This window comes from Pelecanus crispus, chromosome 11 (assembly GCF_030463565.1).
Source record: "Pelecanus crispus isolate bPelCri1 chromosome 11, bPelCri1.pri, whole genome shotgun sequence".
In the NCBI taxonomy this organism is placed as follows: domain Eukaryota; kingdom Metazoa; phylum Chordata; class Aves; order Pelecaniformes; family Pelecanidae; genus Pelecanus; species Pelecanus crispus.
Genome location: NC_134653.1, coordinates 16,742,161 through 16,803,108, shown reverse-complemented (window position 1 = coordinate 16,803,108; position 60,948 = coordinate 16,742,161). Strand labels below are relative to the sequence as shown.

General features: G+C 39.9%; 2 protein-coding genes across 2 annotated transcripts in view; one reads left to right on the top strand and one right to left on the bottom strand.

The window, feature by feature from the left end:
* Positions 1-369: 369 nt before the first annotated feature.
* IL20RB (interleukin 20 receptor subunit beta) lies at positions 370-14,853 on the bottom strand. Its single transcript, XM_075719234.1, has 7 exons — positions 14,789-14,853; positions 8,574-8,711; positions 7,655-7,845; positions 4,905-5,029; positions 1,563-1,713; positions 1,098-1,243; positions 370-495 (listed from the first exon to the last, which is right to left on the bottom strand). The coding sequence occupies exons 1-7, from the start codon at positions 14,851-14,853 to the stop codon at positions 370-372; spliced, it is 942 nt and encodes a 313-aa protein (XP_075575349.1).
* A 40,742-nt stretch (positions 14,854-55,595) lies between these two features.
* The window catches only part of RBFOX1 (RNA binding fox-1 homolog 1), a 1,399,804-nt gene continuing 1,394,451 nt past the window's right edge, over positions 55,596-60,948 (top strand). The window contains exon 1 of the mRNA XM_075719223.1: positions 55,596-55,820. Coding sequence (XP_075575338.1) covers positions 55,596-55,820 — 225 coding nt within the window. The remainder of the gene's footprint in view (positions 55,821-60,948) is intronic.

The window sequence follows — 60,948 nt, the reverse complement described above, 5'->3', positions numbered from 1 at the left end:
GCTCTGGTGAAATCCCAGTGGCTGAAGGGTGGGCTCTGCCTTGGGACCATCAATGTGGCTGACAGAGGTGAAAGGAACATGAGTTAATTAATGTGTGGATATGGGTATGGATATGAAGGGAAAGTATAGAAACCGGCAGTTGTCACCTGTGACCTTTACTTGCTTTTTATGTAGATGGATGAAGATGCTACAAAAAGGACCAGAGGAGGCCACATGCTCATCATACATAACACCTTTGGTTTGCAGCAGCTTTTAGACACAAAGAAAACAATGCTACTTATTGGCATTCTGAGGAAAGTGGCTGGGGCGCAATGTGCCAGCTCTGCGTAGAAGATCTGTTTCTGCAGGCTGCTTTTTTTCTGGGGTATTCTAAAGTGTTTCTTGAATCCACAGTCGGAGAACTTCTTCCGAGGGCATCACATGCACCATCAGGTCACATTGCTCAGCTTCTTCACTGCCACACAGTATCAGCTGGGTAGGGGATTCTGATACTTTCTGTGAAACAAATGCACTCACTCAAACACCCTCCGGCTGATGAGCTAGTCTGTCTGTCTTCTACTTTTCCCCACAAACCGTTCCTCTCTTCTTTTGTGCCACAACTGCCAGAGACCCAGTACTTAGGAACCCACAGCCACAAAAGCTACTGCCTGCATTCTCACTTGAACTGGACAGCACATTTAAGCTACTGACTTAAACATACTCCTCCTGAATGAGCGAGAAAAGAGGCTGCTTTTGATGACTGGTTTCTCCTCACCAGGGAGTTGAGAAGCTCAGTGCTGGTACCAGGGGCCATGGAGCACTGTTGCCAATGACACAGCTGTTTTGCTCAGGGAGCAGCTGGTCAGGCAGGGTCAGTCTATGCCTCCCAAGCTGCTTCCCCAAAAGCACCAGGACCATCTTCCTCATTCAGGGCTCTAGGCCGAAGGCAGTAACAGCTGTGCAGACAACTCATGTGGGCTGCTTGACCCCTGCAGCTCAGGTCAGCACACTAGAATGAGCAAGGCTTCCTATGCATGTGTCTGCTTTTTCTGCCTACCCCATGCTCCTGTGAATACCCAGCACCCTAAAAACCAGTAAAGCACAGTAAAAAAAGTTACCAGTGTTTCTGGCAAGACAGCAACAGGGCAGCAGGAATACTGAAAGATTTTACTTGTTTTCCAGGTAAGGAAAGGCAGGACCAAAGCAGCCACAGCAAAACCAGCAGAGGAGATGAGGGCAGTAACCAGCCACACGGATCTGCCACCTAGAAACAACAGAAGCAGCAAAACTTCTCAGAGAGACTGTGAGGACAAACCACTCAATGCAGGCAGCCTGCACCCTCTGTGGCTGCTCTTCCCACCCACCCTGGTGAGATCCTTTGTTGGCACACTCCAGGGAAGGATACCAGTGCCACTGTAGGCAGCTGCACTACTGAGTCTTCCTTTTTTTACCTCCCCCAAGGAACAAATGGGCAGCACATTTGCAAACAAGACAGGAGATATTGGATGGAAACAGAAGGAAGAGCTGTGGGCTATCCTTCTTGGGCATGACTGTGTGAGGGGAGTAGGAAGGAACACTGTTACCTTGTGCCCTCACACACTGTGTCTGGCTGAAGCTGCTGCTTCTGTTGATCGCCTCGACGTATGACTGAGCTTTTACACAGTAATCAGGTCCTGCCTCCATGGTGTCCACGTGAACCACAGAGCCGACCTCTTTCACCACCTTCTGTTGCATCTGCCACAGGCCCAGGAGAGAGAGCATCAGAACATAGGGCAAGGACCTAATTGAGAACAGGAGTCTTAACATGATGCTAGCCCAGACTTTGCTGGGAGAAAAGGAAGGAAATAATAGGAGCAGGAAGTGTCAGAGAGGATTGTGTGAATAAGAGAAGAGAGGGAGAAAAGCAGCAGACAAGGAAGCACAGTGGAGTGTAGAATGAGACCACACATGTCTGGAAGGGTAGGAGGGGATGGAAAGAAAGAGCTGTGAGTCAAAGAGGCATAATGATGATGCTGGGCCACAACACTACACCATGACCGACTCCCTTCGTGTAAGGACTTGATGACTGAGTAAGGTCTTGACTGATGTGAGTTTTTGCTGGGATGCCAAAATCATGCCTGTGCTAGCATGATATCATGGGAGTGCCATAACTATGCCGTGATAGGAGTGTGAGAGCTGGGCCATGACTCTGGAGCGTGGAGAGGGGGCAGACTGGGCTAGTGAGGAGCAAGTGAGTTTGGTATGTGCAACTGTAACATATTTCAGCAACCCTTAAACAGCATATGAACACCAGTACATTATTTTCTTGCAATAAATAGGACTCCATTAACTGCTAGCAAAATGAAGTGCTATTTGCAGTCTCCCCAGTCATGAGAGGACAGGTAACAATTAGCTAGCTGCTCCTAATTCTTGCTGTGTTGCAGATGCAAAGCCTGTGTCACAGCAGGCCTGATCAGCCTGCAGCATCACACACCTCCAACAAGCCAGTAGAGCTCTCCTGGCAGGGCAAGTCCATCTCTCCATCAAAGTATCCTTCTCCACAGAAACGTGATCTTGAGGGCCATTGGTTTGAAATTATTTCAAGGACAAAATCAGGTCAAGGACTACCTGGGGTGTGTAACCTCTTGCAAAAACCTCAAATCAGACATGTCAAATGTGACAATTATTAAAAAAAAATTAAAAGAGTCCCAGCAGAGAACTGGACAAGTGCTGACCAGCAAACTTAATGCTTGTGACAGTCCAGTTCGTAGAAACTATTCTGAAGTTTGGAATTAATGTTTAGGTGATGAATACCATATACTGAAGAAGAGTTAACATTTCATTCGTAAGAGGAAATCAGACACAAACCTGTATTATTCTTTCTGAGGTGTCAGAAAGCTCATGGACAAGGTTGATTTTGTTTACTTGGATTTCTGGAAGGTAGTCAAGAAGACCTATTTCAAAAGCCTATTAAGCTAACAGCCATGGGATAAAAAGGCATCTTCCCCCTCCTGTCCATGGCCCAGAAGCCCCATTTAAGCTCAGCCCAGGACCTTCAGTTCCTGTCTGAGCTGTGCTGGAGGTGTCCCTGTCTCCAGACCTGTCTCCAGGATGGACTTTGGACCTATGTTGTATCTCCTGGATGGACCCTTGTTAAATACATTGCAACCTTGTCCTCCAGCCCTGTCTCTGGTCCTATGTCCTTTTTGCTCCTGGCTGGGGTGCCTGTACAGACCCTTGGCCTGGTTCATCACTTGCCTTCTCTGGGGCTGCTGATGGACCCTGTTACCAGTACCTGGTTCTGCCCACTGTGGTCAGACCCTGTGGGTCTGTGCCTCACTGGGGAGAGCACTGCTTGCACTGGGATCACCCTTGGCTCCTGGCTTGCCTGCTCAAAGTAAGTAGCCCTGCTCCTGCTGCTTCCTGACAGTATAAAGACTTTTGCATGGTTAAATTGCTAATCCTTTCTCAGAGTGGAAGGAGGTCATGGTGGAGACCCGAGCAGATCTGTGCTCACCACTGTATTACTCCAGATGATCTGGAAGAAAAATGAAAACTGACACATGCTAATAATACTAAAAACCCACTTCAGAATAGTAAAGATGACAGCCAACAGTGAAGAACTGCAGGAGGACCTTGTAATAAAATGACAAATGAAATTCAACACAGATACATGTGAAATGATGCTCATGAGAATTTTTCCCCTTCATTTTTACACAGTCAGGGGACTTGAACTTAAGCGGAGCATGCCCCATCAGAAACAGAAACTTGAGGTTCAGGTTTCATGGAATAGTCAGCTCTGTAGTAGTCACACATGTTAACAATTGCTGGGAAAAGAGTGTGAAGATGTGTTTTGTTCTATGGTGCTAACCCATAGTATGCCTGCACCTTGAACTCTGAGGGTTTACTCCCTGACTACCTTGGTAAAGACAAAAAGAGCTGGAGCTTCCATAGGGAACAACTAAGTAGGTTGGGAGTCCTTGGCCTGGAAAGAGACACACAATATAAAACTATCAGAGTGGTGGGGGAAGTGAATATGGAATATCTGTTCTCTCTCCTAAAGCAAGATTTAGACTGCACAACAATTAAGCTGCAGAACTCCTGACTAGACGAAGTTGTATATGCTGAATTTTACATGACTTGAACAAAAATTTGTCAAGGGCTATTAGTGATACCAGTTTTGGCTCAGGAATTTCCTGCAGCCGTGTCTCTGACATCTCAGAAAATAACCTAAGTGTAATTACACACAGGCCCTCTCCTTATTATCTTCCTTGGTCATTTCTGTTGCCCACTGGCAGAGAGAAGATACTGCATTTGATGGTCCCATGGTCTGACTTTATATGGCTGCTTTCAGTCTTTTATGTTCTTAGGTGCTACGGAAGCACCAAGTTCCCAGGAGAAAAAAATAAAATTGATGTCTAGTGAAAACAGAAAGACCTGAATGGAACACAAATTGTCACTGCTTCAGTATTACTCAGGTGTAAGCAATGTAAGTAAGTAAGTAAGCTTAGCTGAGGCTAAGCAAGTTACAGCTCACTGTCACAGGCAAGCTGTTTTACAAAAAACTCCTGAGAGAACTTTGTCAGCACGTCAGTGTAACACCTTAATCTTGGTCTGTGTAAACCAAATGATGTTCAGAGAAGGTCAGCATAAACACCTTCAGTTCCTGACTTCTGGTTTCTTTCAATAGTTGAGGTCCCTGAGGGGATTCCTCTGATTCCTCTTCCTGGAGAAGGAAATGTGGAAAGAACAGACAAGCTTCTCCATGGGGGTAAGAGCAACCTGCTGATATGTGCAGATGAATATGGTACATTGACGCCAGGCAGGTCCTCCAGCCTCACAGCAGGAGCTTGGACTGGCAAATGGGTCCTGGGCAATGTCTGTATGCTTTCACTCCAAGTATGTGGGCTCTCTGTTATTGCCCAAAACCCAAGGGTAAAACTCACCCTACTCTCCTGGCCCTTCTTCCAATAGAGAACACAGAACTGAAAGGCAGGCCCCATGTCTTCCAGCTCCACTAGTAAATGATACCCATCTGCTATGACCTTCATCAGAGGTGGGGTCAGGGAAGCTGCCAACACAGAGAGAGCACCATTATCACATCAGAGGCAACTCTTAAAAACTGTCTTCCCTTTCCCAGCTAGGAGAGGAAGAGAAGCTGCCATCGTGAGCCCAGTAACATTAATCTGGAATAATAGCTGATTGTTTCAGTGGGGCAGAAACTTCTCTCTGCCTTACGTCCCAGTATGTCTAGATATTGTAGCAGACTTTGAGCAGAAGGAGGGCCATGACTGGCATTGCAAAAGGGAGTTTGGTAATAGCTGAGTTGCACAGAACTTCAAAGGTTTTGAGTTATCTCCAGTGGAGGAAGTGTTTGGCCTGAGGGTCCTGTGTGATCAACAGCAGCAGAACCAGCTGGGCGACCAGAAGTTGAGACACCAGATCAGGCCAGTTGTTCTGCTCCTGGGCATTAGCTTAGCACTAACATACAGAACAGGAGCTGTGAAACCACTGCTTCTTCATGGGAATTTTGGCGGTTATTTAAAGGTGAAGGAAAAAGCAATATGAGCCTCAGGATAACTCTGGCAGTTCACATGAATCCTGATTTTCTTCTAGTATCTACATGGTTTTAGATAGACTTGGGCTGATGACCTGCTGTGACTTAAGTTTTTGCAAATGCATGCAAGTAAATCTGTAGGCAATTTGCTTCATGCTTACTCTGATATTCAAAGCATGGTTTGGTCTGAGGAATATTAGTGAAACTATCAGAATCAATCAAGCATGGATGAAACTACACACTGTACATTTGTGAATTGGGAATCAAGCCAGCACAGAGATCATATTTGCACTACTTATCTATGCCATTCTTTACCACTCTGTTGTAGCTGAAACTGGTTTCAAACTCCTTGCCGTCAAGAAAGGAAGGAGAGCAATGTATAGGAACATACAGAAGAGATGTTCTTAATAGAATTTGCTCTTACATCCAGTGAATTACCATGAATACTGAACAATATGAAAACATAAGAACCAAGTATGTTCATGATGAGTGTGCCACAAATGGGAGGCCTGGAAAACTACTTTATATTTTTTAATTAAAAGCTGAGAATCTCCTTAACATGATGCCTCAAAGTAAAAAAAAAAAAGTGATAACATCATCTGGAGGTTAAAAACAAATATCAAGCTAATGTATTAACAAATAGACATTGCAAGGTGCAACTACTAACCAAACAGGAGCCTTTATATTTATCTCTGTGCTGGCACACTGGATACCAACTAACTATCTGAATTTTGATAAATGAAGAAGTAAGACTGACTAAACTGTTAGTTTTAGGAAGATCTTTTAAAAGTGTTTTCCATGTGTTATCATACTTTATGTGTATCTACCCCTAAGGCTTTGACACTGGAGCTTTTTTAGTCTAGAAGTAGTGGGCTGTGCTGATGCCCTGACTGTCTATGAACCACATACAGAACCTGTGGGCTGTGCTTTGAATTCCTTAATTCCTCTCAGACTCAATGCCAGGTTTCTTGAGAGGTGTGAAAGCAGAGACAAGGGAAAGTGAGCAGTAAAAATGCCTAAGTACAAGAACTTACAGTGACTTTTCTTTCTCCTTTAAACATTTGTCCATATATGCATATTCACATTGCAAGCTGTATCCTCTGAACTTTCACAGCTTAGCCAGAGGACTGTACTGAGGTGTCTAAGACACAGGACCAAGCTGTCAAACATTTCACTGTACCATAAGAAAGTTGCTGCTTTTCTTCATGAAGAGGGCCAAGCTAAGGAATATCCTTCCCCTATCTCTGCCGGCCAGTGCAGTCTGTGGCTCAACTCTGTGCTGCGGGAAAAGGGAAGGATTTTTCATCTAAAGCACTATCTAGAAAACACTTCCACACCAAGAGACACACTCATGAACTTAGGTGGCACTCCTGATGGTGCTGCTTTGACTAAGTGCTCTGTATGAGTGAGGACTGATCACTTATGAAGTAGTACATAACTTCCAATGACTGATGAAGGTTTAAGACAGGGTCAGCTCTGGCCTTGGTCAGTCAATTTCTTCCCTGGCTAAAACTGATGACTGCTGCCCATTCCAGACTCAGTTGCACTCTAATAGTGACCTCAACAGAGGTTTTCCACCACAGTTTTTATTGCTGAAAGCAGTTGACTACATGGCAGAGAACAGAGGCAGTGATTCCAGACGAACACTGGAAATAGTATGCTAATTTTAGGCTGCAACACAATCCTTGGGTTGAGCTGGGCCACAAGCTCTGCAGGAGTTGCAAGGATATGGAGAAAATACCCTGCATTGCTAGGACTGCAGCAATGCTATGGCTTCCATTTTCCTTTTATCTTCTGAGGTTACTTCATGTATCTGACAACATTTCTGAACTCTTCAACACCAGGGGCAAGAGTGGCCAACTTGCCAAAAGAAATGCCTGGAGTCTTCTTACCTATCTTTGAAGCCCTTGAAATTCAAGCCCTGGTGAATTTGACCCTGCCGCAAGACGAACTCATGTCCAAGAACACAGCATGGCTGTCTAAGAGTGAAACATCCCAACCCAGCATGAGAGGAGCTGTGCGTTTATGGGCTTTGCGTGACATGCACTGTACACAAACATGCACGTGAGCAATCCCTCAACACTGAACTCTGAGAAATTAACATGACCGATGTAGCTTAAGCCAAATAGCGGGACTCACTTGTGATGCGATTGAAGAAACCTTTCAGGGTGCCCCACTCTGATCTTCTAGCACCAATGTCTGCCCTCACACGCAGGTTATAGGCCACACTGGCTGAGATATCCTCTGTGATGTTACACACTGTGGCTGTGATGAGTGAACATTCACAGATGGGAATCCAGCTCTCATTGGCATACTCTCGTTCATACTCTCTGAGGAGAGGAAAAGAAAGCAGACAGGCAACAGTCTGACAGGAGATATATCTGTGACATGGGCTAAGGCTGCTTGCTAGTTCTTTCCAGGTAAAACCAGTACTGGGATACATTGGGGCTGGAATACCAGGAATGTATGAAACCGGTATGGGTGTGTTTTAGATCTTATCTAGAGAAAATCTCCCAGAGCCAGCTTGTTCATGAGCCAAATGCAGCATGATATTGTAGGAGGTGGGGATAGCCAACGCAGTGTTGATGCATCAAATCCTGCCCACTCGCTTGACTTGATCATCCCTGGTAAAACAGAATTCCAAAGCCATACTGTGATACAAGTCATAGCTCAAGATGTATCAGAAATGTCCTGTAATGTGTGTTAAATGTTTAAAAGATTAACACTGAATAAATGTCAAAAGATTTCTTTCCTCTTCTAAATAAACTGTTGCTAATCTTCCTAATTTTGAATTCTTTGGACAGAGGCAGTTTCATATGTGGGCTTAATGGACACCTTGGATTACTCGGGTGTCTATTAAACTGCAAACAGTCTCAGAATTAGAGCAAAAGGATTTTTTCCCCCCCCTAACTTGTGATCAACAGTGCTGGAGTATCAAACTTATCTTATGCCTGAATAGTGAACTGAGTAGTGCTCAAGACATCCAAACAGTGCAGGATTTTAAGTCTAAGTAAACAGTGTTCAAAGATCAAAGAAGAAGAAAAAAACCAGAAGTTACCCCTGAAACTCCACAGAGTATCTCACAGTTTCTCCCTGGACGACCACAGGACTCCAAGCTAAGAAGTGTTTCATGTTGGTAGAAAGAATAGAGATATTCTGAGGTGCTGGCAACAAAGCATCTTCACCTAAAATTCCCAGAAAAAGAAAAAAAAGAAAGAAAGAAGAAAGGTATATGAATGTACTAGAAAGAAAAGCTTAGAAGAATAGTGCAAAACTGTGTTTTGCATCAGAAATACACACTCGTCATTTCACTACTGTGACTTCAGTGTCTGAAAGTATTTTACACAGAAGAAAAGACAACCAAAGAGCAAATGACAGAGCAGTTAGGCTGGCACTGCTTACAGAAAGGCAAAGCATGCCTTTTCATTATTTCAGAGTTTTTCATTGTATCAGTGAAACAGTGAGAAAAGGTCAAGCTTTTATAAAGCCATCCAATTTGATTTAATGAAGTCAAGTAACAGATACTCTGTTGCACTCTACAGACTGTTCCAATGGATGTCATGGTTAGAAATGCGATATTTCTTTCTAGGCTTGCCTCGACTGGACACTAGAAGGTCTTAGCTCTGGTCCATCTTTTTTCATGTTGGAGGATTCTAATAATGTAAGTGCTTGTAGCTGTAATCAAAGTACCTCTTAATAGAATAAACTTATTCAATGGACTATAAATGAATTTTTTATATTGCTCTGAGATTGTCAAAGCATAAGTATAGGATGGTGCCTGCAGTGTAGTTAATTTTATCCTATGGCATCTTAATGTAAAATCCTTAGCAGTGTCTGGACCAGAGCACAGACGGCAGGATTCCTCACAGGCACATCCTGCACTACACTATGGGAACATATCTCTGTTCGGCTACTTTCCAGTCCCAAGAAAATTACGTTTTCTCTGCTCAGCAGGGAACGGTTCCCAAGGAACCATTGTGAGGGAGGAATGGATGGAGCTGTTTCAACTAACCCAGTGTAGCAGCAGTCATTTCAACATTCTTGCAGAAACAAGGTAAATGTTCTATCACAATGTATCTATGTTACCTAAAGATTATTTCCTAACTATTTTTTTTAAGTACATCTATTTCACTCAACAAGGTCTGTCTTCCATTAGTTTCTAACTGTCATTAAAAGAGGGTGTCTTCTTTTAAGCTGTGTTTACAAAGTTAACTAGTTAATGTCAGTTGTCCTACCCGGGATCAAAGCCAGGTTGACAAGTCCGTGAGCAATGTTACCTAAAGATTATTTCCTAATTTTTTTTTTTTTTAATTACATCTATTTCACTTAACAAGGTCTATCTTCCATTAGTCTTTAACTGTCATTAAAAGAGGATGTCTTCTTTTAAGCTGTGTTTACAAAGTTAACCAGTTAATATCAGTTGTTCTACCCAGGATCAAAATCAGGTTGACAAGTCCATGAGCAATGTTTTCATGATGATTATTCTTTTAAAGCATTGGAACAACATTGGTCTTCTTTCTGCCCTTAGAATATTCCCTGTATTCATATCTTTATAAAATCACTAATGACGTAAAGAGCCTTGATGCCAATGCTTTTATGAATCTTTGGCATAAGTCATATGGATCTGCTGACACAATGCATGTCTGTTCTTTAAAAGTCAGATATCTATGGGATGAGAAGCTTTCTTCTTTGCCATTTAGATAGCGGAAGAGTTACTGTCTGCCATATCAGCAGTTCTATTGCTTCTGTCTGGTTGTGTGTCCACACTACTGTCGAGGCACTTTTTGTCTGTGAGGCACTTTTTGTCTTTTCAAAAAAAAAGGTCTTTATTGACCTTCACTCTGAAGCTCAACCACCCATTTTGTCTCTTGTATTCGCCATGCTTCTCAACATTTTGATTATTTGCTGCTACTTTTCCTTGTACTCTTGGTTCCCATGTTAATTTTGGGAGTTGGCATACCTAAGCATGCTAATTACATAACAGACTTCAGTTACATGATCAGGCACTACTTTTTCCACATGACTCATGCACACAATGATGTTCCAGGTCTGAACAGGGGTGAACTGAACTGCAGTGTTTCTAACTTTTTAAGTCCTTGACTTCAGGACTTTTTGGACATTCATTCAGTGCCATCAAGTGTTTGCACTTTAGTGTCAGAAAACTAAGTCTCCAGCACTGCAGGTCAGACAGTGGTGGTGGGGTATTGTGTTATGGACATATAGTTCACATGTATGGTGCACTAGTTTGGACATCTGCCTTCAGATGAAGGGAGCTGCATCCACAGAGAAAGATATTCTTTACCTTTCATAATCAAAAAAGTATAGAAACAGGTATCTGTGTGGGCATAAATGTACATATATCTATGGGTGTGTGTAGCTGTTACATGTAAAAATTGCATGTAAAAATTTTGTGCTTGTAAGGTTAAGTAATTAAATACAAATACACTAAAGTGAAATTTAAGATTCAGCTTTAGTATGTGTCACTTGATTTTATGTACAGAGATGTTTGTAACTGCATAGCCATGCCCTACTGCAAACACAGTGGACAGCCCTCAGGACTGAATCAAAAAGGTGTAAAGATAAAACTTGAGATCTTTTACTCCAGTACACAAATTAAATAGGGTCCCTGAACAATAAAAGCAATGATGCACTTCCCTGCTTTCTGCCTGTGACCCAGAGCCTTGCTGAAAGCTGTAGTTTGTGAAAGAGTTTCATGCTCTTCCAAAATACTATTGATCTAGACATAACATATTCTGTGTCATACCCAAATAAATTATATTCATGGTTTCTCCAATCCATCTGTTGCAACAGCCCACAAAACAATTGTAAGCAAATACATATTTAACACTGGGAGAAAGCACTGAGTATAAACAGTGAAGTATGTTGTTTCAGTAGTAAAATGCTCCATTAACTCTGGTCTATGAATTTTGAAGGGAAAAGAAACAACAATCATACAAAGTGCAGGAGACAACTGCACAGGGAGAGCAGGCAGAACCCAGGAGGCTGCTAGTCCAGGGCTGTGTACCACTTCCATTTGATTTTGGATTCACAAGCATACTGCTTGTAAATAGCCTCACAGGAAAAGTCAAACTACAGTCTTTCAAGCCAGGGTACCGACTCTTACCCTAACATCTCTAGTCATGCCAAAGAAAAGACATGTCCAGATTTTCTCTGTAAATAGCACTTTTGCCTCCTACCCTATCAGCAGTATATTCCATTTGTTACACAAAGAATGGATTTCCACTTAGAATGGTGATGACTTCTCTTGTTTAACATTTTTCTCCTCTTTGTGTTAAAGAATCTACAATTAAAAAGAAAAAAAATTCATGATCAAGTTCCAGTACATTTGCCTGTCCTACTTTTCGGTTTAAAATGCCTTAAATAAACCCTGATAAAATTTCATTGCTCTGGGATAGATTTTGATACCCTTCTTTCTCTGTGAATATAGAACACAATATTTCATCACTACTACTTCATGACTGTTACTTCATCACTACTATCACCACTACTTACTGTTAAATTTAAGTGAATGCTGCAAAAATATTAATAAAAACACCTCTTTATTTGTAATAGCCTCTCCTTTCAGGGGGTCAACAAACACAAGAAGAAACAGTAACTCCAGAATCAGTTGTTGCATAGTGTTCACAAGCACTTTCTGTCATCTGTGCTTTTTCTGGCATGCCCCTTAAAATTTTATACAGAGGGCTGAGAAATCATAGAATCATAGAATGCTTTCGGTTGGAAGGGACCTCTAGAGATCATCTAGCCCAACCCCCCTGCAGTGAGCAGGGACAGCTTTAACTAGATCAGGTTGCTCAGAGCCCCGTCCAGCCTGACCTTGAACGTTTCTAGGGATGGGGCCTCCACTACCTCTCTGGGCAACCCGTTCCAGTGCTTCACCACCCTCACTGTAAAAAATTTCTTCCTTATATCCAGTCTAAATCTACCCTCCTTTAGTTTAAAACCATTAGTCCTTGTCCTGTCACAACAGGCTGAAAAGATTGTCCCCTTCCTTCCTATAGGTCCCCTTTAAGTACTGAAAGGCTGCAATAAGGTCTCCTGCAGCCTTCTCTTCTCCAGGCTGAACAACCCCAACTCCCTCAGCCTGTCCTCATAGGAGAGGTGCTCCAGCCCTTGGATCATTTTTGTGGCCCTCCTCTGGACCTGCTCTAACAGGTCCATGTCCTTCTTGTGCTGAGGGCTCCAGAGCTGGATGCCGTACTCCAGGTGAGATCTCACCAGAGCAGAGTAGAAGGGCAGAATCCCCTCCCTCGACCTGCTGGCCACGCTTCTTTTGATGCAGCCCAGGATACGGTTTGCAAGTGCACATTGTTGGCTCATGTCCAGCTTTTCATCCACCGGTAACCCCAAGTCCTTCTCCGCAGGACTGCTCTCAATCCCTTCGTTCCCCAGCCTGTATTGATATTAGGGGTTGCCCCGTCCCAGGTGCAGGACCTTGCACTTGGCCTTGTTGAACCTCATGAGGTCCCTTTGGATGACATCTTGTCCTTCTGGTGTGTCAACCGCACCACTCAGCTTGGTGTCATCCGCAAAATCCTTCCTTACTGCTGGGCTAATAAGCATTGTCTTTTAACTTCCAAGTACTGTACCATTTAATCTCCTTTTTCTAATCTAGAGGACAACAATGTCACCAGCTTCTTGTATCTTCAAGCATGGTCTGCCTCTCTGCATTTGAGGAAATTTCAGTGAAGGGGAATCTGACAAGGGAATTCAGAACTCTAAATAGAGGTGACAAGAAAATAGACTAATGTCTGTAACACCCCAAAAAGCTAAAGGAATTTCTTTGTAAGCTAAATGGTGAAAATGAAAGCCATATGTCTTTAACTCCTAGAAACATAGCATTTTAGACAACAATAATGAATTATGATAAACAATCTCTTTGGCTATAACTCTAGCCTGAAAGCTCTCGGGACATCCCCTCCCTCATTTGCCAATTGCACAAACTGACTGCAAAAGGCAAGACCCTAGTACCTACCCCCTTGCCTGTTTTTCTTCCCAGTAGCCAGGATACAAAGTCTGAACTCCCAGGCTAGATGGGAACCACACTGTCTTCTAACCTGGTGTCTGCTCTGTGCAACCACAGGGGCAGATTTAGACATAAACATTCAACCAAAAAATGTTCTTTGCTCAAAAAGACACAAATTTTCATATTTCAAGTCAAGGCCAAAAGAATGGGGGACACAGTTTAAGTTATCCCACCTTTCTCTCCTACTGTCTGTCACAGTGTAGAAGACAAAACTGGGTGAGTATGTGGCTGAGCAAAGCTGGCAGTCGCTACACACACAGACAACATGGCATCTGTGCAGAAACTTCATACTAGCCAGGCCTTAAACAAAAATACAGTAAAAATAAAAACAAATTTCTTTAAAGAATAGTTGCTCAGCATTGGCATCTTTTAAAAAACATTTTTCATAATCTTCCCTATTCTACAGAATAAACTTTCAGAGCATATGCAACTTGATGCTGACTCAGTGGTTTCCGTATCTAGCAAATAAAAACTACAAATAATGATCCAAAGTGTTTTGCTGGCCAAGGAAGCTATAAAATTATTTTTTCTGAGGCAGAGAGCAAAATGGAGCAAGACACAACCTGAATTCAGGAGCTAAGGTAGCACATTTAGAAAGACAGAACTGCGCAAAATCCGAGCACACTGGTAAGCCGTGTTTGCTTTCTAGAGGACTGACCATCGCAAAAACACTAAGTGTAGTCAGGCGATCTGAGGCCAGACTGCTTCTAGGAGATGTGTTTGGAGCCTAGCATTTACTTGGAGAAGCAGATTACAAATTCCACAACCTCCTACCAGGGTAAAGGAGACCCTCAGTGAACATTTTTGAGCTATTAATTAATACCTTATACCCTTCCTCTCTGACGCTGCATCCACTCCACAAGCAGGGTATCCCCTGTGCTGAAAGAGATCAGCATTAAAAGAGGACTTGAAAGTTCAGCTTCTCACGGAACAGCAGAAGAGCAGAGACAAATACAGTATTAGTAAGTTAACTTCCTTCAAACTGAAACTCCCGTTCAGATTTCAGAACTGACTTGCAGAACATAGGATATATGGATTACCTTTTTCATTTGCTTATTCTAGTATTAATTTTAGACAAAGAATTAAAATTCAAGATCACCTGACCTCATACTATTTGGCTTAAGTTTTGCAGAGTTATGTTTAACAGAAGGACAAAAGACTCTTTATTTCTCACAACCCCTTGTCTTCCGATTTAAGTCAGCTGAAGATATTTTAGCCATTTACCTGTGAGATTTGGTGCAATCAGAGCGCAGAGGAAGAAGCAGATGAGCTTTAGTGACATTTTGCTCATGCTTGTCGTCTTTTCCCACATTCATACTCTGTTGTGCAGCTCAGAAATTTCCCTTCCTAGACAGGGAACCCTATCTGAGCCAGCCATGATGAGAGCGAAGTGGAGACTCCAGGGGAATATTGCAAACACCAGTTCTCTGCCTGTCTGCGCCAATGCCAAAGACGTACATACATTGTTTGCAAGGGTGTAGTTACAAGGAGTGCCTGGGTAATCTGATGCCAGCATTTCTTTACAGGTCTGTGCAACTGCTCAACTGGATGGCATAACTCTGTTTCACTTAGCTAGCAACTATACATATCAAACAAAGACATTATAAGGAGGAAACAGGAATCATTGGATATTTCCATGTAGTTTATACAGCTGTAAATGCTCTTTTTTTCTGCTCAGCCCCCAAACTAGATAAATCCTGATGTTTCAAAGCACCAGGAAAGTTCCCCAGTATTACTAAGGCATGCCTGTAATCACAGATCTTGCACGAAGGACTGTATGCCTCTGGGCTGGCAGAAGGGAGTTGTGTGCTTCAATTTATTTTCAAATACTATTTTTATGGCAGCTGTGTTGGGAGCTGTTGGGTGTGTACTGAGGAGGACATTCTGTTTTCAGATCTGATTTGGTGCAGGCACATGTATCCCAAGGCTTTTCCATCTTCCAAGGTCCATTGCTCTCCACCTTGCCTCTTGAGCAAAGGCAGGCTCTTCAGCTGGATGCAGGTCTGAGACTTTCTTAGAAACCCAAACTGCCTGTTGGCTCCAAGGCTGCAGCAGCAGCTACCTTTGTGCTTGTGAGGCTGGTTTCTTCAGAGACCAAGGGAAAGACAAAGTTTAGGTGGAAGATTTTTATGTTTTGCAAAAGGTCATTTAAATTAAATGAAATTCTGACTGTACAGATAATGGGGGGAAAAAGCCAAATCCTACCAAATGCTTTTAGCTCTGGTGAAAGCAAACATTAGAAACCTCTCCTTTAAAACCTCTTCCTCCACCTTACAGTTCGTCACCTTAGAAAGGGCTTTTATTTCTTTAAAAAATTATTTCCTTTCTGATACCTTTTAATAGCAAATACATGTCTACTGTTTTCAGTGAACTAAAGGGATCTGCCAAAACATGTTTAGCCCATAATTTCTAAGGAAACAAAGGATCTTTTTTTATTTATATATGAAAGGATAAAATTAGTATTCAGTTAATCACAGGTGTCCAGATTTCCAGACATGCAGGAACAGCACAAGCAGCTACACCCCAAAGTTTGCTCCTTCTTTCTGTCCTCTCCCTTCCTTCCCTCTTTCACTTCTTCCTTCCTTTCTTCCTTCCTTCATTTCTTCCTTCCTTTGCTTTCTCTGCCTTCCCTTTCCTTTCCTCCTTCCTTCCTTTCTTCATTCTTTCTGTCATCTTTCCTCCCATCCTTCCTTCAATTCCCTTCTTCCTCCCTTCCTACTTCCCTTCCTTTCTTCATCCCTTCCATCCTTCCTTTTCCTCCTACCCTTCATCTGAGACACACTGAAAGGCACATGCTTCTGTATGTTTCCCAAACATGGGAATGTTTTTCTTCCATGGTAGAAGGATGTTCTCTGAAACTATTTCATAGCTTTCAGGTAAACTTTTGTCTTCTTGCTCTTCATTATCCCGATCTCCTACTATTTTTATCAAATGTCTGTACTGAGAACCAAAAGGTGGGTATTGTGGTGAGTGACTTCATTATTGCTGTGAAATGCATGCAATGTCCAAGAAGAAAACATGGATGTGTTTTAACAGCATTAGCAATAAGATACTACACTTTTGCTGGGAAGCAAAATAAGTATTTGCAAAAGAAAGGCAAAATTCACTTGTCAGTTGAAAAAAATCTGTTCTCTTGTTGTACCAAGAAGGTATAAATAAGGCAGTCCTGAGTTTTGAGCTATCATTCAGTTAGGTCTGGGTAGCATATCTGATTCTTCACTGGTTTATGTCTTGTGGTGCCATAAACATGTGGACATCTACATGCCGATTAAATATTCAGACAGGAGTTGAGAAGTATCTCAAAACCGACATGATGTGTAATGAATGATGCCTCATACCATTCACTTTATTACTGAAACAGATGCACAGGAAAGAGTTTGCATACAGCTTGCAAGAAATTTATTGGGATCAGGTACACAGCTAGAAGTTTTCCTTTCCAAAGTTTTCTCGCTGTCTGTGAGCCAGTCAGCCTCCTTTTCAAAGGTGGGGAGAATAAATACAGCCCCGTATCAGAGTCAGTAAGTTATGAGCAATAAAAGAGGTAGAGTGAGTTTGCCATAATAATGATTGCAACTGCCCTGAGTTATCAGCAAGACTCTAAAATGAAAATTATAATAAAATGGTACTATATTTCCTTCCTTGATTATAGCCACCTAAGGCACAACATAAGCATAAGAAATGGATTTATGGGGCATCTAAAGAAAACTTGAGGTGGAAGCTGAAGGTAGTGCATATACAGGGCTAAGTTGTGCAACACAGGAGTCTTGGGATAGAAGTGACTATTCAGATTACAGCAACAGTAGAATAAAAGTGACATAATACCTTCTGAGATTTTCCCTAATTGTGAAATACTGTATGGAAATATTTGGCTTGAAAGAGATAGAAGTACTCTTTCAATTTTACTGTTTTGCTTTCAGAATTTTATCAGTTTTACTAGTCATTTTGAACCTGATGAAACATGTTTTGATAACTTTTCCTTCACAATTATGGTTACATTAATGTTTATGTGAAATATTTTTATGTTATTAAGCATGTATTTCTAAAGATAAAAGTTATTAAGCATGTATTTCTAAAGATAAACATCTGTCTGATCAACTCTGGTTTGTAATGACTGCCTTGTATTTCAAGTAATTCAGGCCAGTAGTTACACCAGTAAGCATGGATGTAGAGACCCGATCCAGTTCTTTTCTTGCTTGCAGATTTGTGATCTTGGATAAGCAACATGATCTTTCATCAGAAAACAGAGCACTGGACTCAGTTAAAACAACAACTTCAGGAGACAGGAAAAAAACCACAGAAAAAGATTAAAAATTCACAGATCAGTAGAAGTCAGTCAGAACTGGAATTGGATCAGTAAGAAACTACGGGTAATTTCCAACAGTTCCCTACTTTGGAGGTATTCTGGATTATTTTTGCTCTTACAAATCAATGCAAAATGTTGCAAAACTATTTGGATGGTCAGTTTCACACAGTTTACCATCAGCATCACAATCATTGGCTCAGGAGATGGCCAGAAATGCGATTCTGTTGCCTCAAATTTGACTAATATAATTTTGATGGTACTCAAAATCTACATCCAGAAAAAAAGACTGTACAGCCCTTGACATGCTGTTTCAAGTCAGCCACCACCTTAACCTTGCCAGGAAACAGTGGAGAGCTGGACAGAAAGGAAATTGGCAGAATATGTAAACAGAGTTGAGCTTTTGGTATGTTTGATACAAATGAGGACTCCTAAAATAAATTGGCAATAAATTGATTTATTAATACTTGGGTAGACTTGGCTTTGCACGTGAAGATCAGCAAAAGACATAGACATACTGAGAAACACTGGAATTTACCATAGAGCTTTAACAATTTTTGTAGCAGCTCATGAAGAAAAAAAGCTGCCACTACCAGGAAAATGAAAAATTGATTGCCCTAGGGCCTGTGAGCATAGTTCTCTTTCTAATATGTGTGATTGAACAGGGGAATTCTAAAATAGATCATGACATTTGCCAAACATATTTGGAACAATGATCATTCAGTTTGTAAAACAGAGGAAATCAGCAGTAATGCAAAAGGTGAGGAAAACAGTTAAATTATTTGCTACTATTCTGAAAAAAAAAATACTGCTCCAAAGCTAGAAGGATGTTTACAAACATAAGGCTTGCTGGTAGATATGTCAACATTTCCTAAGGGAATACCCAATTTAGAAGGATATCAGAGAAGAATACCTAAATCTGATTGGTTTGTTTACATTCTTAGTAAATCACAGCAAGCTTGGGTGTTTGGCTAGCTATTATGTGTAACAGATTTGCTAGGTGAGTGGAAAGCACAGAACTGGTTAAGAAAGCTTGAGAAAAACCAAGTGTCCTGGGGAAGAAGTTGTTACCAAGTTGAGCTATGCAATTAGTTGCAGGAAGAGATAATGTATATGAAATATGCACTTACTCAGAAATGGGTTTGAAATGTGCACTGCTAGAACTTGAGAAGGAATTACTGATAGCCAGAGGTAACTGCTAAGAATACTTGCTTGGATTTCCTTAAGATAACAAATATATATATAAAAGCCCAGTCAGTATCTTATAAATTCTTTCTGAGGAAAATCCTTTTAAGATTATGCATCAGGTGAAACAAGAAGTTGACAGACTGTTTTCAGTGATGAATGGTCCTGCATCTGGGGACAGACTTTTGGGACTATTGCCACTGTGGTAGCCAAGAATAGCGTTCCAGCAAAAGATACAGAGGGATAGCTTGTATATAACTTGGAGTCTCAGGCAAAAACTTTTCTGCCTTGTTAAAACTTGCCAAAGAAAATGAGTTTAAGGGAAAGACGGGTGAACATGTGCTTCCAGAGTGCCCTCCGGGTTTGTTGCGACATGGAACTGAAAACCCAGGTTGCTGCAATGTAAGGAAGCAGCGTGGTCTGGCTAGGAATCTGTTCTCCTTTAGAGAACAGGTCACACTGCCCTGGTGAAGTGTATAATTGATATTGTAGGAAACCAGATTATTAAGTAGCCTCCTCACCATTTATCAGTAAAAAGGAGAGGTCTGACAGGCAACTGAGAAAATGCATGAAGAAATGCATGAAGAACTGCCACCTTAGTCCTGGAACACAGATTTAGGAAAAAATACATAGCTACACTGGTTTTCATATGAATTATAGAAAATTATTTGAAATTAATTTATGGCTCTTCTCACTTACTGCAAATAAGCAATACTGTGGAAGCCATACCTAATTCCATTTGGGTTGTTCACATGTGGTTATTTGCAAGGAAAATGGATTGAAGGAACAGAAAAGAGAAGACCCAGGTGCCAATTTGACAAGAAGCTTTCGGCTTTCAGTCATATTTGAAAAGCAAGTGGACAGGGTTTTACATAACCTGCTATCACCGCCTTTTTGTTATACTTAGATATCCTGGTGGATGCTAAAACATTTGAATAACTGATTTATTTACATATGTTTTGTGATAAGCTTAAGCTGCCAATCTGTGGGAGAACATAAATAAATGTGAACAGTTTAGAAAGAGGTAGTTTATCTGGACCCAATCACTGAGGAAGAAATTCCCTCTGATTAGGAGACTTGAAGCCTTGCAAAACTGACCAACATGTTTGTAGACTGTCTGTCTTCTGTAGACCTCTGCAGGACTTTGTTGTTATTGCAGAACATTTGTTTAAGAATTTACAAATATTGCAAAACCATTACATGGGATAGGAGGGAGAGGAAAACAGTATTTTGGGAAGCAGTGTGTGACTATCATTCTCAGGATTGGAAACATTTCTAGCAACGGCTCTTATTCCAGCTTCCTCATAGTTCAAAATCAGTTTCTTACTGGAGATGTGACTGTCTGCAATGCTGTTGAAACGTAGCTTAAGAGTTAGCTCAGCTGGCTGTGAATACAGTAATTCTCATCTTGCAACTATTTTGTTGGGCAACACAAAGCTCAGTGTGGATTAACATAGCCGAGCATCAGGATAAACAAGCTGCTGAGCTTCCAGCTGCTGGTAAATGAGCTACGTTGATCTGGCTGAATCAGGTGTCTCTACACTGCACTTCAGTGGCATACCAACTACTGCTGTTGTTCACATGTTCGGAAGAAGGCTGACAGACAAAAATAAATTACTAGAGGAAGCAGTACTATATTAAAGCACAATTTTAAGTTCTTCAAGAGAAATTATAGCACTACCTGAAAGAAACTCCTGGCTGTAGTTAAATATAACATTATCAAAGCTATTTGTAGGGAAGACGTTTGGTCTGGGCAGACAATACATCCCTGAAATAGCCCTTTAAATTCAGGAGTCTTGAAGGATAACTTTAGTACATGGCTGGAAAAACTGCAGTACCATGCTTTCACAGCTGCTTATGAGCTTCAGCATACAGGTAATACGAAGCCTTCTCCAAACTGGGACACTAATTGCAAATATTGCCTTAAGTGGGAAAACAAGGAATTAAGTGCTGCATGAAATGAGTGGACTCAGGAAGAGATAGTCATGTCCAGTTTTCCCATAATTATTCAAATAGCAAAACTATCTGTTTTATCCACCAAACTCTCCCAAGACTCTCATCTCTACTCTTTCAGTGCTTCCAGTTATGTAGGTATTCATTTACTCCTTCCATTGAATGGCAATGTATAATACAGACAAGATGAGTGCAAGAGCTGCTGCTGTGGCACTCAAAACGACATTAGCTGAATGTCTGATTTTCTCCTTTGGTCTATTCAATGAACATTTTCTCTATGAGTATGAGAGACCCAGTATGGGACACAGGATGGACTCCCAGGAGTTCACACATCAGTAGATATGTGGATCCTGTCAAGGGGCTAAGCTAAATAATTCTGTTTAAAAACAGGGACAAAAGCTCTAAATGTAATTTTTATGTTCATATGATCATTATGAAATGCCCAATCTCCTTTGTTAAAATATATGGAATACCTGAAATTGGAGTTGAATAAAACACAACAATCACTCACATTTATCTAATGCTTGTAATCCCAAAGGAGCTCATAGGCATAATTTCACATGTAATGGTCTATTAAGCCTTCACTGAAGCTGCTTCTATGTATGTAGTGAAGCCTAGTTGGCATCTAATAATATATAGCAATGTACACACAAGTATATATGAGGGAGTGAAACTTTAGGTGGATGCTGAATTTGGACAGGCTGTAACTTCCCTAAGAAATGTGAGGAATAGTATGTAGGTTCAAGAATGTACTTTGGTGTTCTGGTATTGAAGCATTAGGCTGCACACGCTCAGTGTTGACCATTTCTTCTCTTGGCACTCTGCAGAAGTTTTCCTAAAACCTACCTCAGAATGAACCTATTTTAAAACAGAATAGCTTTGAACTATTGTACTGGCTATTAGACATGGTTGTTCACTCTGTACTGATAGGCAGACCATGGCTTGGATCTGTGCTGCAGAATAAGTGATGCCTTATGTTCCTGAGCCTGTGGCTCCTAAGGTCAGGAAGGGAGCTGTTTGTGGTGTTACAGCATGCCAGCTAGGAGAGCTTTAGCTCTGCTCCTCTTCCAATTTAGTTTGCAGAGTTCTATAGATGTAATTTAAAATTGTATCAATAGGGGTACAGAGATCTGGGAAAAGGGACTTCCTATGCAGTGAAGTAGGAAACAGGGACTTTGAAGGAGCAGGTACCTCTTGCTCAGGGTTCAAAGCAAAACCACAAAGGAACAATCTGAGCTTAATACCAGAATGTTGAGATAACTGAGTGAAAAATTAAGGGAAATAATGGTTCTATCTAATCCTTGCAATTTGATTTGTACAATGCACTGCTTTGGTCTGCTTCTCAAACAAGTTGGAATTTATTTAATTATTATTAAGTGTTTTATCATGATATGCAGAAGAGCTGACTTTCAGGAAAGACCCTCAAAACAAAAATTTATGTTGTTAAAATGCCTGTGGTAATCTGTTATAGAAAATAGGTTTTTACCCCTTTACAATTTTATATTACAATATACAAAAGGATGGGGATAGAAGGAAGGGGAAATTAACTGTGAATCACAGAGAGGGTGACAGTGTATGCTAAATGTTCCCGGGGTCAACAAGACAATAAAGAGTCAACAGGATTTAGGAATTGCTTCAGTGGCCGCTAAATGTCACTGTTGCTCCACAAAATGGCTATAGGCACCTTATTTTGTTAAGGATAACGACTTCTGCAGACAAAACCTTTGGCAGCTACAATACACCCTTGTGAATGTATTTGTTACTTCTGGATGAGACCTATCCCCAGCTAATCCAGCTAAGAAAGAATATTAATTTTAGAAAAACGGGCACTTTGCTAAGCCTGTCCACAAGATCAAAAAAAACCAGAGCCTTTTTTTTAATTAAACCCCCTTGATTTCTGGTATGTTTTCTAGAATCACAAATAGAGCAAACCTAGTGTATTGAATTTTTTTTTTTTTTTTAAATTTAGTATAAGAAAGAAAAGCAAAATAAGGCACCTTTATATAAGAAAACATTGGTAGAATGCATTATGGAAATCTCTAAGAGATACATCAAGCAATTCAGTGCCAAAAGATAATCTGGGAGTCTTGATTTTGGGAACGAGTATGTATATTCTAGTGAGGATGAATATTTTCCTGTTTGAAAAAAGTATCTCTGGTTTGGATGAATGTTTAAATAATTCAAACTGGTCCAAGAATCCCAAGCACAGTGAACAAGAGAGTCTTGCAAAAGATACAACAGAGCTACAATTAACAAAGAAGATACCTTCTTTCTATAGAGTGAGACTTTTTGAGGGTTTTGCTGGGTATATAGCAGTTGGTTTCATGAATTCCATCTAAGATTTTCCAGAAGTAAGGAAATAAGGAAAGAGAGTGTAGGTTAGAGGAAATGAAATCTAGGACTTTAAGAAAAATTGAGTTAACAGGAAAGAAGTAAGCATGCTTTGAAATATTTATGCAGGTGTAGGAGCCAAATTGCAGTATTAAAAGCCTCCGGGCGTTCGGAAAATATATGTAAGCATTCAGCTAAGGGAAAATTCTTGTTATAAATAATGTTTCTTTTCTTAGAATCATAGAATCATAGAATGCTTTGGGTTGGAAGGGACCTCTAGAGATCATCTAGCCCAACCCCCCTGCAATGGGCAGGGACAGCTTTAACTAGATCAGGCTGCTCAGAGCCCCATCCAACCTGACCTTGAATGTTTCTAGGGATGGGGCCTCCACTACCTCTCTGGGCAACCCGTTCCAGTGCTTCACCACCCTCACTGTAAAAAATTTCTTCCTTATATCCAGTCTAAATCTACCCTCCTTTAGTTTAAAACCATTAGTCCTTGTCCTGTTACAACAGGCCTTGCTAAAAAGATTGTCCCCATCTTTCCTATAGGCCCCCTTTAAGCACTGAAAGGCCACAATAAGGTCTCCCCGCAGCCTTCTCTTCTCCAGGCTGAACAACCCCAACTCCCTCAGCCTGTCCTCGTAGGAGAGGTACTCCAGCCCTCAGATCACTTTTGTGGCATTTTTTCTTACTCATCTCTTTTTTTTTAATCTGGTTATTTCTCAGGACACTAACATAGGAACTGCATATTTGTTTTTCTGAAGTTCATCTCCTCCAATTACTGTCATTTTTGAAAGCATGACCTTACATTCTCTGCTTCTTTACAAACTAAGCCGAATTCAGTGGAGTTGCAGTGAAGTCAGTCTGGGGAGAACTTTTTCCACATATGAGGTTACAGCCTGTGGCTGAAGAAATCATTGTGAGATCACCAATACTAATTTTGGTTCTCAAGTCCCTTATTGTATGCAGCACTGTGGCACTTGAATGTCTTCTGTAAATGCAAAATGTGCTTATAAAGATGGTTTACTTCTCTGATTTTCAGAAGTGAAAAATGGCATGTATTTCAAGATTATATACAATATATGATATATACTGGGACTCCATGGGTGAGAACAGATTGCTGTTTTATAGAGTAATTTAAAAAGAAAGACTCCAATGCCATCTCTGTATGGTCCCAGTAACTGCCTGTAGAAGTTTGAAGATCATCCATACTGAATACTCTGGGCAGATGCAGGAGTGTGCATATGGATGTCTGACTTGTCTTCATGTTTGCAGGTTTATGGGAGAGACCATCCATTATTGTTGTCAAAATTCCGTGTTTGGCCTGATGGTCAGATATTGGCAGATGAATATGGAAGTAAACTCAGAAAACATTTCTCACTTAGCTTGCCATCAAGACTAAGGATGAGAATACAAGAATTTTTGAAGAAGAGAATCCTGTTTGTGCTGAAGATGTCTTCGGGAATAAAAATGAAGAGAAAAAAAGAAATATGTCAGATAGCATAGCTGTGACCAGTGAGAATAATCCATCTGGTACTCAAAAATTGTATTCTAGACAGTTTAAAAGATGTGCTTAAAGGCAAGCCCATTAATTCTACTAAATCAGCTCAGATTTACATTTCCTATTTTAGTCTGTTACATAGGTTCATATACTTCTCTTCTGATCATCACAGGCTGTCTAGCTCATGAAGTGTTTCCCTTAGGAGAGTTTCCGTTCCATAACATGGTGCTACTGCTACTGAGGCAGTAGTCTCCTAGTTTCCCTAGTCTCTAATACTTGCTCAAAAAACACTGGCTTGGATTCTCTGCTGTTGCTATTCTTTATTGACTTCAGCTACCAATGCTCCAGAATTCCTGAAATGTCATTTTTCTATACACCATGTGAAGTTTGAGAAGATCAGAAGGATTCTCCGACCTCTGCCTGACATCAATAGCTTAGACGAAGCTATCTGCCATGTGGTAATAGCTGAAGTTCAGTCCACTTATCTGATACCTCTTATTCTTCCCTGTAAACAGTAGGTGAACTTCTGATCCAATTACACAGGTTCACCACCACCTGCTGACATCTGTCTGCAGTCTTGACTTAAGGTGAGACACCACACATTAAATAAATGGGTGGAGACGTGGAAGAGGAAGGATAAGAGAGATAAGGTGCCTATAGGGACAAGGTGCCTTATCCTCTGTTACAAGCCTATGCTACAAGCCCATCTTTGGAAACATCTAATATACCATTAGCATAAACTTCATGATTTCTTATTACTACATGTGAGCATGAGGAAGTGAATGAGCATGAATGAGCATGAATAAGGCAATATACATTGACTTATTATCTTCAAGTTAGCAGAACTGACGTTAATAAAATTTAAAATATAGTTCTGTCTCATGTTTCTGTTCAAGGAGCCTGTTAATTTTCTTAACATTTGCATGGAAGAAAAGTTAAGGCAACCTTAACTTAACTTTGAGCAAAGACTGAATTTCTAAGGGCCAAAGCGTCAGTTTTCACAGATCATTGATCTATTTCAAAATAGCCTTAGTTGCTTTGAATCATTAATGAAAGGATCACATTTTCTTCTCTGAAGGTACAGGGAACAGTGCTGGCACAGAGAAATATTTTGACATCCTCTCAATAAATTTAGACTAGATTTAAACTAAAACTCTAATTTTAAATTTAAATTTAAACTCTAAAGTTTTATGATTTCTCTGGTCATCTTATGCTTAACATATCTCAGAAGTTCTGAACTACTGCCTTTGATTGTGCCACACCGCTTTCCAATGGTTCAAAATGAAAAGAACCAGAAAGGGGATTCTTATGAACCTCCCTCTAGGTAGCTTCAGCTTTTGTCCCAACAGAAGATATTTTATATGCAGCCAGATTCTCATCTCAAAAAATAATTCCATTGGATTCAGTGGTCCAAAAGTGAAATCCCTTCTCATTTTTACCGCTCTGAATGACAGCAGCACTTGGCTGTGTGAAGATGCAGAACTGAAACCACAAGTGTTTTATTTCCCTTTTAAAATTAGGCTAATATCATGGATTAAAAAAAAAAAAAAATCCTGCTCATTATGAATAATCATCTACCTACAGATTATACTGACCTACAAACAGAATTTACATCTTTCTGATGAAAGGCCTCAGGTGATATCTAAGTGAACCTGCTAAGACAATATATAAATTCAGTGATCTTTCTTTATCATAAAGTTCATTGTCTTAAGGACTTGGAGAAACTATAGACCTTCAAATTGCTTCTACCTGGAAATTTTTGTTTTGCAGCTTAAGATGTCTAAAGTGCCTACACTTCTAGAAATGCAGTAAAAAACACAGACCAAAATGTATCCTTCCAATGTCTTCTACTGTAATCTATTATGCAAGGCTTTCATGCATACTACATCATCAGAGCAACGCTCTTTGATGACTACTGAGTTCTTTTATAAATTATTCATACGTCTTTTTATATCACCTACTGTGGCATCAGCCAGGAACAAAAAAATATTACAAACATGGCACCAATAAAAAAAGAATGCATAACCAGTCTCTAAAAATTCTTTATATTCTGCCAAGCCCTGCACATCGCTGTAGAATACTAACAACCACTGCATCCCTCTAGTTTGAAGGGCCCCTTCTACAATAAACACATTGCTAAATATTTGACAAACAGCAGCCCATTTTCTACTTTCATAGATGTGATTGATTCCTTTTGAACATGGGGTTTCTTTTTTGGTGTTTTGGAGTTGGATTTTTCTTTTTTTGTATTTTAATATTAGATTTTTAAATCTTACAAACAGTTTAATTCTTTTGTTACTGATGAATAATAGAGACTTTGAAACACAGGTGGAACAGCAAAGCACACAAAAGCTTGAATGAAAGACATATATGCATACTGATGTCATTACTACTGCATTTTCAGTAGGGTGAATGAATTAAGAGGAAGAGAGAAATGTGGATTTGTGGATGTTGTGAAAAAGTACTCCAGTATGTTGATACTACTTTATTAGTACAGATTCCATTCTGTATTTCTTTCATCAAGGATGGACACTCAAACAGCCTTGGTTCTATACTGTGTTTTCATTCCTGTTTTACATATTGGAACCCAGATATCAGCAGAAATGTTCAGTAAAGCCACAAAGATTTTGGAGGTCAGTTAGAACTATCTTGAATATTGGAGAAATGGTCTAAAAATGATAAAATGAAGCAGGGGTGAGTACAAAATAAAGGGCACTATTAGATTAGTCAGTTGCACAGCTAGAAGATAGAAAAAAAATTATTACTTTGCAACTCCCCACTAGACCTACAACATCAGTCACCGAAGTGCAAGCAATAATCCTTGACTTGGGGCTACCACAATAAAGCAAGTTCAGGAATGACACAACTAACAAGGGACACACACACAATTAGGGATTGCATAGATGTCCTGTCCTGCAGCTACTGAGCCATCTTCATGTCCCAAAACAATTTCTGAACACAACTGTAGCCATTGTGTGTGTAACAAGCACAGATTCACTGTTCTGGATGTCAACATGAGGAGGATTTTCAGAACAGGTCAATGAGAAAGGAAGAGTCAGGGAATGAAAAATTGTATCGGGCAGGAAACAGAGCAGTGTTTCCAATGTTTTGTTTAGAAGGGGTTAATGCCCAGTTCTTGTCCATTTATTATGCCATTGCTGAAGTTTCTTTTCTGATACTATCTGAGGTAATGAGCACAGTAGATCTGATGACATAGACAGTATTTTAGATTTAACCTTCCTGTGGTAAATACATCTGTTCAAAAGTTGTTCCTTCCTTCTTTACGTTTTGAAAATGTAGTACTTTTCTGACTCAAGAGACGGGAATGGATGCTTCCCATCCAACACTATAATCTAGCATGATCTGTTCCTCATTAAGGATTGAGCAGCAAGGTATAGAGATAGGAGAATGTAGACTCATTCAGTTATTCTTCTACTGAAGTAACATATATGCTATCATTTGTACTTCCTATAACCTTCAGTTAGCAGTGCAAATCATTTCTTGTGCTTTATCTTCATTCTTTTAATTAGCACAACCTAAGAATTACCCTGGAATTCATAACCTCTTTCCTATTGCCCCACCTAAGTTGTAAAGTTGGTCTCGGTAACCCAGAAGGTAAATGATTCCAGTTTTTTTTTTTAAATGAAATTAAATTCTGCAGATCCAAACAGCAAAGAAATGAGGCTTGTGAGGAGAACAGAACTGGAACTAAGAGTAAACAAGACTGCAAGGACTGCTTTGATCAGCTCTAAAGCTCTTATGCAATTGCTGCTCCCCTAGACTCCCTGCACGCCTTTTACAAGTGTTGGAATAGGTTTGAATGTGTTTGGCTACCATACAACAGCAATGCCAAAAACACTGTCTATATCACCAGTGAAACCAAATTCACCAACCTTCCCCCAAAGGTTCAGCTCTGCCATGGACAGGTATGCCAGAGGCCCCTGGGGTACCCTAAAACTTCCAAACTGAACTGTCAGCATCCTGCAGATCCTAGGACTTTTATTATCTTCCAAAGGCACAGTATTTTTGAACATCTAAATTCAAACAAAAAAGATGGTCTGCCTCATTTTTTTTTCCTATAAATAATGTTTTCTTTTAGTTCCAGTTGCTGCTTTGTCTTTATGAAACATTCCATTCTTGTTTTTTCCTTTGATTCATATATGTAATGATGAATAAGCTTGGCTGCTCTTCTTAGCTATTCATTCAATGAAGACTAAATAAAATGGTGCCAAACCATTAAAACAATTTGAATTTACAAGGTGAGGCACCCCTCTAAATAATGAATGGCTGAGATTTTGATTTATTACCTTTATTTTCCATATAAAATGAATAAATTAAAAAAGTTTCCTTAATGCTGAAATACTGCCAGTATAGTGCAATCATAGAATTCAGGGAGTTTTCTGTAGCAAAGGGTTTTGTGTCACCAAAGCAGATGGTTGTTCTCTCTAAAACATTGAAGTCTATAAAAGCCCAAGATAGAAATAACTGAAAAGCAGCGCAGATACAAGTGTTAGGAATCACCTCTCCATTTACAAACATCAGATTATAGATGGTTTGGTAGGTCTTAAAACAAAAACCTGATCGCTGTGCTGTACTTAGCTGAAGTTATAGGTTAACTCTGTATGGAAATTAGAACAGGTCTGGTGGAAGCTAAAATTAATAAATAACCCTGTTAGTTTTTGGTTTTTTTTTAATATTAACTTTTTATCTTTGTTTCCAGTAAAGATGAATGTTCTTGAAGTCACAAAAGACCTACTTGTACATAATTCACATTTGAGCACCTCCAAGAGGAGGGAAGAAACCATGAGCTCCAAACTTCAAGCCTCATTAGTGTCTTGTGTAATCCTTACTCTGAATATAATGGGCTCATGGTCTTGCTGCATTCAGTGTAGTTATGTATAAAGAGAAGGATGTCAGAAAGTAGAATGAGGAAAAACTGTAGAGAGTGTAACTAGGATTTTTATTTTCTTTTAATTGAAAAATTTTGCAAATATTCCTTCTCTAAAAAGGCACCAAACACTGCCAAGTGATCTAGAGTGATCTATACATTGTTATCCCTAACATCAGGCATAATTAGGTAAAAAAAAGTTTGTAGTGTGCAATCTCATTAGTGCTGCTATGAAGCTGACACAAATTAATTCCTTTAACACTTTATTCAACTGTGAAATACAACTGTGTGGAATATACTTAAACTGAAATAAAGCATCTACTAGAAAAGGTTTCTTTTTGCAGCACTGTCTCTGACTAATGAGTCTAAGAAAAGAAGAGTCTAGAAAAGAGGAAAGGAAAGCTAGCTCTGCAGCTATTATCTTCTCTGCAGAGTCGACATACACAGGCTCATTATTGCATTATGTTTTATTCAACAAAATCACTTTAATGTTGCCGCTTAAATTGAATTCACTAAAGCATCTTCATCTCTGCCTAATGTGTCTCAAGTGTCTGCTTGCTGTTTGCATTTTCTTCAGAATTATGGCAGGGAATCTTTGGAAACAGCAGAATTATATGCAATCCTCAAAACAATGTGGCTGTAATGGGGTAATCGGCCTTCAGCGTAATTAAAGAAACATTCCCTCATCAAAGTAATTCTGCAAGAGACCTAGAGGCTGTATTGTACAAATCATCCACTTAGTAAAATTCTCTATCCGATTTGCATTTAAAACCTAGTTACGCAAATGGATTTGCTCAGTGGATCACAAGAAATATAATGACTTAAAAAAATTACAGTGATTAAACAAACCTGCTTCTTCTCCATAAATCATGGTGTGTAATTCCCTTTTATTCACCTAGAAATATTGCAGTTAGTCTGTTATATAAGGTCTTCTGGAAGAGAGGAATTCCTTTGATGCATAGATACAGTCACGTATGACATCTACTCTGGATATGACAATTCTACTTGTCTGAAGTAAAATCGTCCCAAAACATTAGGATCTAGTGATTTGTATCAGAGCAGGGGAATTACATTTGCCATTTTTATCTGAAAGCTTGATTCCCAGCTTAAACTAAAGCAAATAGCAGTGAAAGGCGACATGTCACTGGGAATTAGTAATGCACCGTGGAAAAGGCTCATTCGAACAAGGTTCAAGTTCACTTGCAGCAATGGTGAAGTCCCATTTCTTAGACTAGCTTTAGCCTTGAGTACCAATGCTGGTGTAAGTCTCTCAAATCAGAACATAAAGTTTGCAAGTTGCATTTGTGTTTTGCTACTGTTCCGTAGCTACTAATGCTTCAGTTCACATGACCTTTCTTCAAAACACATTTTTTCTTTCTTTCATTGTTCATAGCATCTATACAAACCCAGTACTCCTACAGTACTTTTTTAATAGCAGGGATAGTCCAGTAAGCCATGTTAATCTCTCTCTTAAACACCATTTCAGTACATGAATTAATGCATTTCAGACAAAACAGTGTATAAGGATGAGCAGAGGAGCTCTGTCTCCTTCAGTCAAACTGTTTAATTTATGCTAACAAATAGTCTGTACCTTACTTCTCCTGGATACACCATGTTTCAGTCTGAGTGTCTCATGGCTAACAAACTCTGGGACTAGAGTTTGGTGATCTACAGCCATTTAAGCCAGGTCTCTAGAGCTACTTGTTTCAGCTGCCCTGAGACACAGTCTTGAACAAATAATTAGTCTCTGCCTCAGACACTAGCTATTAGGTGACCTTGTGTCTTAAGCACTGGGAAATCGAATTTCCTTGAGATGTGTCATTGCAGCCACTGCCTCTGCTGTGTTACTGTGCTCGATGCCTCATCATCCTTCCCTAGGCCAGGCTTCCCTTGCTGTTTCTTGACACCGTCTTTGAGATGTCTCACTCTTTAGTAGTCCCAAGCCTAAGGGCATTTACCCAGGAAATGATGGAGGGAATAGCAGGATTTCTGTGTTGCATCTGATGTGTTTACATGCAGCCAGAAAGAAACTGAAACACGGGTGTATTTTGAGAATAGAGGATTTTAGTTTCAGTGGAGCTAGATGAGGTTACAGATTGATTGTTAAAAACTTTTAAGACTACTGTTTTGCAGTGATCAAGCACTTCATTGAGTTGCTTTATTTTGATGCTACTGGGAAAAAAGTGTTCCTTTTTCCCTTTGGTTTACCTTGAAAGAATTTCTAAGTTTCTCTGATATTTGTACACTCCCTTTTCCACTCCAGGGTATATACACTTCATAGTAGTTAGCCTGTAAAACTGAGGTGAAATATCATTATCTACAATTTTTAATAAATTTGCATCATCTGAGCTTTGATATCAAGGGAAAACATGGAATAATAAAAAATAAGCACCAGAACTTATGATAAAATTTATGTGAAACATTAAACTCTCAAACTTGTGGAAAACTACAGCCCCATAATTCCCAGTGCTAATTTGTGTCACATAGCTGTCCCCCAGGCACTATAATTCAGCAGCGCATAAAGAACAAAAGAATTCTCTTTTGTCCCCACACTTTCCCATTCTCTACCAAGTCTTCAGAGAATGAGTCCCTTTAAAAAAGAACCTCAAAAGAGTATGAGGGCTCTCTGGCAGTGCTGGAGGGTGAAGGAAGAAGCAACAAGGAAACAACAACAACAAAAAAAGAGACTCAACCAGATACTAAATCTTGACTTTGGAAACAGGGTAAGAATTCTTATATTTAAATAAGCATAAAATATTAAAGTTAGCTTCAGGAGACAGGTCTGGGAAGTAGCTCCTCCTGTCCTTACTGTGAACTTTTGTCACTCTGTGCCTTTATTCCCATTTATGTGAGGGGGATAGACGTTGTTAAAGGCGCTGACAAATGTAATGTCTAATAACTCTCATGTGCATTGCCACTGAGTAATGTAACCGTATTTACCTGTTCTGCTATATGAAGCATTCTATTCAGTGCAAGTTTCTTACAAACCTTCCCCACCCACAAGTGAAACAACTTAATGATAGCAAGCGTCCCCGTACCGCGGGCACCTCACAAGCCTCGCACTCCCGTCAGCACGTGGGAGCTGCTGCCGCCGGCAGCTTCGGCTTCCCACGGTTTGGATTGCCGCGGGGATCACCGGCACCGCCCCACTACCGCGAGCCAGCGGCCTGCCGCCCGGTCCCGCCACACACCGGGCCCTGCGGGGCCCTGAAGCCCCTCACACAGCCACGGGCGCCGGGCCAGCCCCGCGCCCCTCACGGTAACCGCCACGGTAACCGCCGCCCCAACGGCCCGCGGCACCACCCCGCGCCCACCCAACTCTCGCGAGACCTGCCGCCTGCCCGCGGCCGCGCTGAGGCGGCTTTGGCGTTTCCGGGGGGGGGCCGGGCGGGATTTAGAGCTGAGGGGGAGAGGTGGAGTCAGGAGCTTTCTGAGGGGTGGAGAGGTACTCATCGTTTAGCCGTGCCGAAGGGGGAGGCCTGCAAAAGAAAACACTAGAGAAATCGTGGTACAGTGCAGAACAGAAACTGTGTTTTGAACATGTGGAAGTGTAGTTTTTATTCACCCTATGAGCAGCAATCAAATCCTCGATGTTTTCAAAACCAGGAATTTTTCATTTTAACTTTGGAATCTAAATTGTAGTTGTCAAAAGTGTGTGGAAAAGAAAACCGGTGTGTGGAAAAAAAGTAAAATGTTTCAGCAGAGCGAACAGTGTTCTGTGTGAAAACTTCCGTGTGAAAAGGAAAAATTCTGTGTGAAAAGAAAAAAAGCAGAGTGGACAGTGTTCTGCCTTGTGTTTGCTCCTGCTCTTGGGTGCTGTGGCGTTGCCTATGGCAGAAAAGCAGGCCCAAATAACTCGGTGTCTTCAGGATTTCGAAAAACAAGAATATGCACAGCCAAATACTGAACAGCAAGAGAGAAACAGAATACAAAATATATGCAAGTTAGCTGGTCACTATGTATTCTAGCTATGGAATGAGTGGGGAGTCTTGAATGAAAATAGGTGAGCAGTCATTGTCGTGAATGCCTGTGTCATCAGCCACGGTCACAGGGACTTGAGTATAATGTGGTTATTTTTCTAGGTCAAGTAGTAAACAAAAAATGAGTGTGAAAGCTTCTTTCTTTTTAAATTTTGAAACATTTCAGTATCTCAGCAGCTTTCTCCCTTCTTAAGCTATTTACTGAGCTTGGTCACAGTTTCAATCCCCCTGAAATCTAAATATTTTGACAATTCTGCTGTTTGTCAGTATTTCCTAGCTCTAAGATATGTAAAAACATCTTGTATAGCCACAAGAAATGGTTCTATACAAAAATAAAAGACTGCTGAAGTCAGGTGCAAGGAACATTGGCTATATTTTATTGACTGAGAAAAATGAGATATTGTAGACTATCGCTACAAACTCCTTGCAGTCCCTACAGGATGTGTGAGGGATAGTTGTACAAATGTGAAAGAGAGTATAAGCTGTTCGATTTTTCCTTGTTACTGTGTAGTTAAAAAGAGTGTGATTGGGGAGAAGATTTGCTGGTATCCAGGTTGTAGGACGGTGCTCCGGATCAAGTTAGGCGCTCTCGGAGGAGCAGGACGCTGTGTACGCCTGAGCCCTGTGCGTGCTCCCTGGGGTGATATTTCCTTTCCAAAGCGTGGAGCTTCCCGCAGGCAGCCAGGCAAGGAGGGAGGAAGGACAGAGGTGCAGGATCCAGCATGGGGAGATGCTGGCGTGGCAGGCAAACTCCTATGACTGCAGAAAAGGTCCCTGCCTGTGCTTCAGAAGCAATGGAAAGATTTTGCCTATCTGGGAAATACCTTACGGGCTTACGCAGTTTAAAAAGCCTGAAAGCTATGGGAGTAGAAAGAAGGACTGAAGTAAAGGGTACATCTTTGCAAGAGAAAAGTAGGCGTCAGAGAAAATTATTTTCAAACACTCATTTATTCTGTTTCAAACCTTAGTGCTGAGTAAAGAGGTAGTAAAGAGTAAGAGATCATTTGTCGTACCGAGCTTGCATGCTTCTAGATTCATAGTTTATTTTAATAAACTTATTTATTCTAATAAACCTTTAGCGACTGGTGGCCTCTGGTGTGCTCCCTGCAAAACACAATGCAGATGCATCTAACAGCGTTAGCAATGGTTAATATTATTGTGTTCTAAACTGGTTTTTAGACTTACACTGGAAAATTACAAATTGCAATCTTTTTAATTATAATTTCTTTTAAACAGGCCAAACTTAAAGGGGCTACTCTACTGTCACTTTCTCCAATCAGTAACTGTTGAGATCAATAAACCCACCTGTGCCAGGATTACCAGTATGGGTTAAATCTGGGTTACACCACAGGTGTTCCTGAGAGAAAAATCCAAAATCCTATCATGCACTTTTTAACTACAGTTCAGGTTAGTCATGGGTGTGTTTGTTTTGGGATCAGTGTTTTTCAGGATTTCATCCTAATTCCAAATTATTTCTTTAGTGAATCCAATATATTCTATTTTTTAATGCAGTTATTGAGTGACAAGTAGGTAAATTAACATAATTGGTCTACAGAGTTGACCCACATCACATGTATTGATCTGACTGGAACTGAAGTTTGCCGTTTCCTGTTTACCACAGTTCCTCTGGAACAGTCCTGTGGAAAATACTTTTCTTAAGGTTCATGCTATGAAGAAAATAAAACAAATCTCTCTAAGCTGATTTTCCTACTCTCTTTTTCAGGTCTCCAGCCTTTGCAATTCTCTTACTCCGCCTTCTCAGACCCATGTATTCTTCAGTGGTGTGATATGTGCTATTCTTTGCGCAACATGAAACTGTGTTTTTCTGGATCTGTTCACCCATTAATTGAATATATATAGCATTCTTTCATTGGGTTAGTGAGAGCTGGCCACCTGTGTCTGCAAAGGCATAATTTGACAACACTGGAAAAACTACAGTCATACTCTTTTGAGATCAATTTTCCCTCTTGTCCAAATTGTGTGTGAATTTATTTGGGGTAACTTTAATAATTAAAGTCTTCCTTCAAGTGAAGGTAAAATGAATGAGAAATAACTATTGAAAGAACTATTTTTAGTATTAATTCTTCAGGCCAGTTCAGTGAGATGAGAAAACATATAGCTTAAGGATGTCACAGCATAATAGCTGCTGGTTTTATAGATTGTTTTATATTCTGTAATCCAGCTTTAATTTCTAGAAGTACATTTACCTCAGAGCAATCAAATATTTTTCTTTTAAATTCAGAGTTGAAATGCTTTTGCCTATGTATCTACAAATACGGGTGCCACGAAATTTGTTTTCTAAAAAACCCACAAGTAGAATACATTGTGAAGTGTGTTGATGAAAAAGGGTGTCATACTTCCAGAGAAACTGCAGGAACTCGAACTATTAAACCATTTTTGTAGACAAATCAGTCTGCCACTTTTGCCTTGTCCTTACCATGTGACATCAATTCAAAGAAACAAACAAACAAAGGAATTTTCTTGTTTATTGCATGTTCTTTGATGCAAAGTATGTTCTCTGTTACCTTGAAAATGTTTCCTGAATGTATTAGAGAAATAGATAATTCAAAAGTGAACAAATGTTAGTGAGGTGACAATGGGGCAAATAGCACCATGTTATAACATCTGATTTCTTCTGGAATGACTGGTAGCACTACTTACATAAGCAAAAGGAATAAAAATAACATTTTCCAAACCCCAATTTTGCTTCCCTTTCTTGTCTCAAGATTGCAGCAGATCATGGCACAGAAGTAGCCAAGTCTGCTTCCATAGTAACAAAATGTCTATATTCTGTGGGGAAGATATTACACAGGAGGTCTTGCAAGTACGTACAAGAGAACTGGAAAAGGGCCTCTGGAAACGCATAACGTTTCTTTGAAGGAATAGGTAAGCTGGGGGAAAGAACATCTGTTGGGAATTAGTCACAGTGCTGCTGGTTTGTAGAGGAATGAAGCCAGACTTGGCTCAAGATACTGTCAATAGTCAAGAACAGATTGAAAGGGCTATATGCTACATATAATTCATTATCCTACATACAGTTTAAAAAACCCAACAAACCTGCTCCCCCCCCCCCCCAAGAAAAAAAAAAAAAAGAATTCAAACGCCAAGCAGAGCTTAAGTTTGAAATAGAATACCTTAATGAGATCTACAAAACCTTCTGTGAAGAATACTGGTGGGTCATTTCTGGGCTATAAATAGGACATACTTCAGATTTGCCTTTACACTTGTTACAGTCTAAACATTTGTTTACGGTGAAGAATGGTTTGGGCAATCTGGAAATCTAACAGCTCACTCCATGTAAACTGAGCAGGCTGGACTGGCAAGGAGGCAGGCCAGACATACTAGCTAGTTATGCCATCAGCAGCTCTTCTGGCTTCCACTGAAAACTGATGAGTTTTTGCAGAATAAATAGATTCCACTGATTTGGTACTTTCTTATGAGGAAATATGCTGTTGGAGGTAACGTGAACAGTCTGAGCCTTTGCTTTTATTCCTTTATTGTCTTACTCGGGTGTTGTCTTTCTTCAAATTGAATTATATACTGCAGGGAGAAGAGGACATTTGTATTTGAATTACAAACATTCCTGAGGCTTAGTTGGGCATGAGAGACCTAATGGGGTAGGTGGCATATGCAAGCCTAACATGCCTACCCAACTTGCAATTTAATTGTGTATTTTGAACTGGCTTGCATTAGCATAATACAAATAACAAGTTCTATCCCCACATCTGCTAGCTCCAGATTGGTATACATAATAATTATTTTCTTTAGCTTACAAGAATTTAAGATATATAAACCAAGAAAGTTGCAAAAATATTCTAATAGGATGAAGATAGGAAGTCTAGGAATAGGATGGCACTGAGTTGGATATAGGTTTACACATCGGCAAAGGTTTTTTTCCTTTTTTTTTGTTTTTGTTTGGTCTTTTTTTTTTTTTTTTACAAGTTATGTGTCTACTTTGTGTAGGCTTGCCAAGCCTTGTACAAGTTTGCGATGCCCTCCTATGGTCAGTCTTGATATACCCAGCAATGATATGTTTTTCAAAATTCAGCATTAATAAAAAGTTTTCTGTGGTTTTTGTTGTTGTTGTGGGTTTTTTTGGTTTTTTTTTTTTGTCCCCAAAACAAAAGGCAGCCTCCTCAAGTGTAATAGATAACTTTCTTCCCATTGAACTAGTTTTCTTCCAGTATACACATACCTGGAACAGTAAATGTAGAATGATAGATATGAGTTAATCTAGTATGTAGAAATTGCCACTTCCTTTTAATTAACTATTGATTTGGGGCATTTGTGTAGTGAGTTCAATAAAATGTGATGAGAATAGATAACTTTACTTAGTTTGTTTGAATTTACGGTATATAAATCTGATGCAGGACATCTGTATATTAGGAGTGGAACTTCCTGCTAGGAACAATCAGTATCTGCCCTGGCGCTAGGCATTCAAACTGCAGCTCCATTTTACTGGAGTTTCTCAGTTACAAAGTTTTATGTGGCAACAAAGATTTTGATCTTAAAAAAGACAGTTTAGCATTATGATAACCGTATGTAATGATATGTTCTGGAAATGATGCAGACACTAGTGTGCATTGAGAAATGAAAGATGATACTGCCAGTGTTAGCTGAAGCCTGAAGTTTAGCTTTTGAGTGGGGGGGGAAAGTACAGCTGCCTCCAAAGGTGGGTGTTTGCCTACAGACTATGAACCAGAGTGAGGAAAATACTCTGCTGAAGAAGTAGTTTCCTATAGAAAGAATGGGAGAAAAGTCTTCTCTTATTTTCATTTGAAAGTCTCACCAATCGTTTCAAATTAATTATTCTAAAATATTTTAAAGAATCCAATAATAGACTTCATAGGTCTATTTAAAAATGATGCCACAAAAAAACTTTAAGGTCTCATTGCTTTTCTCCACAGTCTCACTGTGAGTACTTTATCTATGTAATATAAATAAAATGCCTGTTTGCTCTGGTGATACCAATTATTCCATGGCCTAATAGGTTACACTATTAAAGTTTCTGATATTCTAAATTTTAATCCTATTAGCTTAGTCCCTGAAGAGTCATCTCCCTCCTTGGTGTGTTCATCCTCCATGTATTTCAAGAAGGTTATTGTACCCCTCTGTGATTATTTAGTCAAGGTATTACACATTAAGTCTTTAATTGTTTCTTCTGAAGAAATCCCTTTAGCCCAATTTGTGGCTTAAGTATTTGTGCTTATTGACCAAAGTGCATCTTCAGTACAAATGGATGCTGTTACTGCTAGGTAAACAAGCTTTAAATCAACGGGCTAGCTTTGAAGTGCTTATGCTAAGCTTTTTCTTAGCCCAAATGTTGGCTAGGTTCAGCAACTACCTGATGGTCTTTCACAATTTTTTGCTTGTTTTTCCATGGTAAAAACCTCAGCTGCTGGCACTGTGCTCTGTGAGTAGTATCACTGACTACTTTTTTGTTATTCTGATACTGTGAAAAGATAAGCCCCTGGAAAAGGACTGCAAGACGATGGTTTAGTGCCACTGGCATTAAAAGTACGCTAATTCTTTTCACAGTGGAAAGATTTGGACTTTTGGATGGTCATTTTCCAGTATAGTAATCTTTCTTTTTTCCACCAAAAAACTGAGCATCCAATGTAGTTTACAGTCTGGCCCTCAGCTACTCTTCAAAGTAATAATCAAGTCCATGATATACAACTGAGGTTAATTGTTAAGGAGTAACTTCTCTGCGTCAGGTTTTAAAGCATGAAATGCATTTTGCACTGGCTAGTACAGCTGTCAGGACTAACTAGCCTGACTTAGTCTGTGGCACTGGTAAAGTGCCTTTAGACTAACAGCATCTGATGTGTCTGGTGTCAAGCTATGACTATTAAAGTCTCTATTAGCTTAATCCTACCGAACAGGTGCAAGGGAGAAATGGTCCCTTATGCAAAGGAGAAACAGGCAAGTTTTTAAGTGGTATGTAGAGGGGTTAAGAATGTCACAGTTGTTCAGGGTCTACTGTTAGGTCACCCTTTAAATAAGGTGCCATAACTTAACGTACTGTTGTCACAAATGGCTGTAGAACATGTATGGGGCAACTTTTTACATGAACGAGAACAAGGCAAATACCTCTTGAAAGCTGAGGGGTCATTTCTTCCTCTCGCTCAATCTGTCAGAAATAGATCAGTTTCCAGAGCTGGTCGATGCAGAGCATGCAGCTGTGAATCTGCTTTTATGAGAGAAACAAGAATGAAGGACCTCAACTCCCATTTAAAAAATGCTTTCTCCTTACATTATCATAGAATCATAGAATGCTTTGGGTTGGAAGGGACCTTGAGAGATCATCGAGCCCAACCCCCCTGCAGTTTTAATATAATTGAATTTGTATAATGTATAAAACCAAATAGAAATAGATTGCTGGGGCTGAAAAGAAGCAGCAGCTTGAATAATGGTTGAGAATTAGCAATGTGAACTACAATGGCAATTGTTTGTACTGTGTTACACAGCTAGTATTTGAAATGGCTTAAACCTCTTACTGGTCAAGGTGCCTCATAGCTAGGGACAGATTTGCAACAAGAGAAGCAACACCCAGTTGTATTACAAAACTTTGGGCTTTAGAAATCTCTTTTCATGACAGGGTGATGTGATATGATATACTGCTTGAAATAACTCTTCTTCCAGTGAGAGATGGGATTAGATGACCCCAAAGGCTCCTTTTCAACAACTTTTTCTGTGTTTTTTTATCAAAATGTCTTAAACTGATGCCATTCAAGACTGTAATAGTTTTGCCTATCTATAATAAAATAATGTTTAAAGATAGGGGAAAAGTAGCAGACCTATCAAAACATTTGATAGGGAGATAAAATTTAGTATGTATTTAATAGAATCTCACACAACACTTTGTTGCCTATGTAGAAAACTGTTTTTTTAGACTTAGATTCTGTTCTTTGCTTTGGTATTTATCTGGAGTGATAAGGTCAGTCCCTTAACTTATGCCTCAGTTTCTCTATGTACAAATGTTTAGAATAATTGCAGATGGGTTTCAACAGTGCATGTATTTCTATTGATACACAAAAACAGGCACTGAAAACATTAGAGGCAAACAATACTATGTAGGAATGTAAGAAAATCATAGATAAAATACAAGCAGAAATTCACAACAATTATCCAGAGGTGAATGCATTGTAGTATAATTTGGTGGATTGCGTTTGTACACAACTGTAATATTAAGAGATGGATTTCTATTAATTGAATCACCAGCATATGATGTTGAAATCTCTTCATCTGTTCTTGGCAGATTTGCTGGGCCATATCCTGAACAGCACTAAAGGTAGAGTGAAGTTATAGTGGCTATATACATCTATAGTCTCTCAGAACAGATGATTGAGGAGAATCATGCAAGGAGGTGCTCTATAGTAAGAGCAAGTATGGTGAGATCTGTCTCTTTAAGCACATAAACATTATAGTTGTATTAAATAATGAAAAAAACCCTATTTAATTGTAAAAGCTGAAATGTGGAGCATTCATTCTTCATTAAAAGATCTGGAGTAATAGCTTTCAGCTTGATACCTAAACTTAATGGTTTGCCTGGGTGGTACAGAAATGATCAATCAAAACATAATAGCTAATGCTGTGCATGTGTTATTCTGGCTGCTATAGAAGCCAGCATTATTATTAAATTTAATGGCTTCTCTCCAGGACTTCAAATTCTATGGCATTTAATTACTTCCTTGTGTGGTTTGCACCGCAAAGGTACAGCTGTTTAAACACTGTTGATAAATAAAGGGGAGACCTTTAAAACTGTGGGAAGCAGAGGCTATAGCTCAATTTTAAACAGATCATTCAGGTCTGATTAAAATGCAATAAACAAAACTGCCCTTACTATAGAGCGTGCTGGCACGTGCCAGCAAAGCATCCCTCTGCATTGTGAAACCTGGACACCAGTGTCGGTGCTCAGAGCACAACTGCAGCTCCCTGGGGCCAGGCAGGATTCGGGGGAGAAGTTTTTGGAGGGTTGGGGGGCATTCGTCACTACTCTAGTAGGTGTGCTCATCTACCCTGTTGCTTGTGAGTACACAAGCGTCGCAGCTTTGGACCCCACCACCCAAGTTTGTTAGTTTAAAGCATGATTTGCCAAGTCAGCCAATCTGCCAGCAAAGATTCTCATTCCTCTTGTAGATAGGTGGATCCCATCTCTCCCCAGTTATCTGTATTCATCGAAGAAGGTCCTATCATCATAGAATCCAAAGCCCTGGCAATGACACCAACCACGAAACCAGACTTTGATCTGCATGATGCCTCGACCTGCAGCCCCGTCTCTGACTGGCAAGATAGAGGAGGTCACTTGGGCCACTTTCCCCTTCAGTTGTGCTCCCAGGGCCTGAAGTCCTGCTTCGTCTGGCCCAGCTAATGCTCTACAGTGCCACTGGTGCCCTTCCCAGGCTAGCTGCCACAGTGCTCCCCTCAAACGGCTGCCGCTTCCCGGCGGCCGCTTACATGTGGCTCCCAGCAGGTTGAACTGGCTCTGGGGGCCACTGGCATGGCCCCAAGCTCCAGAGACCTGCTGTTTGCTGGCCGGTCCCTCCACACAGGCCAGCCAAGTGCACCAGGGATGCAGAAACCTCCTCACATGCCTCGGGCTCCTCACGGCAGCGGCACATGGCCCCTGCTGCTTGTAGTGTTGGCTTCCCGTGGTTTGAAGAACCAATGTAAGTGATAACAGTTACCTGTCCAATGAGTTTCTGTCAGTCATAAGGGTAGTTAGCCGTTCCCTGTTTTAATATCACCATGTTCTTTGAATTGTAGTATATTCTTGCTCTTCTGCCCTAGAGAACAGCTTTCTCACAGTTAGGTTTATACGTGTCCTTAGGGTAAAATCAGGATAGCCCCAGTGACTCAGTCTGAACTATGTAAAGATTGGTATAATCTAGCCCTTTATTATTTATAATTTCTTGGTCTCTTACCTCCCATGGCAGAACTTCTTTAACTTCTTGCAGGACCCATGCACCGTCCAGTGGCTTATCTGGGTCCTTGCCATTGATGTGTAGAGTACCATATGCGGCTTGCTCTGCTCAGGGCCTAACTGAATTAAATATACTTCCTTTACTGTAGCTGCTAGTTGTGCAGAGATAAGCAGGCTTTTTTTTTCCCTTTCTAAGGAGAGCAAATAAGGCGCTCCTTCCCTCAGTCCTGTTTTGTAGAGGATATTAGACTGATTTATTTCCATAAAGGTGAACATAAGAGATTATAATTCTGTTGCTTAGAAAAATACGTTCTGAAAGTTTAGGGCATTAACTAAATGAAGGCTAGCAATTACACAGCATCGATACTTGAATGAGAGGGGGTAAATGAGTGTAAGATGTGAAATGTCTTTGCATTCCAGGTTTGGTTTCTTCTGCTGACCTTTCCACTTTCCACTTCAGTGTGTCTTTAAAAATATTTATTTCACTATAGCTACATTCTGAGCATAACATCAATGAAATAAGTGATACTAAGAATGAACAATGGGCACTTAAGGGCGTTAGGAGTCTTTTACCTGAAATACTAGACTCATTTTGAGGCTGATATGAGCAGATATGCATTAATCTTTTCTGATGCCCTTGGGCAGGTTTAAAACTACTAACCCACAGCCTGCTTTACATGATAGCAGGTAGTCAGACATTAGTCGTGGCTCCAAAACATGTATTTTATTCCTTGGATTAGAGACTGCCTGTAGTACTTTCTTGAAATTTCTGCTCTCTCTAGTATAAATTGCTTATACAAGACTTAGGCACCTGAGATAATGCATGTATAAATGAAACTAGATAGCAGCCTTGCCTTTGCCATTTGATCACAGGAACAGGAGGCAGCAAATATCCTAGTGAGGTTTGTTAGACACTGAATTGCTGTCGTGGTTGAGCCCCAGCCAGCAACTAAACACCACGCAGCCGCTCGCTCACTCCCCCTGCCCCAATGGGATGGGGGAGAGAATCGGAGGAGTAAGAGTGAGAAACACTCCTGGGTTGAGATAAGAACAGTTTAATAATTGAAATAAAATAAAGTAAAATAATAATAATAACAATATAATAATAATAGTAATAATAATATACAAAGCAAGTGATGCACAATGCAATTGCTCACCACCCGACGACTGATACCCAGACAGTTCCTGAGCAGCGATCGCTGCTCCCGGGCCAACCCCCCCCCAGTTTATATACTGAGCATGACATCACATGGTATATGGAATAGCCCTTTGGTCAGTTTGGATCAACTATTCTGGCTGTGCCCCCTCCCAGTTTCTTGTGCACCTGGCAGAGCATGGGAAGCTGAAAAGTCCTTGACTAACATAAGCAGTACTCAGCAACAACTAAAAACATCAGTGTGTTATCAACATTCTTCTCCTACTAAATCCAAAACACAGCACTATGCCTGCTACTAGGAAGAAAATTAACTCTATCCCAGCTGAAACCAGGACAATTGTGTTCTATAATTGTGTCTTAAAAGGCTTTGATGGGTCAGGACATACCTTTCAATCCCATGTAAAGCTGAACCTTCATGAATTATGAGGCACTCTCACAAAAGGCAGAGACAGCTTCTTTCTGATTCTTGACTGAAGGAAATGGGTTCTCTTCCTTTCAGGGCTGATGCTTGGAGGAAAGTGAACTTGCTGAAAACCATTAGGGATCATATGCTTTATTTCCACTGGAGTATCTGTGCTTGCATTTAAAGCAGTAAGGTTCACTTCCTGCTGTGGATCTGGGTCTTTTTTGTGGCTCAGGTAGTAACAGACATTCAGAGTTACAATTTATTTTCTTCCTTTGACTATGATGAGAAGATTGTTATAGCTCAGTTATTTCTACTTCTGTTGCTTCCAGGTTGACCTAAACTGATGACCTTTTTTTCAGACTCTGCCAACTATTCACTTGGTTAAACTGGTTTTCTGACGTTAACGTGTGTTTTTCACCTGACTTCCTCTTTACTCCTGCAGTATAGAAAAAGAATATTGCTTTTGACTGATAGAGTCCATTTATCATATACGTGGATTATGATGGTATCTATTGGTCCTAGTTATGATCAAGGTTCTGTTGCATTAAGCTTTTTAAAGCATGAAGCATGACACCACTCCTTCAGAAAGATACAAGGCAGACAAAGACAAGGGATGTGATATACAACCAAAGCAATTACTACAAAGTGTGAGAGGGAAAGTTTTTAAAGGAGGGTTTGAATGAGGCCATGCTGAAGGGAGACAGGTAAGGAGGAGGCATTGAAGACAGCAGAGGTTGTAAAATGGAGATGCTACGTGGACTGGAATAATATTCAGATGACAGTCACCATGCCTGAATGGTGGCTGAATGTTACAGCAGTTCCCTTGTCTCTTCCACCCATCTAATTTGTGCCTTTGTGTCTTCTCCTGCTCCTTTAGTAGGTAGTTTCCAGTATTATGATGGTAATGTTAGCTTTTGAGCTGACTATGAAATCACTGATAACATTTCTCTTGACTTCACTGATCAAGATCTTATTGTAAACTGGAATAGTACTGGAAAGAGGAACAAAAAAACCCCACAAGTTCAGTGAGACCCAATTGCTGCATTTTTCAAGTTGCTTTTTCTGATTTCTCAGTTACTTCCTTGCAGTCCTTCGCTTTATCATTGTTCACAGATGTGCCAGTGAATTTGGGAGATACGTAAGAGTTGCAAAGTGAATTTTTGTTCAAAAACTAAGGAGAAGAGGGCAAAGGGCAACTTTATAAGTCTGAGCTCCTTCAGACACATGCCTTGATAATACAAATAAGTTTATTTCCATGCATGACAGCTGTTGCTGCTAAAACTCTGAAGTCTGTTTCTAGCATGAAATCTAATGATGAATGATATTAAGGCTTTGGAACTGCCAGTACATTATTAGGCCACAGGCACAGATGGTGGGATAGAAAACACTACAAACCAGAAATCTTTAAGGAAAAAAGGATCTCGTAGAAAATAGTTCTGTATCCTTAGAGAGGTAATAGGTGCTCTAAATAATTTTTGTGTGCTTTTTTTTTTTTTTCCCCAAAAGAAATCAGACTGAATTAGATTTTTAACATTTAGAAAGAAGAATTTCATTGAAGCTGGTCTCTACTGGTCCATATCTCTGCATCTTCCTACTTATACTGCTTATTTAAAACTTTACAAGGATGCTCAAGTGAAAGGAAAGAGCAAATAAAACTACCTTTCAGTATTTCTTTACTCTTTCCTGGTTTGTACTTTTCTGGTTGGTGTGGGGGACAGCTAGTAGGAAGCTAATTTGAAAAAAGTAAGGCAAGCTGTTGTAGTGGAGAAAGCACATGTTACTTCACTGGAAATGGTACCTATATTAAAACACAGCAAGGGAGGAAAAAAGGTGAAGAAAGCAAAACCTAGCTGTCCTCTTGCCTGAGGCTTAGTCATGTGGTAAGACAAGCAGATATGTAATCTTAACTACAGCATCTACTAGGAGCTTGAGTGGAAGGCATTTATTTACTTTATGACCAAGGATGCTAAAAGAAGAACCTAATCAATTCCTGTACTAGTTATATTATAAAAACCCAAGTCTGTAAACCAGGTGTAAATACATCCTTGTCCTTCTTTCTCCCATCCTTATCTATCAATGTTTTGCTGCCAGCGTGGAATCATCAGGGCCCTGAGAGCACTGATGGACCTTAATTTCACCGAGCAGCCTCAGCTGGCCTCCTCCCACCTGCTAGGTGGTGTACAGGGGATTCTGAGAAAGTCCTAATAATTTGTCAAGATTCCAGAAATCAAGAGATTCCAGAAATTTTCCAATCACAAAAGCTTGCGAGTTCCCTATAATGTTTAGAGAACATTTAGCATAATATTTCAGCTTTAAGAGAGAGTATTTGAAAGTAACAAGCTTTCTGACTGACACCTCGTATTACTTAGCATTCTTTGGCTGAGGTACCTTTTGCCTGGTATCTATACTCCAAAAGATATTCTGGGTGATCTCTCCAGGGATGTGTATCTTTGTGAGGCTGCTGTTATCAAGGACTTGCATTGCAAAGAGTGTTCAGCTTGTCATCTGGCACTGAGAGTGTGAAACCCACTGTAGAGATGTTGTGCCAAGCAGCTTTGTAGCGTGGCAGTCAGTGCCTGAACTTTCTCTCTGTTACGTTTAGAAAAACAGATCTGGTTTCCCTGAATTGGGTTTGGGTGTTTTTCATGGTAACTTGATTTTCCTAGAAGCAACAACTAGCTGAAGAAAAGTGTGAACCAGCTTCAAGCTTTTCATTGGAATTCAAAATGCAAGCTGTATGGGTCTTAAAGTTTGTGAGCCAGCCTGAGATCTGCTGAAAATCCTTTCTCTAACAGAAGCTCCTACTCCAAATACTAAATTTTAAAAATGTTAAACTAAAAATTAACCCTTTTAAGAGGGTTTAATGTCTTGTAAAATATAAATAAATGCACTTCCAAGTCTCTGAGTATATCAGGAGGGTTGTAAATTATTTGAACGTTTTATTCGTTTCATATATAATGAGGGAACATACGTGTTTTGAAATATTTTAATGCCATGAACTAGTCTTGTGCAACAGTGAAAATAGTACTTTACACTAATCAGCTTTAGCAGCTGGTATGTCATCAACATACTGAGTTCTTCATCTGGTTGTGTTTAACTTACAGACTTGACAATGGCCCACAGTTGATCTTAAACCTGAGCACCGTTTAGAATGCCTAGCACATGGCCTATGCTCCCCTCAAGGACTAAAACAGGGTGCAAATGTTTTTAATACCTTTGGCTGATCTGCACAAAAATGATGAAACCTACCCTCAGCAAACATGTTGTAGCCGCAGTGTGAAGGTTACTTTGAAACTGGTATTAAACTGCTATCATTCTGATATATCCAAGTCCAAAATCCTTTCAAATTAGGAAGTCTTTATGAAACCATGAATGGCATGTTTTGTGCCCTTGCCTGGTCTTAATTGCACAACAAAAGTACAGGACTAGCCAACACAGATGGCTAATAAATGAGAATGCTGAGACAATTCTCAGGTTCTTACTGTACATTTGTTCTATGTTTTCAAATAATATGTTTCCAGATACTTCAAAATTCTTCTTTTGTGAGGAAGATACTACAGTTTAAGGGCACATAAACTGAAAATTAACTTTGTGCTTAGGTATGTTTAATGTGACCATGTAAGCAATATTCAGTAAGGTCCTTTCTGTAAGCTGACATCAAAGCATTTAGGCTCGTGCAAATGACTAAGAAAAGGTTTCCCCCAGAGGACTTAAAACAGCATGAGAGAAAACATAAGCTGTTTATTCTCTGCTTAGGTGTTTTGTATTTGTGTATACGTTCAAATTAGTTGGGGGCAATGTTTTCAGGCTTTATGTCTGTAGCCCCATCCTGTGGATTGAGTAGGCCTTTGCTGAGGGCGAGAAAACAATGCTATTCATGCATGCTGCACCAACACTTGTACGGTGCTGTGTAATCCTGCCTGTCAGACTGTTGCTTAGGAGACTGTAAATCCATGCAGTGGGTTTGCAGGGTATAGTTGTGCCAAAATGGATTCTGACCTTCCGATCTGTCTAAGTCTGGTATGCCATTTTAATATGGTTTTGTGTCCTGTCGTCTATAGTATTTTGTTCACTAGTGTATAAGTTCTCACCTGACTTTTATGATCCTCAGCTTTTGAAACAATAAGTAAGTATAACCATTTTTTAAAATCTTTCTTCTATTCAACATTTTTTTCAGAAGGAAAGATCTTTTTCAGAAAAATATTTTTTTTTCCCTGTAGTGTTTGCAGTCTTTCAGTAGTTGTTTGTTACTCTCTGGCCATTTAAGATTCTCTTTAAAGGAAAGATAGGAAAGACCTGGGATTTTGATGCTTTCTGGATGATTTTAGATGTGATAGGCTGTGTTTATAAAGCCTATAGTAATAGGCTGTCTTTAATAGGTTCTCTTTATAAACTTACCCTGGTTTGTAAGGGTTACAGAGATGGAAAGTGATGGTAGGGAGGATAATGCTGATAATGGCATCATCTACTTTGTACTGGTATGAATCCACAGTAGGTGTCCTGATGCAACTAGATAATTTGAGATGGCTTCTTGTAAAAATTGAAACACTGTTTTCTGGCCTGTGTTTTAATACGAGCCACTTAAGTGACAATGCTGTTACTCTACTCTTCAAAAAGAGTGACTGTTCATTGCAGCAGCTTGAGAACTGGATGTTCAAATTCCTCAAAACATCTTAGGTGTCATTATCCATTAAACGGAAGACTTAAATTTGATCTGAAAAGCTCAGGCAAGGCAGTAGGTGACATTTATAATTCCTACCAAAACCTGCCCACTTTAATGGATGTTTGACAAGCTTATTTAAAGGATAAATAGGATTGGGTGTGCTGAAACTAATGTGAAGGATGGAGATGGATCAGACAATATATCTCATATGCCTACTGTAGGCCACAGAGAAAACAGCAATTGCTTTGATTAAAAATTAATCCCATTGTTCAATTTACTACCATGTTCTGTCCTATAGGCATATTAGTGACATTAAAACAAACCAGCTCATCCAGTTAAACACTTACTTTCTCTACTTTGATTCAACATTATTAAGGCTCAAGCTTATCAGTAATGGGACTCTGAGGACTTGGATGTTAATCACTGTTTAATCAGAAGTCCATAGTGCTAACTGGTCGTAGGCAAGATTTTTAGTTAAGAAGGATTTCAAAGTGTTACAGAAAATTATGGAGGAATAATCTACTTTCTTGTGAGGGATTTCGTATCTGCTGTCTACATTCAGAGTTCATGGCATGGCAAGGATAATGGAGAAAGAACTCCCACCCATACAGTAGTTTTATAGCAAGAAAAGTACTGGGTCAACAAAGTGAAGAATTGTCTTTATAAATGTATTTAAGAATAAATACAATATTTGGTTTTGGTTTAAATTTGTTAAATTGTAGATTTGAAAGTGTCTTTGTTTCTAATCCACTTTGACTTAAGAAAGAAGGTTTGGAAAGTGGATTAAAATGCACAAGTACATCTGAGCCATAGCTGTGCATGTCTTGCATAATGATCCTGAAAGTGGGACATTGTCCTCTCATCAACCAGGTAGAGTGGAAGCTGGAATGGAAATTAATATGTTATCCTGTACAGAATGCAACTTGTAGCTTTGGAGAGAAACTTGAGGATGTAAACATTGGGCTGTTTCTGATCCTCCAGGGCAGATGATAGAAACAAACCATACCATTTGATCCCAGATTGGAGAAGCAAGCCTTTCCATGGGCTGTGGGTAACCATGGATCTTTAGTGCTTGTTGAAGTCCTACCACATTTCTGGTAGAGTTTCATGGGGATATTTTGATGTCTCATTCATTCGGAAGGATTTAATAGTCAGCAACATATCCTATTTTGTTTATTCATATGGCTGTCATAGCAGATGTAACTGTTGCATCCAGGTGTTCCTCCTAAGCTGCAGTCCTCCTGTTAGGTGCACATAGCATGCAGGGAAGATGTATCACAATGCTGTTACTGGGAAGGACGGTTTCTGTAGTTCTGTCTTTTGCCAAATCTTATTTATTACATGTCATCTGCAAGGAGCTATTTTGAAGCTGCCGTATGATGTCATGAATCTAGTTCCAAAGTGTTCATGAAAGCTACAGAGGCCCCTTTGCAAATACCTACAGCCTGTTCCAGTACCTTCTGAAGAACTCGATGAAGGTTTGGGATCATACCCCTAGAAACCCAAATATCTCAACAGTTCTAGACAAAGATATCACTTTGGTTTATTTGATGACATGTTGCTTGCAATTATATTTTGAAGTATAGGCAATACAGAAGCCCCCATGTAAAAAGATTATTTCTCTCTCTGCTCCTAGTACAGAGCAGAGTAAGTTTATAGGGAAACCTGAAGCTATAAACAATGTGCCTCCAATGTTTGTCAGTGAACGTAAAATAATAATAAAGAATAATGAAATATTTATAAACTTTTAGAAGTAATTACAATGATGAGATGCAGAGTTTAATTTGGAAGCAATAGCAAAATAAATGAAAAATTAATTTTCCATACTTATTGGTTCATTTTAAGACTTATTAAAAAATAACGTGTCCTCCTTGTAGCAACAAGATGTGCCAAATTACCAGATTAACGTAAACTTACAATTCCATTCTCCTCCCATTAAAGTAATTTTACAAGTGGGTAAGTTGTCTGTTGTTCCTTTTGTTTTTATCAGAGCACGTATGAAAAGAGATCTGAGCATTTACTGCTGATTATATTGCCTTTCATTGGCAGGACTGGCATTTTATGTTCTCTTGCAGCATGAATAGACTTACAGAGCCTCTGTTTTTATTGTGAAGAACGAATACATTAGAGGGCTTTAAATCAGAAGGTTAGTCTTACATTGGCTTGTAGACTAAGGTGAGCTAAGGGAATGCAACAAGTATTCCATTAAATTAAACATCGTAGTGCTCTGATATAAATGTCATTCTGAGGTAATTCCCATCGTTTTACTCATTAGGACACTAAAATCTATGGATATACCAAACTTCTGTGTTACGCTGGTAGTAAACTGGTTGAGCTGATTTGCAAAATCACTTGGGAATGGTCTAACTCCACTTACACTGAACCTGCCTGCTTTCCATGGGAGCACAGTGAGGTAACAATATAATCTCTTGGCTGGTCTGTCCTTGAAACTTGAAATTCACTATGAGTGGTGTTTTCCTAGAAGAGTCTAACAAAGGCATCATTTCCAAGTTTAAACTCTGTGAGATTAAGTAGGATGCAAATAATGCATTGGCACCATCCTGGCATTCTCCAGGAGATGTTCACCCCCTGAACTGAAACAAATGTCCTCAATGTTTCAGTTGCTTATAAACCTTCTTTACATCTGAGTGTTATAAGACTGTCAGCAGGGTTTTTTCCCCTTTCCACCTCTGCCCAACCCCCTGTCTGCTCCCTGGTTCCTTGCATCCAAATCCAGTGGCTCTCAGATGGCACTTGGTGGAGGCCAGGCTTCCCAGCAGGAGACAGGACAGTTCTCATCATGACTCCAACTGCCTTATGGCTCAGTGTGTTTTGCTGTTGTACAACAGGTGGAAATGGGTAAGTGCAAGTTTCTTTGCCTAGATCATAGGCCACACAAACACGCACACAGCTATCATATACATAAACAGTTGTAGCTGCTACCCCCCATGTTCCTCCCAACTACTGCTCCCCGTTTAGTTCCAAGTAAGCATTGATGTTATGTTTTCTTTGCTGTTAGAGAGGACACCTCTGTGAGAAGGTGAACAAGGGAAAGACAAAGATCAGAGGGGATTTAGTGGTGTTTTGTTGGTAACCCCTATCCCAGGATGTGTTTGTGTCTCTCACTCAGTTTGAGCACTGGTGTCTCAATACAGTGCCCTAGGATGCTCAACATGCCTATTGTATTATACTTAGCATACCTTACAGTCCAAGAAGAGATGCTGACTAGAGTTGGACTGACTGCTGAGAATGGTATTGCATAGGATACCTGTGGAAGTCTGGCTGTTCTGTTTTGTTTTTGATATTATTGCATATTTTAGCAATGATTCCAAGCAGAAATGTCTTGAAAGCAGCTTGTGTGAGAATACCCAAGGACTCAAAGCACTTTGTTACTCAGTTTGGCATACCTTCCTGGTTAATGGCCTAGTAGATTTTAGTGAGTTGTGCTCATTGCTCTATTTGGCTCATGATCAGTTTTGTGAAGGGTGCTGTGAGGAACCAGCATGGGACTTGAAATCTGAAAATGCTCACTAGGTATAAAGTAACTTCTGTCAAAAGAAGGGAAGGGAGTGAATATGGCCAAGATGCTAGTTGTTAAGCTAGCTATGTAGTCAAGTCAGAAGGTGAAACAGTAAATTAGGCTGACATTAAGCAAGGGATGTAGCCATACAGAATAATGAAGGCAGCTAGATACCTCTGTAGCACTGACTCTTCTACCAGTTTCATCACTTTATCCTCTTTTGAAATTTATAATGATCTGAAAGATTTGGACCCTATTCCTGAAGTGAGCCCCATGCATAATGCCTGGTGCTCCAACTTAAACTTATAGTGTAGGCTAATGTATTGGAGAACTGCCTGGTATCAGGGATCCTTTTAGTGCAACATGCTGTAGAAACAGCAAACGTTTGTAACGACAAACTATTCTTGCCATACAGTATTTGCATGTTAAGTAACAGAAAGCAAAGGCCACACCAACCTTCTCTCTCTGCATACCAACAGAGAATTTATTTGTCTTGCCATTTCTCCTTTTCGTTGCACGAAAATGTTGACATTTCAAAAATGTTTGTTTTTCATTAGAAACAAAAATACAGTATCTGTCTCTGTAATTTTTCATTTGTTCAGAAACAGAAGCTATGCTTCAAAAACAAGGATCTGGATGTTTTATATTTTAATTTGCAAGAAGCAGGCTCTGCCTGTGATCAGGACAGCCTGGAGACACAAATGTGCAAGCAGCCAGGCAGCTGCCTGGCAAGCACAATGGCAGGAATGTGGCTGGACTGGTCATTGAGGTGGCCTGTGTGGCTGCCTGGTTCCACTTCAAACACAAATAAAATAGTGGTAGAACTGGCAAATCCTTGCAAGGCACTTGGATTCTATCAAATCAAAGCTTTTGGATGGAAAACTGTTCTAACCAAAATTGATGCAGTTTACTGTACAAATACGCTATCTGCCTGAACAGTATGATAGTTAAAACAACATTTTAGTTTCAGGATTATTTCTGTCTTTCAGTATTTTAGGTAAGGTTGGGGAGTGTATAGAAAGCATAAGCAGAAATAGAAAACAGGATTAAAGGACATGGTGGGACAGGTGTGATGGAAAAAGCAGGTATGAGTGGTGAATGAGCACTAGAAAGAAGAAAGCTTCAGGCTTTTGCAGTCTCACTGCTCTTGCTGTGTAGAGCTGCACCTTCCAGTATGGGGGAGATGATCTGAACAGTTGCAGAACTCTTGAAAGAGCTCCAAACCAGAGGGAAAGGTGGGAAATACTAGGGAGAAGGGCTTGAGGAAGTGCTGGATCACGTTAATAAACAGAGAAAGAGGGTGAAGGATATTTGTAAGTCAATGGTTCTGCGTAGAGAATGTAACTTTTGTACAATTCCCAGTTGTTGCTCGCTACTTCTGCTGCTGTTGATGAGGATACTGAGTAGTGTTTTAAAGCTTTTGTTTTCTCTTGAGCTCTATGTATGTAGGAACTCATGAATCTGAGAAGTGGGGCATGCGCTGTATTAATCTGTGCTCCTGCGCTCATGTACAGTGAAACTCTTCCTGCAGTAGCTGCCTGGCTATGCTCTTGCTGACAATCTGTTGTTTACTGAAGAGGGTCAAAGTTATCAGCCAAGCAGGTTACTTCTGTAGATGGTTAATCACAAGTGGACATGATTCAAAAAGAGAAGGCCAAGCTGTGGAACTAGGCCACGGCAGGTTACAAGGCATGTGTTTAGCACCATTTAAAAAGACTAGTAGTTTTATTTTTCATCCACTGAGCCCACTCGGCTTGTGTTCATCCAGCTCTGAAAGTATTTACAGCTGCAAGTTAGACTGAGGCAAATGCCCACACCTTTACGACAAGACGTTTTATTAATAGATGTTTAATGGCTCTAGTTCTGGGTGTGCAGAGTTGCACATCTCAGGTCTAACTATCAGAACTGTTCCCTTATGCTTCTGCAGGTCTGGTTGGGGTATCTGGAATGACTGATACCTGTTAAGATTCCTCCCCTCTGTGTTCATTCTTGAATAATTAACTTAATGTTACTTGCTCAGACTAAAACCTGCTCCATAATGTCAGTGAAATCAATGTTGGGACACAGATTTACTCCCTCTGTCAGATTCTTGGAAGACATACCTTGTTGAACATTGGAAATACTGGAAAGTTTGATTAGATGCATTCATCCACAACTGACTGGTCACCACTTCTGAAGCTTAGTCCCTAAGCCCCTGACTGGAACATCTCTAGATATTTACAGAGGGCTTCTTAGGGATTTACTTCACTCTGCCAGATATAAGGAACCTCACCTAAATCTACAAGCACTTAAGCAGGAGAAAATGGAACTCGGATTACCTTTTTCTTTTGAACTCTACTTCATATTTCCTTCTATATTGGAAGAATGAGGTGAAGCAGCATATTGTAGCCTATATGTGAAAACACAACAGGTTATTGTTAGTTTTTTTGAAAAAAGGTCCAGTTGTTACACCAATCCTTTGATTATATGTGTTGGTGTTTTTCATAAACTGGCTGAGAGCGTGAAAAGGTTCTCCAAACTGTCATGTTGGGTTTTCCTAATCTCATTTTATTCTCATTCCTACACCTGTAGGACCAGGACACATTGTGCAAAAGTGATGTGACAATGTGGAATATGAATTTAGAAGATACAAAGGTAATTTAAAAGGTAAGGACACCCGTAAAAAAAAAAAAAAAAAAAAAAAAAAGCTGTAATTAAATAATTTTGAAAGAAGCTGTTTGGAATTAAAGTAATCTTTACCTTTTAATGGGTAATCATTCTTGGCATCAATAACAGTACATAACTGAAAACCACTGTGTCCCTTGGGGACAGAGGAAAATTTGGATTTAAAGAAGGTGCAGCAAGTATTTTGTACTTTAAGGAGAGGCAATTACTCTGGATCAGGTAGAACAGAAGTACAAGGGTTTTGGCAACGTAAGCAGCAGAACTGTGCATAAAATCAATATAGGAAAGGTTATTGCTTTTTATTAGTTGCAGGGGGTGGAATATAGAAAGAAGCTTGCGAGTAGCATGCGCTGGAAACTGTCCTCGGGCCCAGTGCTACTCAGTGATCAGGAGAGGGCGGCAGAGAAACAGAAGTGCTGCGTGCAATTCCTGCAACGGCTTCGAAACACCACTGAAATTTTTAAGAGGAGCGAGAGCACATCGGAGCTCTCAGTAGCCAAATCCCCTTCAGAAAGATAGCTTCATCAGTCTTTAGAAAAGTCCATAAGACTTCAAAAATGTCAAATTCCTGCGGCAGCCCAGAAGACGTGGGGGAGCAGCGAGGCAGAGATGGCAAGATGAGAAGGGAGGACGTGGATGATTCTCAACCTGAGGGGAAGAGGTTGAAGCTGGGGAATGAAGGAGGAAACATTGGGAAGGACAGAGGAGCAGCGGCAGAAGAAATAATGCCTTGTTTAGGCAGAGAAGAGCCCGTGCCCGATGGAGGTGGTGAAGGCAAAAGTGTAAGTGAGGATGTTTAGTGGCTTTGAGCTGTAAAAGGGGAAGGGCTGTGAGGTTACCTTTGAAATTATTTGTCATCCTGAAGTTGGTAATTGGGCATCAAGTAGTGTAGGATGAATGCGATCAAGTGTCCCATCTCACTGAGATTATAAGAATGTTACTCTTTAGTTTCTTGTCTTGGCTATGTGCTTTTTGGTGCAGGAGTGTGTATTTTAATCTGGCTCTCACTTAGCTGCTTGCAAAATGTCAGAGAAGTGATATTTTTGGGGGGTGAGATGAGAAGGAATATTAACTGCTAAAGGTTGTTTTTCAGCCCCCTATATCTATTTAGAAATTGGGTAACAGTACATTGAATTGGACATCTTGGGTTGCTTATCAGTCTGTCCATTCAGACTGTCAGCTGCTTTTATGCTGTGGAATACTATTTTACAGCTGGGAGTAAGGGTAGAGCCTCCAGGGGAAGAGGAGAGTTGGTGGGTAGAGATCTCATCTGGTGAGAGAGCAAATGTCATCTGGTGCGATTTTGCAAAAAAAGAGCTGCTGAACAGTTCTCTGTATAAATACCACCATTATCAGATCTTTAGATGAGCTTAACTTTGTCAGTGTCTTCTGACTGGTTATTTAGCTCACCTGCTGTGCCTGTCAGCAGGTTTCTGAGGCATAGCATAAAACTGGGGGGGAGAGGGGGCAAACATATGGATTCCCAACCAGCTGAAGCTTTTCCTCTCATGATGCAATTTAGGCCAGGTACTTTTCTTCCTGGACACATACTAGCTGCTTCCCTCAATTAGAAGCAGGGTGTGGGGGTGGGTGGGAACAATGTCTTGGGTGTAGATGTTTCCTGTTTAAGTCTGTCATATGCTGTGAGTATAGCTTCTAAAATTGATTTAACAGCTGCTGGAAATTTTAATGTACAGGTTTTATCTAGAAGTTTTCTGAAATATATTTTTTTTTGTCTCCTGGGATTGATTTCCTGAATTAAGATATTCCTCTTCAAATGAGAAGTCAAGTAGATGCTCCACATTTTGGTACAATTTACCTTTTTATGTAATTTGAAAGGTAGTTTACTCAATTCATTCTGGTGGAAGGTCATCTCAATGCAACAGCCTTCCTGACTCACAAAACTATTTAAAATATGTCTAGAGTGTCAGCTTATACAAGCAAAAGTCTCTTTTATCAGTCCATGTAACTGCATATAGTTGCACTTCAGTGTAAGTCTGTGTTTTGGGTTTGTAATGCTTATGAAGGCATGCTCTTTTTAAATCTCAGATACCAAAGTAGCACTCTTGTTCTGATACCAGTTCTGGTAGAGATTTTTTTTTTCCCCCCAAAGGTATACAATATACAAGCATGTTAATTGGTCAAATCATAAGTCTTGTTTTCATCTGGGTTTTTTTGTGTTTTTTTTTTTTTTCCATCTGAAAGTAAAGGCTTTAAATCCATTCCATTTCATGATAAGTATCCATAACTCCATAACTGAATACCACTATGGATTGGGGTAAAAGTATTTTTGATAGTACGTCTTACTACGCAATTAGGAAGTTATTGAAAAATAAGCCTTAATTGAATAAGTTTACTTTGTCTTTTGAGGGATCAATTTTAGAATATAGAATATACTAGAATGATGCATATTAACAAAACAAATGCAGTAATAAGCGATTATTTTACTGTTTGTCTCTCCTCCAAAAGTATCCTTAAATAGTTTTTATAATAAAATAATAGCTCTTATAATAATCCTTAAATTGAACTGAATTTGATTCAAAATTCATCAAAGATCACTGAAGCAATCCTTTTCACTCATTTCAGTGGACTCTTGCTTTGGATGTTGCACTACATTTTGTATAAATTTCCAGTGTTTTTTTTTCCCCTTCCCATTTAAAGCAGTGTGTCTGAGTTGAAGACATTATTAGAAATAAATGTTGTGTGACATTTGAAATTCTGTTAACATAAAACTCTTTCTAAAAACAATAAAAACTTGTTCAACAATCACTGTAAGTGTCTGTTACCTTGTGGAGAACAAGCTGCTGGAAAAGATGGACTGTGTGGCCTTAGGAAACACTGGAATGACTTCATTTCTGTGCTTAGAAGAATCTTTATTTTAATAGGCATACTGGTATGGGTAATCAATGCATGCATTGGAAGAACATTTCCTAATAGTCCATTATGTCTTCATTTTGAAGAAGGATGTTAAAAAATATTATAGGCTTTGACTCATTTTTGGACTAGTAATAAAAATATCAGCACAGTAAGTATGCTATTTCTTTATTCCACTGCTATTTGCCTGATTCAACATCCATTCTTAGGTTTAGAAGAAAGGACACAGAACTGCTGGAGTGGATCCAGAAGAGGGCCACAAAAATGATCCGAGGGCTGGAGCACCTCTCCTATGAGGACAGGCTGAGGGAGCTGGGGTTGCTCAGCTTGGAGAAGAGAAGGCTGCGGGGAGACCTTATTGTGGCCTTTCAGTGCTTAAAGGGGGCCTATAGGAAAGATGGGGACAATCTTTTTAGCAAGGTCTGTTGTGACAGGACAAGGAGTAATGGTTTTAAACTAAAGGAGGGTAGATTTAGACTGGATATAAGGAAGAAATCTTTTACAATGAGGGTGGTGAAGCACTGGAACAGGTTGCCCAGAGAGGTAGTGGAGGCCCCATCCCCAGAAACATTCAAGGCCAGGTTGGACGGGGCTCTGAGCAACCTGATCTAGTTAAAGCTGTCCCTGCTCACTGCAGGGGGGTTGGGCTAGATGACCTCTAAAGGTCCCTTCCAACCCAAACCATTCTATGATTCTACCTAGGTCATTTACTGTAACTCATTACTCCACTTATTATGAAATCTTGTATTATGAGGGAATGCAAACACTATCTATATTTTATGCTTGTGAAATGGTGCATAATACTTCCGGGCATTTACTTGGCATTGTGTATTTAAAACAGTAGCTGCGGCTGTGCAGAAGTTGGTTGCAGAAGGACATTTCTGCCACTAGCTTCACTGGACAGAGCTATTTTGTTTGCCATGGGAGTGAAGGGCTGCATTTGCCAACAACTAGTTTGCAGCAGGATCTGGAATGATTCCTTCACTCAGTACTAGTAGCTAGTTAAGGTAGTAAGCTGGGGTAAAACTGTAATTGTTAATTTAGACATCTATTAAAAGAATTTGTTCCTTGCCTTCTCTTTTTATTACTTTCATTTATAGTGAGGAAACTACTCACAGCAGATGTGAATCAAATAGTCTAAGGCCATGTAGTTTTTTCTTCTGTAATGTTTCTTTTTGGCATAGCATCAGAATGAAGTATTTGGTTCAAACCAAATGGAATGCAATCTTTGTAGTAAGGTTCAACTTAAATATTTCTCATTTGGTATAGATGGTGGGGAATTAGCATTTGGAAGAGCTTTTCATCAAAAGTTTTGGTAAAAGTATTTAACGAGCACCTCTGTAGAATTCAATCTACCTCTTGTGTGCCTGGAGGATGACCTGTCAGCTACGTGATGTCCTATGGTTGATTGTCACCCTACACATGCTCCAGCACATACTGGAAATTATTAATTTAGTGTAAAATAGTATTTACTGAAATAGAAAGCATGTGTAGAAGTAAGTATGCAAGTAATGATTTTTTTTTCTAGGCTGACAGACATGTTCTTTCCCTGACTAGCATATACGAGTTATGAGTTATCCATGAGTTATGATCATTAAGAGTGTGTCCTTGTAATCCATATATCCTTGTACTTAAAGGATACAGTCTTATTTGGTCTCTCTTTAACGAACTGCTAGTCCATATGGCCTGGTGAAGGTTGTTTGGATTTTGGTGCAAAGATATGTCTGTATTCATAATGCCTGCTTTGTAACAAATGAAACTTTTTTTTCCCCTAAATATTTGTGCAAAATTTATGCAAGAAGACCAAATTCCTGGGTTTGGTTTGACTTCTCTAGTGTTCATACAGCATCCAGCAGGCTTAACTGTGTTTTCATCCGTAATGTCACCTGTGCAGGAATGTGTAGGAGAGCTTGAACTTTTATCCCTTTAAACAGCTTTCAGAAACACTTAATGCATTTGGGAATTCAAGCAGTATTTCAAATTTTTACAAGAACTGCCTTTGCCTTTGTGAAGACTTGGAAAAGAGGAAAGTGTAGCAGTACAGTGAAGAAAAATTGTAACTTTTCATTGTTAACATCGAAAGTAGTTTCTTTATTGCAGTTTTGGAACTGTTATATTGTAAAAGAAAATCTGAGAAAAGTATATGAAAACTTGTTCTTGAATACTTTTGTAGGAGGAGAAGACTGCTTTTGCTGATCAACTCCAAAGAAATGACAACACTAAACTTGTAGTATGTGACAAATTCAGCCTTCTAAATCTCAGATGTTAATAGATATTTTAAATACACTTTAGATGTGAAGATGTGGCATGCTAAGCGATGTCCTCGTCTTTGCATACAGAACAAATTGAACCTTGCCATTGCTTCTTTGAAAAGTGCTGGGAGGTCCACTCCTTAAAAATACTTATTCTTTAAAGGCAGATAGTAATTTGTTGGGAATTTTGGGTCAGTTGAAATATGGGAAAACTAGCTTTCATGTCAGATTAAATTTTTAGCATGCTTTTCCCACCCTTGTCGCTGCCTGGATGAGACATTTGGAACGGAGATTCACTCCAGTCCCTGTGGCCTTTCCTTCTGTTCTCCACAGTGGCACTGTCATGTCGTACCTAGACCCTGGATGCCTGCTCTGGCCAGGCTATGGTTAAGGATAAGAGAAGCCTTCCTTCTTCCATTGTTCCCTAACATCTGACTGCTGCTTTGTGTTAAACTTGTACTGGACCCATCTGATAGGAACACTCTGCTTCAGCTCTTTGCTGGTGTACCAGTATTCCCAAACTGTAGAAGAACATAACTTGGAAAGCTGAAAAACGCACCTTGGAAAGATGATCGTTTAAAAGGTTATTTCTTAGGAGGAGAGGAAGGATTTTCTAGGAATTAAGATACAAACTTGGAACTTAAAAGGCCTAATGTTAAGTTCAAGATAAAAGTCCCTCATGTGAGGGTCAGGTCTGGATTCACAGTATCAAATTAAAAGCTCTGTAAAGACCAGGTAAGGATACAGGAATTGAACCCTGCATCTGGATTTACCTGAGAAACTT

What these genes read in the sequence shown, in the direction of transcription:
- IL20RB (XM_075719234.1), bottom strand. Translation starts at nt 14,853, where the DNA reads ATGAGCAAAATGTCACTAAAGCTCATCTGCTTCTTCCTCTGCGCTCTG. An exon ending in CTGATTGCACCAAATCTCAC is followed by an intron (nt 8,712 to 14,788) that starts AGGTAAATGGCT and finishes TTTTCTTTTTCT; the next exon opens with GGGAATTTTAGGTGAAGATG. An exon ending in TTTCTTCAATCGCATCACAA is followed by an intron (nt 5,030 to 7,654) that starts GTGAGTCCCGCT and finishes CTGTGTTGGCAG; the next exon opens with CTTCCCTGACCCCACCTCTG.